This window comes from Euphorbia lathyris, chromosome 6 (genome assembly GCF_963576675.1).
Source record: "Euphorbia lathyris chromosome 6, ddEupLath1.1, whole genome shotgun sequence".
NCBI classification, from domain to species: domain Eukaryota; kingdom Viridiplantae; phylum Streptophyta; class Magnoliopsida; order Malpighiales; family Euphorbiaceae; genus Euphorbia; species Euphorbia lathyris.
In genome coordinates, this window is record NC_088915.1 from 84,879,266 (window position 1) to 84,951,354 (window position 72,089).

General features: G+C 35.1%; 1 protein-coding gene and 1 pseudogene across 2 annotated transcripts; one reads left to right on the top strand and one right to left on the bottom strand.

Moving 5' to 3' along the window:
* The first annotated feature begins 48,209 nt into the window (after positions 1-48,209).
* On the top strand, positions 48,210-53,649 carry LOC136233328 (uncharacterized). Of its 2 annotated transcripts, XM_066022963.1 has the most exons (9): positions 48,210-48,830; positions 49,215-49,343; positions 49,732-49,829; positions 50,127-50,220; positions 50,347-50,564; positions 51,048-51,237; positions 51,710-51,935; positions 52,033-52,188; positions 53,140-53,649. In XM_066022963.1, the coding sequence occupies exons 1-9, from the start codon at positions 48,290-48,292 to the stop codon at positions 53,285-53,287; spliced, it is 1,800 nt and encodes a 599-aa protein (XP_065879035.1). In that variant the 5' UTR covers positions 48,210-48,289; the 3' UTR covers positions 53,288-53,649. The 2 variants fall into 2 exon arrangements, with proteins under 2 accessions (XP_065879035.1, XP_065879036.1); XM_066022964.1 differs by lacking the exon at positions 49,215-49,343.
* Positions 53,650-64,327: 10,678 nt separating this feature from the next.
* LOC136231851 (dirigent protein 11-like) lies at positions 64,328-66,241 on the bottom strand (annotated as a pseudogene).
* Between the last annotated feature and the right edge of the window lie 5,848 nt (positions 66,242-72,089).

A 72,089-nucleotide genomic window follows, 5' to 3' on the forward strand; every position in this document is an offset into this window, starting at 1 on the left:
CATTATAAATAAACATTTACAAAAAAAAAAATTGATTTTTCTAACCTCTGTGGCTCTATTTCGTGCTCACGAGTCTATTTTCAAGCAAAATAGACCCATGGTGGCTCTATTTTGACTGATATAAAATTTTTTATCGTTTAGATGCATGTCCCGATATCCGAAAAATAAAAAACGGTAAAAAATTGTACCGATGTCCGAAAACGAGTAGAATCGCCACGACTCTATTCGGGTCGACGACTCTATCATCGTTTTCGATACATTTTAGATGTTTTGGGAATTATTTTTTTCTACAAATAGGGGATAAATTCACCTTCCCCAAAGGCACCAATTGAGAGAGAAAATAAGGATTTTAATTCTAAAAAATCATTTTTAGTCATTTTTATGTTTTTTTAAGGTTTTGATTAATTAATAATTAATAACCCAATTCATTTTTTAGAGCCGGAAGGATTGATGGATTAAATTCAATTACACTGGATATATGCTTCAAGGGTAATTTCTGAGAATTAAAGTGACTTTTTTATTTTATTTTTAATTATTTCACTTTATTGGTGAATTTCAGGATTTGATTTGATGTTAAATCATTTATTTTTTTTTTATTTTATACAATTTTTTATAGTATTTTTGTCGAAATAGAGTCGTGGGACTGTTTTCCAAGAATAAAGTCGCATGTCTCTTTTTTAGGTTTTTTGTTATTATTTTTTAGATTCTTTGATTGTTTTTAAACTGTTTTTATACTACGTACAATTAAGCAAAAAATCTTTTTTAAAGAAAATGGGTTTAAAATGAGTTTTGAAGTAATTATTTTTGTATTTATTTAATATTTTCTTTGATATTTTTGTATTTTATTATTAAAAGCAGTTTCCTTGTAAATAAAAACCTATTTTATTCACAAGTCGTCCTAAGCGACGAAGTTATTATTTGCAAGTCATCCCAAATGACGCAATTATTATTCGCAACCCTTCCCAAATGACACAATTATTATTTAAAAGTCATCTCAAGCGATACAATTACATTTATTACCATTCCAAGAATGTTTTAAACCTCACATGAATGCTCGAAAGACCTCTAAAAGTGAGACTTTTTTTATGAGAAATGTGAGCCAAAGCCCAAAACGTCCATCATATTCACTATAAATACCCCTACAAATGGAGGTATATGGATCTCTCTCATTCTCACTCCCCTTTCTCTCTACTCTTATACTTCTACTAATTTTAGTATCGAATTGTACCAAAGACCCACCCCCGATGCAGGCTCGACGATCGCAATGACAACAACCTCATCTCATCTCACGTATCCAATCAACTCTGAAAATCCACTTCCTCATCAGGAATCCTTTGGTCTTTTATCATGTCCTCTTGCTTTGTAATTAAATTTAGTGGGTTACTAAATACCGCCCCCAATTACTTATCACTGCTCCCATTTGGACTTTTTTGCCAACCAAAAAAAATCAATTATAATTTTAATTTCAAATCCAACAAAACAACATTTGTATGTATTTTTTAAAAACCGAAAAGATCAAGGAAAAAAACTATAATTCAGGGGAAAAATTGTAAATAAATATTTTAAATTGAAGAACCAAAAAAGTTTTTAATCTTTTCAACTAGACCACAAATTCTCATCTTCCAATTGTTGAATGTATAGTTTGATATAGAGAGGATTATGGAGATAGAGAGAGATAAGTAATAACACAATTAATGGTTTGAATCACCTTAGTGATTATGGCTCACAGGCCTTGTATTTATAGTGAACCAATAGTAGTTTGTATAGAAATACAATACACAAGTATAATCGTATTAGAACTCTACCTAGCTAGGGTTATAGACAAATTGAAACTCTAACTAGATAAGAATCTATTTATAGAGATAATAGGAACATTATCTCTAACACCAATGATAGGAATACTACCGATACATAGAATCGACACGTACTATAATGATGGCGCCCTTTGTTTCAAAAAGAAGAGGACACATTATTCAAATTTCATTTGACAGTAGTTTTCATTTGATAGTTGGAGGCAAATGGAAAGCTAACGAGTGCTAATTCTAAATCTTCAATAATAAAAAAAATGTAAAAGATTATAACTCTCGTTTGGGTTTCTTCATGTAAACATTCCAAATTCATTACGATATACAAAAAAAAAAAATAGTCCAAGTTAATTTTTCGTGAAAAATATTTAAAAAATTAATACTAATTAATACTTTTACAACAATAAAAAATAAATTGACCGTAAAAAAACGATAAAAAAACCCTGAACGTACATTTGTAGAAAGGGTGGAGGCTAAAGGTTCAATTTTCCTCAATTGGATCCATTGATTATGATTCTAAACAGAATACGATATAATTAGGATAATTAATAAATTTAGGGTTTTGCTATTTACCGTCCCCAAATTACTTGTCACCGCTCTCATTTGGACAATTTTGCCATTTTCATAAAAAATTTCAAAACTGATTTTTTTTTAGAGAAACGGCCAAAATTTGGCATAAACGGATGCCGCATCTGTTTCCACCATGAGCCGAACGGATGCGGCATCCGTTTAGGCCAAATTTTGGCCCATGCAAAATCGTAAAATTTTTAGTGACGAAAAATACTAAATCGTTCAAATTTTTGTGACGAAAAACGTAAAATTCTCCAATTTTTTGTGACGCAAAATGTAAAATCGTCATAAAAAAATATATATTATTTTCATGAGTTCTTTGATAAAGAAACGTAAATTTTAATGTTTCCGACTTGTAATCATCCATTTTCAGGGTTCGGGTTGTCACACATCAATTATTTTCATAATTTCAATTATTGTTGTTCGGGTTTATAATTTTGGAGAGAGAATTTTTAATTTTTGAGAATGGCAAAAAAGTCAAAATGGGGGGATTAAATCTCTGTTTGGGGCCAAAAGTAGAGATTATTACATGATTGGTTATAGTTGAAATTTATTTTCATCAAATGGGCTGTTTTTTTTTTAACTATGGTTAAATATTGTATTTTTTTGAATTTTTTTACTTAACTAGTGGACAGGAATGGATTCCTGTCCACAAATGGGGCAGTGGCTTGGCTTCACGCCACTACATTATTAACTGCAATTCAAGTAATATAATAATAACCTAAATCTAAGAAATTATTATTCTTTTTACTTTTATATATATAAAATCGAGTTCTCACCAGTCATGAGAGAAGCAAGCAAACGACAAAGTATTAATTCCTAGAAACTAATATTGGACGACTACAATTCTATGGAAAGAAAGAGAATAATTTATCTTGGTGATTAAAGATTGGTTGAGTCGCATCTTTATTATGATTACAGACTTAAATCGCTATTTGGACATCGATTGATCCAGAGAATCTTGTCATTTGGTGCTTGATTTATCCAAAATTTTATCATTTGACCACTAAACTATCCCAATTGGTGAAATTTCATCCAATTTGGATGGAAACTTAATAGATTATTGACATATGATGATATTTTGACAAATAGACTTGATAAATTTTAGTTTAAAGATTTGTTTTCTTGTTTTAATCTCATTAATTATTTGGGTAAACAAACTTTAAAACATACGGCATGTCAAGTCCATATGTCAAAATATCACCACATATCATAAGGAAACGATTTTATCAAGACTTCATCAAAAGTAAGTGGAATTTCATCAATTTGAATAGTTTATGATCCAAATGTGACCAAATAATAAATTAGTGGTCAAATATAAATTAGAGGGGTAACTTTCATCAATGGTGTACAACCTTTACCTCATTTCACACTTTGGTGTACAACCTTTAATTTGTCTCAGTAATATATACGAACTTATGGGTGACCTCCCACTTTGGTGTATGACCGGTTAAAATGACCGGTCAACCCAAAGTCAATGCGCAAACTTATCATATTTTATCTTACCCATTTATAAAGAGGACCCACATATAATGTAATTACAAAAATACCCTCATTCCTAAATAATAATAATAAAAAAAAGTTATTTCTCTATCTTCCCCTTTGTCTCTCTCTTTACTTTTTCTGCAAATTCTTTATCTTTCTAATTTCTCTCTCTTCAATCCTTTCTCTAAATCCTTTTCTCTGTAAATTCAAATACAAATACAACAATAGCCCCAAATAATGACTACATTTATGTAGAATATTCTTATAATAATTAAACCCTTATAATAATTAAACCCATATGTTCCTGAACTTAAATTCGTCGATCTAGACACCTTCTCTAAGGCCCTGTTTTTTATTACTTAATTTCAGTAACAATCAGTTCAGTTCTGTTCAGTTCAGTTCAGTAGTAATCAGTTCAGTTCAGTATTCAATTTCAGTATTCAATAATTTATCATTATTTATTATAATTATTATATATTATTATTATTTATATATAATTTATTATTATTATCATTATTTATTTATAATTTCAGCAATTTATTATAATTATTATAATTTATTATATATTAATTTATCTATTTTCATTATAATTATATTTATATATAATTTATGCTTTGTCATTATATATATTATCATTATTTATTATAATTATAATTATTTGGTGCAACTTATTTGCAAATTTTGCGAAAAGTAAATAAATATTATATTAATACGTTTACATTACAATGCTCTAAAAAATTAACTGGCTCAACTACCTTAATATCTCAAATAGTGCAATTTTATCCCCTAATATTAGAAGCCAATAGCAATTTTACCCTTAACATTGATAAATTGAGTCAAGATTTTGTATTCATATGAAAATTCATATTTAGACGTTAGGAGTAAAATAACCCCGGACCCAAAACGTTAAAGGTATTTTTGTACCTTAATACTTAATTGTAATAAAAAGTTAAGAGTGTGTATTCATATAAAAATTTGTATTTAATTTCATAGGCTTTAAATTATATATAAATTTGTGTTTGTATGTAATTTATATTTTTAATTTAAATTAGACTCATTTTTATTTAATGTCATAGGATTTTATCGAGCCTAGATTTTATTTGATATTTAATTTAGTTTAATCTTTAATAATATGTTTATTTATTATTGATATTATTTTTTTTGGTAGAAATATTATTATTATTATTATTATTATTATTATTATTATTATTATTATTATTATAAGCTTATTAATGTCCAATATTATCATTAAATTATTTTAAAGTCTAATATCATCATTATTGTTACGTTCGATTAAATTCGGTTAAGTTCGGTATCATTCAGTTAAGTTCAGTAGCATTCAGTTAAATTCAGTTCAGTTCAGTATTCAGTATCATTCAGTTCAGTTCAGTTCAGTTCAGTTCAGTTCAGTTTTTTTCAGTAATAAAGAACAGAGCCTAAGCCTTCTCAATTCACTTTTTCTGCTAAATACGTTAAAAAAAAAGGATGATTAAAAATTAACGAAATTTCCATTTATGTCGGCAACTTAATTATTATACTTCAAAATATGCCATTGATGTTCCTTGCAAGACTAAGGACTTGGCTTTTACACTGAGTCTTGTGTTCCACTTGCAAGTAATTAATTTTATGTTTACCCAAAAGGAATTCAACAATTTTGCTGTATATCAAATCCAAGTTTAACAATCCAACCATATATCTCAGAAAAGTAACACAATCCATTTCAATTTTATTTCACTTTTAATTTAATAGTTCTCAGGAACAATAGTTAGACAAGAAATTATTTAATATTTTTCAGGAGTGAGTGATATTGATTCTAATAATGTATCTGCACTGCTTAAAGATAATTTAAGAGTAGATTACTTCAAGGATCATCTGCTATTCGTTGAAAAAGCAATTGTGTAAGTAAATGGTTTGATTTCGTAAATGGTTTTAACATTGGAATAAAAAGGATACCTGTAACATCCAAATATTTATTTAATAATATTAATAATAAAATATAATAATAATAATAATAATAATAATAAAAATAAAAAGAATAACTTCGACTCATTCAAACATTCTTATTATTATTATTATTATTATTATTATTATTATTATTATTATTATTATTATTATTATTATTATTATCACATTATAGGTTTTGGGATAACATTAGGTATGGGTAAAACTTTATTTTATTTTGAGTCTGGAACTGGAACCGCCGTTTACGTGGAGAGCAAGCAACAGACGAATTGGAACCCGAACAACTTGATTAGCTATTGGACAAAAGGTAACATGATTTCTTATAATTATATATGTGTATTAATACTTAGTTGAAATTTAGATATTATTTCACGATTGATATAGTATGTGTTGTGCTATTAAATTTACATGCGAAGTATTAGTAGATGGAGTGCAAAATCCAGAATAAACAAAACATGGATATGGAAGTAGTAATTGTGCATTTTGAGTGAAGGTAATAACCTTAGAGTCTAAATTAAATAGCTAACTTAAGTGTATATGGGCAATGGTCTGGAGGTTCGTTAAATTGTGGATTGGGTTTGGTACCGTGTCTTGCGAGATTAGACGATAGCAGTACCGTTATGAAAGTACTTATATTATGAAGTCTCCAGGTTGTGTATCTTGCAAGAGTAGACGATAACACATACCTATTTTGATGCTAAACACCAAAGCACCATTAGACATATTTCACTTAGGTTTAGCTAGGGCCCTTAAAATAAATATAATAACTTTAGGATATTATGTGTAATAAAGAGTTCGGTTTGTGATGTCATTTATTTAATCTTAATGATTACTTGATTGATCAATTATAATATATGTGAACTGTATGTGTATATGTATATATAAATATTTGCAATTATATTTATTGAGTAGGCAGCTCACCCCTTACTATGTTGAAATTTTCAGGCTAGGTTCAGAAGTTCTCCTTTTGCTAGATTTTCAGGTTTACCCTGCATTCAGGCTGGCAAGCACAACGGTCTTATTCCCATTAGCAATTTCATAGACATTCATTAGGTTTTATTATATTTTTGGACTGGATTAATTGCTTAAGTTTCAGTGAATATTATTGACAGGTTAAATTGTTTGGTTGATTATTTAATTCTTTGGTTATGAGATTTTGATAGACGGTAATAAATGAGGAACCTTTATGTAGTTATGTTGGTGTTTGCGCTTAATTATGATAATTGCTTGGGTTCCTATGTGAATTCAATGTGACCTGGGACGGAGGTTACAATACCTTAATGGATTTGCAGAAAAAGGGATTTGTAGAAAGGATTGAAGAGAGGGAGGAGTTAGAGAGAACAGATTTGAAAAAAAAAAAAAAAGAAGGGAAAGATGGAGAAATAGTATTTTTTATTATTTAGGAGTGATGGTATTTTTGAAATTATACTATATGTGGGTCCCTTTTTATAAATAGGAAAAGATAAGATAAAATATGATGAGTTGACGCGTTGACTTTGGGTTGACCGGTCATTTTAACCTGTCATACACCAAAGTGGGAGGTCACCTATAAGTTCATATATATTAGTGAGACAAATTGAAGGTTGTACACCAAAGTGTGAAATAGGGTAAAGGTTGTACACCATTGATGAAATTTACCCTAAATTAGAGTCTACATAACATTTTACACCAGATTACAAATTGTAATTCATAAGTGCATTTCGTCTTGTAATTTATAAAAAATAAAAAATTTAAAAATCACTATAATAACAAAATAATAGTTTATACATTGTTTCTAAATATATATAAAAAAAATTCAGGAAAATCAGTATAGGTGTTGTCAAAAAAAAAAAAAAAATAAGAGAAAATATGAAAAAAAATATTATTCCAAGGAATCGAACATTCACCCTTATAAATACCTCCACTATGCATTTACTCAATCAACCTAGCACTATATTTTGTTATAAATCTAAGTCTATATACTTTTTAACCATATACATCTTAATAATTATCAAATTTGAAACAAATTCTAATCGGAGGCCCCGTAAATTAGAGGCCCTAGGCGGCCGTCTATGCGGCCTCCCCCTAGAGCCGGCCCTTGGTGGAGTCTTGGCTCCGCCACTGATTTGAACGGTTCTAAGCAATATCAATTTTAGTCCAACATTATTAAAAATTAGAAATATAGATTGTTATTTAACTGTCATTTCAGTTCAGGTATTACAAACATCAATTATGTCTAAGATATTTAATGTATTAGTAACAAAAAAATATATATAAAAAATCAGTTAAAATGCTAGCAACTAAATCTGTTATATATAAGTTAATCACAATTTTTTTTGTCAAACAATTTAAAATATTTACTTTGCTATTAATATAATTATAAATAACTAACAAAAAATTATGAAATTGCTTCAATATATCGACAAACTTGTTTGGAATGTCCGATATAACAGTTAAATAATAGTCAAACCAGTATTTTCAAGTTTTTGGTAGCGAGTGCTAAAATTGATCTTACTTGAAAATTTTAGGGTTAAATTTACATCATTTTGTACGTTATGGTTAAATATGCACTTCCCTTAAAACATTAGAGTTAAATTTGACCTTAATAATCTTATATATATATATATATATATATATATATATATATATATATATATATACTACTTCAAGATCCGTCTAATCCCGTTCAACTAATTTTATAATTGGTATTTTTTTATGAACATATTTTCATTAGATGGAAAAAGAAGAATAAAAAAACGATAAGGAATACTTTCACATAAATATAGACTAAGCCCAATACAATATTCACGAAAGGATAAAAATGACTACAAAGAGCAAATAGAACCGTAAGAGGTATAAAAGGGACAAAAGGGCAAGAAAATATATACTTCTCGTAAATCCAAATCCGTAGAAAAGCATATGCAATCCAATCTTCACCATTCCGAACATTCGGATCTGAGTCATTTCTTTTGTTGCAACCACGTAGATCTATTGATCCACGGAGAATATAAATCGTTTCCGCTCTTCTTAAATCCGAAAAGGATATAAACAAAAGAATAATAGAACACATATACAATTCAAACAGATAAAAATATCGAATAAAATATATGAATACAAACGAAAAAAACAAAACAATAAAAAAAAATATAGTAAAGTTTGTGTATTTGATAGATTAGGAAGATAAGAAAAGAGACGAAATGATGGTTTTATAATTGGTTGATAAGTCCGAAATTTACTTATATTCGTATGCATTTTCACGTTTATATTCATGCATTTAGTTTACTTTATTAAATGTTTTGGAAAGCTTTCACGTGCTTGTTTGTGATTTGAGTAGAGATAGGTTAAAAATGGGTGACAGCTCATATTTAAGGAATATTAGCAGAAAACGAGCAAAGTACACATAATAAGGAGCAAAAGGAGAAGAATTCAGGAATTAGTCATGTCACGTCTGTGACAAGCATGTCGCGGTCGTGACAGACACTTTTCCTGCACAAAGTTGATTTATTTATGTCACGATGTCTCGTTCACGTGATAGACCTTTATTCAGCAAAAGACATGATTTTTCATCCTTGAAGCACATCCTTTCGACCGAATCACATTTCTCTTCGCCATTAGCCACATCCGCTCATCACATCTCTATAGAGGGATGTTTTCCAAAGGACACGTCTTTCCTACATCTATGAAAAGGACATTCTACATTAATCACAAAATATATAAAGATATACATAGATATATAGAGAGATATAAAGATACAGATATACAGATATTTCACAATCAGAGTTTATAAAACTGATATTGAAATAACTTAGAGATTTAAATCCAAGCATCGAAGGAAGTAAGATCGAGAGATAAACTTCCTCGAGATACAAAGAAGAAGATACAAAAGAGAAGACAACCATGAGGTTTGACAAAACTTACAGACAGTAAAAGTATTCACAACCCTTATACTCTCATCTGTTATAGTATTTTTCTCTATATTCTTTACTCTTTACAAATGTTCAACACTGTCAATACTTTTTCATCAGAAATAAATCAATCAAATGCAAATTATTTTATATTCATTATGTTCTTCATTACTGCTTTATGTCTATTCTAGGGAAATTCATATAAGTAAAACATAGGAATAGTTATTAATTTATAAATATAGAAGAGATTCAGTTTATAAAAGAATTGTATTACATCTGTAATTTATTCTGTTTTTAATTCATAATTATAATCACTACGATAGGCCGAGGAATTAGAATTGTTTATCTAAAAACACTTAAGCCATTTAATCCTAGATCGAGAGATTGGATTAAGTCTATTTCATATGATACAATTACATATAGATTGAAGGTATTAACAGGTTAATACTTAATAAAACCATCAAATTATCCCGAGCCATGCATGGAAATAAATCATAGGAATTAGTTTAAATTTAATATAAGTTAAAACGAAAAAATTTACCAAACTAATGATTTTCTATAAAGCAAAAGAAAATGAATTAGTAAGTAATATATATTAACAGTTAATAGTATTCCTGTATGATCGATATCTTTTATTACTACAAGAAAAACTGTGCACTTACCGAATTCACATAACATTGGTATTTTAAAATATTGAGTTGGAAGTGTATTTTTCTTATTATTTTTTAATGGTAGTTTTGGGTTGTTGTTTTATTATTTGAATTAGTTGTAAGTATTATTTAATGGCAATAGATAATTTTTTATATATTATTACTAATATTGTTTTAATGAATTATTTTTTATTTATATTATAAAAAGTGAATTGCTAAATACCGCCCCCAATTATTTATTGCCGTCCCCCTTTGGGGTTAAACTCCTAAATGGTGTTAATTTTAAAAATAATTCTTTATTGAAGTATAGTTAAAAATTATTTTTTTGGAAGGGGCTGTTTTTAAACCTTAGTTAAAAAATAGTCCATTACGATGCTTTATCCACCGTACTGGATAAAAATATATTTTGTTTTACTCCATTACAGCGGTGCAGGCGCCATAATGAAGTAAAAAGTAGTGACGTTAGCAGTGGCATCACATGCCACTGCCAACTCTCCTTCCTATAATAATATATAAAAATAAAATCATAATATATAATTTTTTAAGTTTTTATTTTATATTATATATAGGTTGTGAATTATATATTTTTAGAGTATAGTATATAATTCATATTACCTGTTTTATTCAGTTTTTTGATGGGTAAGGTTATAAAATTAACATTATCCGTTTATTTTTTGAATTATTCATTTCGTTCAAATTCTAAATGGTATCAAATTATCCGTATGAAGGGGTAGCTTCAGTATTTTAGAAGATCTAGATCGCTTTAATTTTTTTATAAATTAAAATTAATTTTTGACTGAACCAAGAAAAATCAAATAAAATCAAACTTTTAGGATAATTTACAGAGAAGACGAAGCAGTTAGCAACTATATTATTGTTAGAGTAAAATGCAAAAAAGACCGAGGTTTAACCTTTTTGTAAAATACAGTTAGCAGCTCTTATAGTTTAGAGGCTCTAGGTCGTTAGTTTTTTTAGTGGATTACTAAACTCAGCCCCAATTTCACACTTCCAGCCCCGGAAAAAGACGTAACCGCCCTTTAACCAAAAACTGTAAATTCCAATCCCTCCCAAACTCTCTCAAAGTCTCCTAAATACATTTTGATCCGAATCAAAGACAACACGTTTGATGGAAGGCAATCCGTTATCACCAGGAAGAGACGGGAGTGATGCTGTGTCTGAAGTCGAGGTATTTTTCCGATTGAACTTCCTTTCATTTCTGTAATTTGATTTAAAAAAAATTTGGTTCGGCACTCGGGCGTGTGAGCATCACGCCTCACCATGTGGTGGGGCGTATGAGTATCACGCCCCACCACATGGTGAGGCGTGATGCTCACATGCCCCACCGCATAGTCGGGCGTGATACTCATACGCCCCACCACATGGTGAGGCGTGATGCTCACACGCCCGAGTGTATTTGTGGTTGTTTTCGGGTTTAGACACCGAAACGCTGTAGAAATGTCACGTTTTGGAATGTAATGTTCGTTATTTATCATTTACAGGAGGTTTCGTGGGAAGAATTTGACGGAAACGGCATAGATTACAGTTCGCAGTTTTTTCCCAAACAAACGTTTCAAACATATCATGAAGCTGTTAACTGGGCAAAACAGACGGCAATTGGGATCAGGTTCAAGTTAACCACAGCGTCGCACAAGACGGGGGGCAAGTCAAAGTGGATATTGGTTAAATGTGCTCGTGGTGTTAAGAATTATAAAAGGAAAAAGGATATGGATATGGATGTTATACTACGGAAGAATACAAAAACAAAGTACTGTGGTTGCAAATTCCAGATAAAGGTTATCGAAATCGCTGAATTGGGCGGTTGGGTGGTGAATGGGATTCCTGGAGATAGAGGACAGCACTGTCATCAGTTGGCTGTATATCGTCAGGGCTACAGACAGATGAGCGGACTAAGCCCGGCTTCCAAAAAACTTGTTCGTGAAATGAGTTCAGCTCAAGCTAAGCCTTGTGCTATTTTTGCTGCAATCAAAGAAAAACATCCGGAAGATTGCCCGACACAAATACATATCTATAATTACAAGGAGAAAATCAGGACTGAGAGCTTTGAGGGTCGGGATGTAATCGGTCAGTTTTATCGGCTTGCTATAGATAAGGAGTACATACATTGGACGCAAGCGGTGCCGGGCAGCAATGTTGTGACTCACTTATTTATGGCACATCCAACATCGATCATACTGTTCCGATCTTATTACTTGTTTGTTAGTATGGATTCAACATATAAAACAAACAAGTATAAGATGCCATTCTTTGAAATCATTGGAATGACGCCTTCAAACAAAAACTTCTTGATCGCCTATGCAATTATAAAGGATGAAACTGAGGGTAGTTATATGTGGGTGTTACAAAAATTGAAGCTTTTTCTCCAACCTGATGTGCATCCGACAGCCATTGCTACAGACCGGGAGTTAGGACTGATGCAGCCGATTCGTGAGGTATTTCCTCATAGTCATCATTTATTGTGCACATGGCATATTAATAAAGATGTGGAGGATAGAGTAGGCAAGTTGTGTGGAATGAAGAGGTTTGGTGAAATTTTTAAGAATTCCAAATGGAAACGTATAATCGAAGCCCCGACAGTAGCCGAATATGAGGCGGTAGTGGTAGCCATGAAGAATACTACTGCCAACTGGCCTTATGTGATAGAGTACGTGGAGACCACATGGCTAGTGCATAAAGAGAAGTTTTTTCGAGCATGGATGAACAATGTGTTGCACTTAGGAAACACCACAACCTGTCGAGTGGAGAGTTCACATGCACAGTTGAAACAGTGGTTGAATTCATCTACTGGTGCACTCAATACAGTGTGGGCAAGGTGCACAAGGACATTGAGGCTCAGATCGAGGCGATCAAGTAAGACATTTATTCTGTTATTTGCTTTAATCTTTTAAAATTTAATACATTAGTTTTGTAATCCCTCATTGTATATAATCAGATACTCACTCGAGGACTCGAGAAGAAGATCTGCGGTGAATCACTATGGAGCACCTTTCATGTATCTCGACTTACACGTTTCATATTACTGCTTGGCTGTACTAAATGATGAGCTCAAACATATGCACGGATTGAGTATGGATGTGGTAAGTGAATGCGAATGTGTGTTGCCCATGACCAGGGGGTTTGCAGAAGGTGGCTACGTACCCAGTTCCTTCATGATCACCAGTTCTCCTCAGCTTTGTTCCTTCATTCTTCAATTTCAGCAAATTTGCAAGGTAGTAGGGTTGAGAAAGATGGTTTTCTCTTTTACCACAGTTACTAGGCAGTCCTGGTTGTCGTCAGCAACCCGTAGATTATGGTAAAATTCCCTTACTAGGTCAGGGTAAGTTGGGTCTCTAATGGAGAACAGCTCCATCCATCCATTCTTCGATATCCATTCACAGAATGGTTGCTCGATTGTTACGAAAGCCTCAGAGAACCATCTGGAGAAGTCTATCTACCACTCTCTGACGTCTTCGAAAACCTTAGTATAGGTTCTTACTTTGGTCGGCTTTCCTTTGGAGGAAGTGGCTTGGCCAGCTTTGCCTTTGGTTGGTGTGGTGGCCTTAGTCGTTTCAGGCAGAGTGGTATGCTTAGAAGATTCATCGGAACTGGTCTTAGGGTGACCGGCACCGGAGATGTTCACTGAAATCTTAGTCATAGTTTCAGAGAGGGTTTTGGAAGTTTTTTTAGTGTTCTTAGAGAGAGTGAGGTTATACCAGAGAATTCGATAAGTGTAAAGAGATAAAAATGGGGATTTACCCATTATTTATAGCGGTGAAAGGTGGATCTTATCGAATCCATGTGTCAGTTTTGCCTTGAGATTGTCAACCGACAATGATCCTGGCTTTTATGACACATTTGGTGCATACGTCATCCTAGGTGGCTATTCGCGTGCTCTAGCATTAAATGCAACGGATCTTATACTCAGCGTTTAGAATACTAAGCGTTTTATATTCTGAGTGGTCAGTTTTATACAAACGGATGATTTCTCAGTTTGAGATAACTACTCGGTGCCAATGTTTGCTCAGTATGTGATATTCATTCATTTATCATTAATCACTCAGCATACATCTATTCACTCAGCAAATAATAGATCACTCAGCATGTTAATTCACTCAGCATGAATATAGATTAAGAGCTGGAATTTACTGAAGAGGATTAAACATACCAATGGCTTCTCTCAGTATGCTGAACTGTTCACGAGCCAGTGGCTTTGTGAAGATATCCGCAAGCTGCTCATCCGTTGGGACGTAGGTCAGCTTTATCTCACCCTTGAGTACATGGTCTCTAATGAAGTGATGTCTTATGCTGACATGCTTCATCCTGCTGTGTTGAATTGGGTTCTTTGATAGATCAATTGCACTTTTGTTGTCACATTTGACCTCAATTGTCTTTGTTTGAACACCATAGTCTTCAAGCTGTTGCTTAATCCATAGGACTTGAGCAACACAGTGTCCAGCAACAATGTACTCAGCTTCAGTGGTAGATAAGGCTACTGACGCCTGCTTCTTGCTGAACCAGGATACAAGACAGCTTCCTAAGAAGTGACATCCTCCAGAGGTGCTTTTTCGTTCAAGCTTGTCTCGTCCATAGTCAGCGCCAGTGTATCCAACGAGTGTAAAACAATGAGTGTTGGGATACCATAAACCTGCGTTCACTGAGCTTTGCAAATATCTAAGGATTCTTTTTACAGCTATGTAATGAGATTCCTTAGGGTTAGATTGATATCTAGCACAGTAGCATACTGAGAACTGAATGTCCGGTCTACTTGCTGTTAAGTAAAGTAGAGAGCCTATCATACCTCGATACAATTTACTGTCTACTGACTTACCATTCTCGTCAGCACCAAGGACAGTGTCAGTGCCCATAGGAGTAGATATTGGCTTGCAATTTTCAAGATCATATTTCTTCAATATCTCCTTGGCATATTTAGCTTGACTGATGAAGATGCCATTTTTCCCTTGTTTGATTTGAAGTCCAAGGAAGAAATTGAGTTCTCCCATCATTAACATTTCAAACTCAGTCTGCATTTGCTTGCTAAATTCCTTGCACATTGACTCATTAGTAGCACCGAAAATAATATCATCCACATATATTTGAGCCAGCAGGGTATCTTTACCCTTTCTCTTAATGAATAAGGTTGTATCAGCTTTGCCTCTGACATAGTTTCTAGTCAGCAGGAAACTGGTCAGCCTCTCATACCAAGCACGTGGTGCTTGCTTGAGGCCGTACAGAGCCTTTTTGAGTTTATAAACGTGATTTGGGAATTTAGGATCCTCAAACCCTGGAGGTTGGTTAACATAAACTTCCTCGTTTATAACTCCATTAAGGAATGCACTCTTAACATCCATTTGAAACAGTTTAAAGTTCATATAACTTGCATAAGCGCATAAAATTCTAATAGCCTCTAGCCTTGCCACTGGGGCAAAGGTCTCACCGTAGTCAATACCTTCTTGCTGACTGTAGCCCTGAGCTACAAGCCTTGCTTTGTTCCTGACTACATTTCCTTGCTCATCCAGCTTGTTGCGAAGACCCATCTTGTTCCAATGGTCTTCTGACTCCTTGGATGTGGCACTAACTCTCATACATCGTTTCTTCTGAATTGGTCAAGTTCCTCTTGCATTGCGCTCATCCAGAATTCATCTTCCTCAGCATCAGCGAAGTTCTTAGGTTCCTGAACTGAGACGAAGGCTACGTTGCTGAGGTATCTCCTAAGTTGATTTCTTGTCATCAGGGTATTCTCAGCGGCATCAAGAATGGCACTCTCTGAGTGTCCTCTTGGTATCCTTATCTCCTTTGGTAGATTGATGTCTTGTGCTGTCTGTGTTTCAACAATCTCTGCAGGTATAGATTGGTCAGTGAAAAAAATTTGAGGTTCACTTTTACCTTTGGTCAGCCCTTGAGGGAATGACTCAGCGGCTGTATCTTGATCAGTGGGTACTGAGTGTGGATCATCCTCGGTCAGCGGCAGATATCTTCCTGCAGGGTTAGTTTCGTCGAACTCAACATGTACTGACTCTTCTAAAACTTGAGTTCGTTTATTGAAAACTCTGTATGCTTTGCTGTTTGTTGAGTAGCCTAAAAAGATAGCTTCATCACCTTTTGAGTCAAACTTAGCTAGGCTATCTTTGGTGTTTAAAATAAAACATTTACAGCCAAAGGCACGAAAGTATCCAATGTTGGGCTTTTGTCCTTTTCAAAGTTCGTAGGGGGTTTTCTTTAGTATAGGTCTAACAAGAGCCCTATTAAGAATATAGCACGCTGTGTTAACAGCTTCTCCCCAAAAGTACTTTGGAAGCCTATGCTCACTCAGCATTGTCCTGGATATTTCAACCAAGGTTTTGTTCTTCCTTTCAACAACCCCATTTTGTTGAGGCGTCCTAGGAGTAGAAAAATTATGGTCAATGTTGTTGGCTTCACAGAATTCAACAAACTGTTGGTTTTTGAATTCTCCACCATTATCACTTCGGATGTGAGCCAATTTTAGGTCTTTATCATTTTCAAGTTTTCTAACCAAATTTGAAAATGTCTCAAAGGTCTCATCCTTGCTACTCAGCAAGATGACCCAAGTGTACCGAGAGAAGTCATCTACAATGACCAAGGAAAATCTTCTTCCACCCAGACTCAGCGGCTGGACTGGACCGAAGAGATCCAAGTGTAGTAACTCTAACGGACGCTTAGTTGAGACAATATTTTTACTATGAAAAGATTGTTTGGTTTGTTTTCCAGCTTGGCAAGCGTGGCATAGTTGATCTTTTTCAAATTTAAGTTCTGACAGTCCCTCAACCAATTGCTTTCTTACTAATTTGGCCAGGAGGTCCATGCTTATATGACCAAGTCTCCTGTGCCATAGCCAGGAATTTTCTTCCTTTGAAACTAAGCATATAGTTTTTGAAAACTTTTTCTCCAAGTTCAGCATGAAGACATTATCAATGCGAGGGGCAGTTAAAATTAACTCATTAGTTTTACCCTCATATATTTTACATCCAGTGTCATCAAATATAACTTTTCTCCCATTATCACATAGCTGAGCTACGCTGAGTAAGTTATATTTGAGTCCGCTGACTAGGGAGACTGACTTAATAGTAGGATTACCTCCAACGGTTCCTGACCCTACTATCTTACCCTTTTTGTTGTCTCCAAAACTTACGCTTCCTCCTCGTTTACGCTCAAATGTGATGAACTGAGTTTCATCACCAGTCATATGCCTCGAGCATGCGCTGTCAATATACCACATCTTTGATTTCTCAGCACATCTCAGGCTTACCTGCAATGTAACTAGTTACTCTTAGGTACCCAATTCTTTTTGGGTCTTTGCTTGTTAGGTTCAACATGTAAAGCATCATATTTTATTTTATGGCGACATACTTGAACAATATGGCCATTCTTTCCATAGAAGTCACAGCTGACCTTCCGTTTAGGATTTCTCACTGACTGGTCAGCACCCCAGTGCTGAGCGTGCCAGCACACCTTTGTGGTGTGTCCTTTCTTCCCACAGAAGTCACACTGGACTTTCCGCTGAGGATTCCATCTCTGCTGACCAGTGCCTCGGTACTGAGTATTCAGAGGAATGTTTCTTTTGTTTGGAACCTTTAGTTGGTTCTGGATAGTTGTGACGTCCTTTCTCAGTTTCTTAGAATCTGATTGGACTTCAGAGATAGACTTATGTATGATCTCCATGTTATCATGCAAAGTTGAGTTGTCCTGAAGAAGGAATCTGAGGTCACTCTGCTTGACCTCTTCAACCTCGTCACAGCGCCTGCTGAGTGCTCTAACTTTCTTATTACACTTTTTGACAAGTGTGTAGAGATCACTCAGGGCATTAACCATTTCATTTCTGAGCTGGGGTAGTGATATTACCTCATTTTATTGCTCCTCGTCATCAGATGCGATGGAGGGGTCAGCATGCTCAGAGATGCACGGCTCAGCAAGTTCGTCAGCCATGAAACAGATCTTTGCTGACTCAGTGGCATCAGCTTCTGATGATGAAGACTCATCACTGTCGCTCCATGTTGCCACCATTGCCTTTTTGCCGTTCTTCCTTTCTTTCCTCAGCGTGGGGCAGCTTGACTTGATATGGCCAGTTTGATGACATTCAAAGCATGTAATGGGCTTTGAGTTATCCTTCTTGTATTTGCTGTCGCTGGACTCAACTTTATACTTATCAAACTTTCTGTAAGGCTTTTTAGAATATTTGTCATTCTTTCTGAACAGCCTTTTCATCTTTCTGGTGAACATAGCCATCTCCTCATCATCTGTTGAGTTCCCATCAGTGGAGTCAGCTTTCATGACAAGAGATTTTTGCTTCTTGTCTTCAGACTTTTCCTTCACCTCAAAATTCTTCATTGAGATCTCATGGGTCAGCAATGAGCCGATGAGTTCATCATATTTGTAGGTGGTTAAGTCTTGAGCTTCCTCAACAGCAGTCTTCTTTGCTTGCCAGTTTTTAGGAAGACTCCTAAGAATCTTCTTGACTTGTTCTTCCTCAGTGAAGATCTTCCCAAGTCTCTTGAGCTCATTGATGATGTTTTAAACCTTGCATTCATGTCAGATATTCCTTCATCATCGTTCATTTCGAACAGCTCGTACAGTCTCATCTGCTGGTTCACCTTAGACTCCTTCACTTTGTTGGTTCCTTCGTAGGTGACCTCCAGCTTCTTCCAGATCTCTTGCGCTGACTCACAACCTGATATCTTATTATATTCTGCAGCATCAAGCGCACAGTGAAGCATATTTATAGCCGAAGCGTGATTTTGTAGCTTCTTGAGATCATCCTCTGTCCATTTGGCCTCAGCTTTGACAACTGTTTGGCCAGCCACAACTTCAACAGGAACAAACGGGCCTTGGACTATTGAAAGCCATGCACTCATGTTTGTTGCCTGAATAAAGTTTTTCATCCTATTCTTCCAGAAGGTGTAGTTAGACCCGAAGAATAGGGGAGGCCGAGTAATGGACAGCCCCTCAGGTAAGATCTGAGATGTCTAGTTTCCTGGGAGAAACCGAGTGCTGTTTTCAGCCATAGTGGGGATTAGCTCAAGGTAGTTAAACCTTTCACAGTGAGCTTTTAAGCTCTGATACCACTTGTTGGTCCCTTATAACGTAACAAGTTAGTTCCAAGGGGGGATAGGAACTATTTAAAATTTAAGTACGTTAAGGCTGACTTCTTTTTCTTTGAAAAAGGATTACATAGCGCGCTGAGTAAATAAGATACTAGCTTAGTCAACTAGTGACTAAGTCAGCTTCTTTCGTTGAGTCAGGAGATAGCACTTTGAGTCTATTCCTGAACTCAGATACTCAATACACACAACTCAGCGTGACCTCTTTACTTGGTCAGTTTTGTTTAAGCAAGCAATATATATATTAAGGAGTTTAAGGTTAGAAAGATGTTACTCAGCAGATTTATCCAGGTTCGGCCTCTAAGCATACGTCCTATCCCCGAAACACGTTCCGAGCTTTCGAATTCTCCACTGAGCTCTTTAACAGTAGAGCATCAAACCTTTTACAACTTAGAAGCTGAGTATAACAAGAGTACCTTCCTCTATACCTCTACTCACTCCTAATCTCTCGCTGAGTACTATAACCGAGTACTCAACCTCTCCTTTCTAATCTCTAGAAATGATAAAGATTTTTCCTAAACAACAATTGCTAAGACACCTTAGATGATTGAATAATCACTCTAGACTTTTACACGAAAGATATATAATTTGGTGTAAGTATTTGCTTTGCTTTTTCTCACAGAACTTTGAGTAGAATTTTGGTCAGCGTAATGGCTTGATAATGTTCTGTGTATTGAAATGAAGCAACTGAAGGGCTCTATTTATAGAGACGTCTGAGGCATCAGTCATTTTGAATTTCGAAATAACCATTGGAGGGAAACGGCTTCCTGTCGTTGTCACTCAGTCTTGCTCAGAGCTCTCGGCCAATCAGATTTGAGTATCTTCTGTCCTCGGTCAGCTTTTAGTCAGTTCGGCAGAATGTCTCTCCATTTATGGTAAGGTCAACTAGACAGCGTCCTATGTCTTCTGAACTTTACCCAAAGTGGAAACACTTTGTCTGGAAGTTGTTCTTGCTCAGCTGCTGTCTTGTACTCTTTGTCGATTCAACTCAGCAGCTTCATTCCGAAGTTGTTCAACGAAGGTCTTCTAGATCCTTCTCTCGCTGAGTTGCGTTTTGTTCATAACGATAGCGTTTTGCACAAGCGGGCCGAGTGGTCTTGATCTGTTTGACTTCCGTATTGGGCTTTAAGCCATTTAGTCTTTATGTCTTATAAACAATTTTAACTCAACATTGAACAAACACATTAGTGTAATAAATCAAAGCATTTAAACTTAGTGTGTTTAGAATATATTTAATTTTACTTAAATAATTTTGTCAAATCAAAATCATGTGGAAAGGTGTTTCAACATTAAGCACATGATTTTTATTTTAACAATTGGTATTTCGACGCATAAGACATAACTCAGGGTGTATTAGAGTTATAAGTGAAGGGAGAGGGCTATCATTCGTGGTTTTTCAGAAAGAGCAGGTCATGGCTCGACTTGGTTATCCTAATCATTGGGGTGCAAAGCACATGTGCCTTTTGTGTAGCGGAGAGGGTAACTAAATGCCTTTTTCCTCCTATGAGGGTCAGAACTAATCACCGTTTCAACAGGGCACCAAGGCAAATTCTCCCTAAAGATAGTGAGCGCTGGCCCACTCATAAAAATTTATTCATAGCAAAGATGCATTTTAAGGCTCAAGTTCTCACTATTTTTGGGGAAATGCAGTAAGGCAGTGGTTACTAATTTTGAAAGAGGAATTAAAAATTTCAAAATTCTTGGAACTTCCTGAAATTTAGGGACACGAGGTGCAAACAAGCGAGTAACACAACCATTACACCAAAGCATGCACAGTCTGTTCTTTGATTCCTACTGAACACCAAACAATTTACTAGACGGTGCAAACACAAGCGGAGAGAAAAAATATGGAAACAAACAATAATTACCAAGGACTTGTGCAAAAATTCTCAAGGGATATTTGTTCTACATGAAATTACTAATCTAACAAACAGATTAAAAGCATTTATCATGTTATTTTACGCATAAATTGTGATACACACAATCCCCACCCCCAAATGAGAACAAAACATTGTCCTCAATGTTATTAATCACAGCAGCAGATGGAAGATAATTGACAATAAAACAGGTAGACCATAACATGATAGAGTGAGGGTGTTTAGAGGTTACCAGATGCTAGGACAGCGACTATCGGTACAGATCAGGCGTGATGGGAGAGAGAGGAGTTAACCTCTCTATCCACAGGGGTAGGAATGCCCTCCTCTTTCGAGGAGGCAGCAGCATTAGCCTTAACATTAGCACTGGCAGGTGTTTCGGGCATTTGTCTTACCGGACTTTTTACAGAGAAACCAGAAGGACTTTCCTTGGCATGCTCCTCAATGCAAAGGCTCTTGAGCATATCGATCTCGCCTTGTTGCGATGCGTATTTTTGTTCCATGGCGAATATCATCTCGCGGTTTGCCAGATTCTGGGCAAACAGGGCATTGAATCGATCCATTATATCCTCGCTGGACAGCTTTGCACACTTCTTGTAAAAATCTAAGTCCTTTGGCTTCTCGACTTGCTCAGAATCTGACGACACTGATACAGTAGGCTCACTTTTCCTTTTTCGGCTCTCAGTCTGCCGAGATGTAACAAAGTCAGACATCCAGACCCACTTCCCATTCACCAGTTTTCCGAACAGCATCTTTTGGAGACTCTTGAGATCAATCGGGTCAGGGTGATTCACAATCGTGAGATGAGAGCGGTCTTCTGGTTTAAAAACCCCGATTGACTCCGCAATCCTGGTGACAATGCTTCCACAACAGATGATCGACGAGTTTTTCTTGGAAAAAGCGCTGATGTATTCTCCGAACCAGAATCCCAAATTCATTCTTGGTCCAACTGCCATACTCCACAACGCGGTGAGATCTGCATGTGGCATGGTGGCTTGGTTTTCCCGGGCGAAGATTGTACCGGAGATCAACTTGTGCAAATACCGAACAGCATAATCATCGATATTGGACGCCTTGGACGAATTGTCGTCATAATGTTTTTGTCCTGAAAGTGATTCCCAGAAGGCCACAGGGTCGAAAACATCAGGAGTTGTGGTGAACGCCTCTTTATAGCTCTCGGATTCTAGATCGTCATCGTCGGCAGCACCTAGCATCTGGTTAAACAGGTTAAGCGAAGGCCTCTGGGAGTGAGCCATGAGCCTGAAGCTAAATTTTCCCTCTTCGTCAGGTTTGGTTATCTCAGCGTTGTGCTTAAAGGTGGCCAAGAACTCGAGTGTCAGTTCCCGATAGGCAGGTTCCGTCATTTCAAAGAAACATTCAAAATGCCTGGCCTTCATGAGGGTGCGCACACGATCCTCGAGCTTCAGCCTCTTTAGGGTTTCCCAGCAAACTGTTCGGATGGGTCCGAACTGAAGTTTTGCTAACTCATCATAGTACGCCTGTACAGAGGCGTCTTTAAACTGGGAGAGTTTCTTGACCAGCTTTTCATCCGGGACAAAAGCCACAGTGCTCTGCTCCGCCATTTTTGCTTTTGCTTTTTCTTTCTTGGAAGAACCCTCTATTTTCACGTTTTTGCCCGAGCCTCGGGTTCTCATTTCGCTTTCTAGTTTAAGTAGGATTTTCCAGTGGTATAGGGCACAGATCATGAACTGCCTTTGTGAAAAGAAATCTCAAAGAAAAGAAAGAAATATGGTGAAAGACGGACTGAAATGAGATAAATCTTCTTTAAGTAGGGGAAACGAGGCGTCTTCTCGCCAATCTATCATTATGAGGTCGAATCAGAGTCGGCCACCTGGACAGATTGGCAGAAAGGCGCGTATTTTCGAATTAGAACGATGGGTGATGAACGGTCAAGATTTGATTTTAGCATTTATTTCCCCCTAACCGTTCAATCGTATCGAGGAGAAAAACAGGCGGTATGATTGCCTATGGGCATAGGAGTGGACGTTCCACTTTTTCCTAGCTTTTAATTTAAAATTTTTTCTACCGCCCTAATTTCTACGATAATCCCTTCCCTACAAAACAGGTACAATTGTACTACCACACCCATTGAAATGAGTCTTGGGTTTTACGATTGTGCCTGGCCAGAAGATACTCATTTTGAGCCAAAGCTCAACACTTTTGACACTTTTTAACAAAATTAAAATTAATTTAAAATACAGAGTTACTTGTGCTACAATTGGTGTTCGTAGCGGACACCTTGTTCTCCCGCTGTTACTGACTTGGGGGATCCTGGAAATGAACAGTATCGATCTTCCTTGTGTGATCGTTCTCTAAATATGGTTTTAATCTTTGCCCGTTCACCTTAAAAGGATCACCCCCGTACTTGAAAATTTCAACAGCTCCATGTGCGAATACACGGTTCACTATGAATGGTCCTGACCATCTTGACTTGAGCTTTCCTGGAAAGAGCCTCAATCGTGAATTGTAAAGAAGGACGTTTTGTCCCTCATGAAACACCTTGTTCAGTAGCTTTTTGTCGTGCCACTGCTTGGTCCTGGCTTTGTAATTTAACGCATTTTCGTACGAGAACAGTCTGAATTCCTCCATTTCGCTCAGTTGTAAACTTCTCTGTTCACCAACAGCCTGTGTCTCAAAATTTAAAAATGTTAACGCCCAAAATGCACGGTGTTCCATTTCCACCGGCAGGTGACAAGATTTCCCGTATAATAAACGAAACGGAGACATTCCAATCGGTGTTTTATAAGCGGTACGATATGCCCATAGAGCATCATCGAGCTTGTTTGCCCAATCCCTCCGAGAGTTGCCAACAGTTTTCTCTAAAATTCTTTTTATTTCTCTATTGGAGATCTCTACCTGTCCACTGGTTTGTGGATGGTATGGTGTGGCAACCCTGTGTGAGACTCCAAGTTTCCCCATTAATTTTTCGAATTTCGCATTACAGAAGTGGGTCCCTTGATCACTGATGATCGCTCGCGGGACCCCGAATCTGGCAAACAACCTTTTCAGAAATTTTACTACCACACGGGCATCATTGGTGGGACTAGCCATTGCTTCGACCCACTTGCTCATATAATCCACAACCACTAAGATGTATTTATTTCCTAAGGAAGTCGGGAATGGTCCCATAAAATCTATGCCCCAAATGTCAAAAATTTCGCACACAACTATGTTGTTGAGGGGCATAGCATTTCGAGCCGAGATGTTGCCTGTTCGCTGGCACTTATTACAAGTGCTAATGAACAGATGGACATCTTTAAAGAGTGTTGGCCAGAAAAAACCTGATTGAAGAACCTTAGCCGCAGTTCTGCTTGCGCTATGGTGTCCTCCGGCTTCACGGTGATGATAGTGGCTTAGAACATCCTGTCCCTCTTCTTGCGATATACATCTTTGAATGATTTGGTCCGCGCACAACCTGAAAAGGTAAGGGTCATCCCAAAAGTAATATTTGACTTCGGAGAAAAACTTCCTTCTTTGATTCGTGGACAGGTTGTGTGGCTTGAGCGAAGTTGCAAGGTAATTAGCTATATCGGCGAACCATGGCGCAGACTGTGCTGCATATAGATGCTCGTCAGGAAACTTCTCAACAATTTCTACTTGTTCCAAACTGCCCTGGTGATCAATCCTTGACAAATGATCAGCTGCAACATTCTCCGTTCCCTTTTTATCCTTAATTTCCAGATCAAACTCCTAGAGTAATAACAACCATCAGATCAACCTTGGCTTAGCATCTTTCTTCGCGAACAAGTACCGCAGCGCAGCGTGGTCTGTGTGAACAACAACCTTGGATAGCACTAAGTAAGGTCTGAATTTGTCGAAGGCATACACAACTGCAAGAAGTTCCTTCTCGGTAGTTGTGTAGTTCTGCTGAGCCTCATTTAATGTCTTGCTTGCATAGTAAATGGGTCGGAACTTCTTCTCAATCCTTTGTCCAAGGACAGCTCCCACACAAGTATCGCTTGCGTCGCACATTATTTCAAAAGGGTGTTCCCAGTCTGGTCCCGCTAATATTGACGAGTTGATCAGCTTACTCTTCAAAAGTTCAAATGCCTGCACACAGCTTGCAGAGAATGAGAATTCAGCTTCCTTATGAAGTAGGGCAGACAAGGGTAATGCAATCTTTGAAAAATCTTTGATAAATCGGCGATAGAACCCTGCATGCCCCAGAAAACTTCGCACATCCTTTACATTGATGGGCACAGCAAGCTTTTCTATCACCTCGACTTTAGCTTTGTCCACTTCCATACCTTTTTCTGAAATTTTATGCCCAAAGACAATTCCTCCCGTGACCATGAAGTGGCATTTCTCTCAATTTAAGACCAAGTTAGTTTCCTTGCATCGCACAAGCATAGCTTCGAGGTTGTTTAGACAACTATCAAAAGAGTTTCCATAAACCGAGAAGTCGTCCATGAATATTTCTACTGTTCGCTCCACCATGTCATGAAAAATGGATATCATGCATCGCTGAAAAGTGGCAGGAGCATTGCACAGGCCGAACGGCATTCTTCTGTAAGCATAGGTCCCATATGGACACGTGAACGTTGTTTTCTCCTGGTCTTCACAATGAATTGCGATTTGGTTGTATCCTGAATATCCGTCAAGAAAACAGTAGAATGCATAGCCCGCTAAACGCTCTAGCATCTGATCAATGAAGGGCAACGGAAAATGATCCTTCCTTGTCGCCTCATTGAGCTTCCTGTAATCAACACAAACTCTCCATCCTGTGATTGTTCTTGTGGGCACCAACTCATCTTTCTCATTGAGGACTACTGTCGTTCCTCCCTTCTTTGGCACAACAGGAACAGGGCTTGTCCACACACTATCGAATATTGGGTAGATAATTCCAGCATCGAGAAGCTTGATTACTTCTTTACGTACAACCTCCTTCATGTGGGGATTTAATCTGCATTGCGGCTGGACCATTGGTTTATGCTCCTTTTCCATTAAGATTCTGTGAACACAGACTGCCGGGCTAATACCTTTTATGTCATCAATTTTCCACGCGATTGCAGCCTTGTTTCTTCACAAAACCGCCATGATTTGCGCCTTTTGATTGGGAGTCAACTTTGAAGATATGATGACCGGACGTCCGCTGGGTGGTTCAAGGAATGCGTACTCGAGATGTTCAGGCAGCGGCTTTAATTCTGGTTTAGACACAGGCACAGTTGGTACCTCTGGTGGTTCTTGATGAGTTGGAACAGTAGGGTCGAACGGAGGTGCCGGAAGGTTGGACTCAATGGAACAGCCTGTTCCCGCGCATATGTTCACCTCTTCTCCCAATAAAGTTTCTAATGTGTCCTGTTCCTGCAAAGTAGAAAGACTTTGAAAATCATCTAAGAAACAGCATGTGTCATCATTATTATTCGCATGCCTCATAGCCTCGTTCATCTTAAAGATAACTTCTTCTCCATTAATTCTTAAAAATAAGCGCCCCCTCACCCATGTCTATCAATGCCTTCCCTGTTGCTAAGAATGGTCTTCCTAGGATGATAGGAACATGCAAGTCTTCATCTATGTCCATTATAATAAAATCAACGGGCAAAATGAATTTTCCTACTTTTACTAGCATGTCTTCCATAATCCCCCTAGGGTAGCATACGGAACGATCAGCTAACTGAATAGACATGCGAGTAGGTTGGGGTTCTCCTAGTCCAAGTTTTGCATACACAGAATATGGCATGAGATTTATGCTAGCCCCTAAATCACACAGTGCATTTTCAATATTTAGTTTTCCAATAGAACAAGGTATCGAAAAACTCCCTAGATCTTTTAGCTTCTTGGGCAGCTGCTGCTTGTTTTGGAGTATTGACGAACAATCTCTGTTGAGTTGTATCATGGAAATGTTCTCCAGTTTCTTCTTGTTCGATAAGATGTCCTTGAGGAATTTGGCGTATGTCGGCATCTGTGCCAGTGCTTCCACGAAAGGAATGTTTATATGTAACTTCCTTAAGGTATCCAACACCTTCAAATTCTGCTCTTCCAACTTCTTGTTGATTAGGCACGTTGGATATGGCACAGGTGGAACATACGGTGGTGGTGGTTTATACGTTCTTTCCTCCTCCTCTTGATCTGGCTCACTTTCTCAATTAGCCTTCCTTGTTTCTTCATTTCTAGGAACAGCCTGTTCCTGTTCTCCTTCAGCTTCTTTGGGCGTTCCTGCACACTCAGCGTTCTTATCAGATAAAACTACAGGTTGAGTTTCCTTACCAGACCTTAGTGTGATTGCCATGACGTCGCCTTTAGGATTTGGCTCTGTATTGCTCGGCATTATCCCCTTTCCTTTTGATGTGGACGCAGCTATCTGGTGAACTTGTGTTTCCAGACTCTTGATTGATGCATGCGTCTATTTCATGAACTGCATCATCATTGTTTTCATATCTGGTTCGACATCTTCCTTTTGTGGAACAGGTTGCTTATAGTGCTGTTGAGGTTGTCTTTGGTAATGTCCTCCTTGCTGTTGTTGATACCTAGGCTGATCTTGATACTGTGGTGGTCCCAGCTGGTCTGGTTGGCCTGTCCATCCAAAATTTGGATGGTTCCTGGTTTCAGAGTTGTATGTGTTAGAATAACGGTTAGGCTGGTTCCTCTGATTGTACCATGCGTAGTCGCATTCAGCCCGTGTGCCTTTTCCTTGCTTAACTCCGGGACAGTTGATATTGAAATGAGCTCCTCCGCAAAAACCACAACTGTCATTGAATGGCGGTTCATTGAATGGCGGTTCATTATGAATGGACGAGACATTTATCTTTCCCAGCTGTCGAGTAAGCTGTTCTACTTGGCTTGTCAATTTCGACACGACATCCTCGTTTCCTATCCTTTTCCCTTCACTTCTGGACGAGTGCCAGTTGTAACTCGTGCTAACCACTTTCTCTATTAGGTCATATAAAGCTTGTGGCTCTAGATCTTCAGGGTTACCATTCGCGATAGATTCAATCTGGATTTTGTAAACGTTGGTCGCGCCATTGTAAAAATTCTACATTTGCATCCACATAGGGATACCATGATTTGGCACCCTTCTGAGCAGCTCTTTGTACCTTTCCCATGCTTCAGCCAGCGACTCATCTTCGTCTTGTATGAAGCGTGACACTTCATTCCGTAGTTTGATGGCTTATCGAGGCGGAAAATACTTCATCAGAAAAGCTCTTGCCATCTCTTCCCAACTCGTGATCGTTCCCGGCTGTAAATTTCGCAGCCAGGTTTTCGCTTTATCCCTCAGGGAAAAAGGAAACAGCTTCAATCTGATCACGTCATTAGAGACACCTCTGTTCGACCTGAATGTGTTGCACAATGTGATGAATTCTTGAAGATGCCCATTTGGATCTTCAGATTGAAACCCATTAAATTGCACTGAGGCCTGGATCATCTGTATCATGGAACCTTTTACTTCGAACATGTTGTTCCCCTCGTTGGGCAACACGATACACGATGAGTGCCCCTCGGTAGTTGGCCTGGAGTAGTCTCTGATTCTCATAACAGGAGGGTTATTGTTTTCTCCTTCTTCTTCTTGGTTTGGTGGAACTGGCTGTTCTGGGCCTTCCCTTCCATCCATTCTTCTTTCTCTTTGCCTTTCTCTCTGTCTAGCACGTCGAGCTCCCGCTCTGTTTCGTCTACACATTCTCTCTAATTTGAGATCGATAGGAAAAACAGGAGGTGCAGCTCTACGCATAAATGGGTAATTAACTTCTTTGTTCCTGCACGCCTTAACACACAGATTAAAAACACCTTGTTTTATAGAAATTTCAGCTATAAATTTGTTGCTCTCAATCCCCGGCAACGACGCCAAAAACTTGTTGTCCTCAGATTAGACTCTAGCAAGTGCACTAGATACAGGTAATAAAGTGATAAATGAGTATCGTCTCCACAGGGATTGTGATTCAAATCAATATTAGAAATCGTTGCTAAACAGTGTGTGTCACAACAGTGTCCTCTTTTATCGTTGATTGTTTGATGTAGGTTACTTAACAATTCTGGCAGACTGATGAAACAAGAAAATGAAATAACTTTGCAAAGGTTTTAGAGAATAGAACAGGCTCGACATGGCCGAACACGGTGTGCTACGTCTTATAACATTCCATGAATACAAGACAATGCCAATGAAGCCAAAGTTTCAGTTTCAAGTGAGTTTGAGTCAACTTTCGTGTGTTCTCAAACTCCTAAGATTTACTAGCACCTTTAGCATCCTAAAGATACGTTCTTTCTAGCATTAAGAACAAAACTGCATTTCTCGTTGAGAAAACCCTTGACACAACCCTCTAACTTGTCAGCTTCGAAGTTGGGAGATCAATAGAGATATCGGTGAAGATGAAAGCAGTGTCCTATCATTCATCTAGCACATACATAAATGCCTAAGCATGAAAGTTAAATCCTCATTGACCACAACATTGGCAAATACTAAATATTCATTAAAACATTGTAACACTTACATCACCGGGTCGACCAGGCCGTGCCCATTCAAAATGGACTACTCACTCATATCGAGCAGTGAGAAGTCGATGGTTCTTGATACAGCTTGAGACTCCATAGAAGCTCTCTTCTTTCTTCTATTCTACTTGTCTAAAGAAATTACTAAAAATCCCCCCTTTTCAAACTTTTCTCTGCTTCACCTACTTAAAGGGAAAGACAGAGGCCAAAATCGGTACAACTTTCGTACCCTACCAACTATGACTAAAATAAACTAAAAAGATTAAATTTTGATTAACCCTTGAACACTCAAGGGGGTGATACTTCAAGTCATCTTGCTTCTTTAGGCAATCCCATCGCCACACACTTTCACCTGCCGCTCTGCCACTTTCTCTGCCACTTCCACCACGATCTGTCGCTGTCTGTCATTGGATAATCCGGCGTTTGACCGCTGGATACAAGTAAGGCTCCACTCCTCTTGGCTTTAGCAAAACAAGCTGTTTCCAACGAGTTTGGCATTTATCTTTGCTTATCTGCACAAGGACAGTAATTAGCCCTTATTTCTTACCAAATGACATAATAAAACACCGAAATTTCCTTATAAATACTATGTTAAACTTAGTCAATTTCATGCCTAACAGCCATCGAAGATGTGTGGTCTACTAGCATATCAAGCTTCTCTTCTAGTAGTCATTTTGACCACCAAGAGCACCCTTCTGTCAATGATGCATTGTCTGATGTGGATGAGAGCAGGCTCACTCCTAAGGATATGGCTCTGATGCCATAACTTATCGAGTTGGAGGAGCATATCGCTTGGAGGCCTTTGGCTCTAAGGTGTGTGCCAGCGACCATATGCTCGTCAATGCTTGCATGATATACGAGGCACACATTCATTAGGACTTGTGAGTTCCTATATTTCCTTTCTTTAACGAAGTCCTCCAAGAACTAAGATTGGCGCCCTTATAATTTATGCCTACCGCTTCGACAGTTGGTCTCCTTCTACTAGTTTTGCAGTTGGGATGGGCATAGGATGTCCGCTACCACTTTCAAACAATTTTGACATCCTTCCCAGGATCCAAAGTCTTGTCATGTTTGTTGGAAGGCACAAAAGGTTGCCAAAAGCTTCTTTCATAATGACATAAAGAATGCGCTTAAGTGGAGAGATATTTTTTTTATAGTACATAATGATTCTCCATTCCTCTTCCGGCCTTATAGAACCTTAATCCCAAAAGTGTTGCGAATCGTTAGCCTAGGCGGTGCTTGCTGAAGCCGGATATGGCCATCTATAATTGGTTAATGGGTTCTTAAAGGAGACCGATGCCTGCTGCTGATATCATGACCGAACTGATTTTATGAGTATGTTGGACAGTTAAACTCATCTTATTTACTAACCGTATGAGTAAAAAAAGTTTAGCTTTACAAGGTAAAAAAAACCATGTGCTTTCACATTTTGTCAAATAAGTACTTGTGAATTTTTTTTACAGAACGGAGACTGGATTTTTTTTCTGCGACCAGGAGAAGACTGAGTTTTTTCGCTTTGCTAAAAACAATGAACTCAAAATTAAAATGAGTGTTGACGACCTCAAAATTTGAAATTTGTTGATGATATTCTAAGCAACGTTAATTCTCCAACTTTTTAATTTTAATGTTGTTTAAGTGTTGTTGGTGAGAAGAAAGAAAGTGAATGTTTAGAAAGAGAAAGCTCCGATAATTTAGAGGCTATACGGATGATTACGGATAATCAAGGACCAAGGGGTCGGTTGCATAATCTGGTCAAGGCAATCTGCAAGATCTAGAGGGATTTCGATCAGATTGAGTTCTCCCATGTGTTTCGTGAACAAAATCGGGTTGCATATCGATTGGCTTCGGAAGGGCATAATGCGGTTTTAGGTGTGTTTATTCTTTCAAGGCCTCCGGAGTCGGTTTCTAGTCTAATCTTGGAGGACAATATGGGAGCCTGCTTTCCCAGGCTTATATATGGCTAGTTTTCGTTCTGTTTTGTTTTTTTTCTTTCTTCCTTACAAAAAGAAAAAGAAAGAGAAAACTCCGAAAATGATAATTTTTAGAAAATAAAAAAGTTGGTTCCGTATTAAATGTGGTACTAATTAACTTTAGGCCTTAGAATTTTATTTAAATGTCATTTTTATAGTATCAAACTAAAAGATTGTCGTTTTTAGTAAAACAAAAACCTTGGTTACTATTTGGACAAAACAATTTTTTTTTTAAGATTTAGCCTAATTTTTTATTTTCATCTCTATATTTAATGGAAATGTTGTTTTTACAATTTTTATATTTATTGGTCCAGGGTTCGATCCTCGCCTTTGGGAATGGAAAGAATTTCCGTGGCCAGCAGTCCCACCCATAGAGGTGCAAACCATCTGCGAAAGTGAATAGTCATTGCTGTCGGCGGTGGATACACTTACGAACCAAAAAAAAAAAAAACATTTAATTGTACTTTTTTTTCAGCATAATGAAAAAAACAAAAATTTCTATTATTGAATAACAACAACTTAAAAAAAATAATTTTTAAAATCGTAGTATTTATGGGCTTGTTGAAAGGCTAAATCAAATATAATAATTATTGAAATTAGAAGTTATCTAAAAATTTTTTGGTAATAAGAAGTTACCTAATTAGTTAACAAGATAATAAAAAGTTTACGAGTATTTTCCATAGCATAAAAAGGTATCAATATCAAATTTAATTTAAATATTAAAAAAAAGTGTAAATTTAATAATAACTTATATAAATTTAATTGTAATGTTCTAAACAAATGGAAAAAAATGTAAATTTAACCATAACTTATAAAATTATGTAAATTTAATTTTAATGTTCTAAAAAAAATCAAATTTAAAATTACTCAAATTATGGTAAAGTTATTTGAAATTTGAAAATCTGAATTGAGAGTCAAACATATTATCAATTGTTTTGATACGGTAACTTTTACTTAAAACGTTAAAATTACAATAATACCATTTAATACGTTACCACTATATATATATATATATATATATATATATATATATATATATATATATATATATATATATATATATATATATATATATATATATATATATATATATATATATAGGGGTGAGATCCAGCGTGACAAGAGCTTAAGTTGTGACAATAAGCTTATTGTGTGACATAACAAAACTACATCGTTTTGGTAATAAAATTCAAACAAAAAAACACGCGTCAATTCTCCTCTGTTCCTCACAGGAAAAACGTGCGAATTTTATGATCATTCTTCAACATTCTTGATCGATTTTCTTCTCTCACAATCATTGATCGATTTCTAATCTGTATTGAGATTAAACTCTGATTTTCTTCTCCGTTGAATTATCGATCGATTTTCTACTCTCAACATTACTGATCGATTCTCTTGACATCAACATTATCGATCGATTTCTCATCTGTATTCATATAATTCAATTTGAATATGGAATACGAACACCAAAATATGGAATCTGAAGACAACAATCAGTGCAATATGACACACACCACAACATCATCTCCAGGTATTTTGCTTATATCTGAAACTTTACATTTATCTGATATATATGAATTTGTTGATAATAGATTTATCTGAAATTTATCTGATATATATGGATTTCTTGATAATAGTTGTTCTAAACTTATTCTCAGACTTGATAATAGCTTTCTTACACTAATTATTAACAAAAACTGTACTATAAATTCTAACAAATTGTAATTCTTGTTCCATGTGAATATATCATATGTTCCATATTAATATATCATTTGTTCAAACTAGATATACTAATTGTTCCGAACTAATGTACCATTTGTTCCAAGTACATATTTGTCCTAATCTCAATTCTCTTACCTGTTTTGTAGATTTGCTTTCGCCTAGTTACTCTTCTACTGCAATTGTACCTTACATACCAGAAGTAATTACAAGACTCAGCCCTAACGGAACAAAAATATGGATTCCTAATTGTTCAAATGAGTTAAAACCTGCTCTTGGAATGATATTTGAGAATTATAATAAAGCTCAAGAATTCTACAAATCATATGCATGTGCTGCTGGATTTAATAGTAGGATATCAACTTCAAGAAAGAAACAAGGTGTTATAAAAGAACAATTTTTTGTATGCAATAAAGAAGGTTACAAATATCACAAAAGAAAAGCAACATCCAGTGATATAAAAACCAGAAAAAAGACACTCAGTCGCGTAGGATGCAGTGCTAAAATGATTATCAAACTTTCCGACAATGGAAACTATGAAGTGACACAGTTTAAAGAAGAACATAATCATCTTCTATACACTCCAGGATGTGTACAATATCAAAAAGAGGGCAGGAACATGAACATTCTACTCAAAAAGATGGTAGTTAATAATGCAAAGGTAAAACATTTTCTTCATAATAGTTATGCATTATAAATATTAAACTGTTTACTTATAGAATTTTGCTCATTTCATCTAAAAATAAAATAAATTCTGATTTGGTTGAACAGATGAATGTTGGTCCTCTAAGAACTTATAGACAAGCAAAGGAACTTTATGGAGGATATGAAAATATTGGTGCATCGAAGATAGATTTTAAGAACTTCCAGAGAGACTTGAAAGCATATATTAAGGATTCAGATGCACAAATGTTTGTAGATAATTTTCAGAAAAAAAAAGGAGTTATGGAGTGCATTATTTTTCGAATTTGAAGTAGATCAAGAAAGCAGACTATGTAGAGCTTTATGGGCAGACCCTGTATGTATCAAAAACTACGCTCTTTATGGTGATATGGTCTCATTTGACACCACATATAGCACAAACAGGTACTACATAATAATCTTTGACATAAAATTATTGCTTTCTGCCATTCATATACTGATTTTGAAACACAAAAATTGTGTCATGTTCTTCAAACAGAAAACTTATTTTTATGTTACAATGAACATGTATAATATGATATTTGGACCATTTACTAGGGTTGACAACCACAAAAAATGTATTACATTTGCATCTTGTTTCGTGGCTAACGAAGATATTGCATCATTTGAGTGGGTTTTTAAAACATTTATGAAAGTAATGGACAACAATGAGCCGATTTGCTTGATAACAGACCAAGATCCAGCAATGATAGTTGCAATAAAAAATGTTTTAAAAAAAATAGAACACAGATCTTTCATGTGGCACATTATGAAGAAGATGTCAGACAAAATAGGTACGAAAAATCATTCTATGCTATTTATTTTCTATTATCCCATTCAATAAATACAATGTTCCAACAGAATACATGTGTTGTTCCATACGAATACATAAAATGTTCCAACAGGATATATGTGTTGTTCAATACACATACATTAATTTTATTCTAAACTCTTTTCTTACTAATACAGGAAGACAAATAATGCAAGAAACAGATTTTATCACAAAGATAAATTCTTGCGTGTGGAGTGTTGAATTGGAACCAGAAGAGTTTGAACAAAAATGGATGGAAATTATTTTGGAATTCAATTTACAAGAACATGGATGGCTGAAACACATGTATGATATAAGATCAACATGGATTCCTGCTTATTTCAGAGACTCATTCCTAGCGGGCTTAATGAGAACAACCTCAAGGTCAGAAAGTGAAAATCACTTCTTCACTTCTTTCACAAAAATTCATTTAACTCTCATTGAATTCCTCCTCCGGTTTGAGGGTGCAATGGAAGCACAAAGACATGCACAAGGAAAAAATGACAATAATTCTAAACACTCAATACCTATGACTCAAACACCAATTCCTATCGAAAAGCATGGATCAGAAGTATTTACAAGAACAATCTTCTATGAATTTCAAAAACAAGTGATAGATGCTTCATTTAAATGTGGCGTTGATGATATACAGAAACACACTGACAAATGCAGAATCACTGTAAGGGAAAAAGGTAAAAAACAACATATCAGGTTGTTTATAATACAGACAACAGTGACACAACATGTTTGTGCAAGATGTTCAATAGAGCAGGAATTCCCTGTAGACATATGGTGCTCGTATGGAAGGATAGGATGCTGGGAAAAATTCCTGACCAGTATGTGCTAAACAGATGGAAAATATTACCAGAGATAACATTGCAAAATAATGTTATAGAAGAATGTGCTAGAACAATGGGAAAGAAAATAATGTTGAATAACTTATGGAGTGAGATTCACATGACTATGTGTTTGGCTGAAGGGGATGAAGATGACCTAAATAATCTCACAAGAAACATTCAATCATTGAGGACAGAGCTGGAAGCAAAGAAAAGAAAGAACATCAACAATTCTACTAAAATTCAAGACATAGAGATGTTGGTTGGAACAAGTCGGCCCTCTGAAGTTCTAATCAAAGAACCTAAAATTTCTAAAAACAAAGGAACTGGGATTCAGCTTACAAACAGTGAGAAAAGATTGAAGGGAGAAAAAGAGAAAGCAATTGAACAATCACAGAAAAAACAAAGGATGTGCAAAGGATGTCACCAATTGTGCAACCATGACATTAGAAACTGCCCAGAAAAAGCAAAGAGATAAGGTAAAATCCCTATGTCTAAACTTTCTTTCCTCTAACAGTATATTTTGTTATTTGACTTCACTTGGAAACCTGTGATTTTTTTTGGAACAACTTGTTATTATATGTCTTGATAATACATTTCTTAGAAAGATCAAATAAGATCATTATCGCGACCTAAAACATCATTGTTATATTGCTCAGTCTTCCGTTTCAGATTCTTCTTCACTTCCTTCAGCTTCTCCTTCAAATCCACTTTCTCCTCCTCTCGTTTCACAATGAAACACATCACGGACTCACAAAATAAAGACAAAAGCGTTTATGCCCTTCAGCTTCGCCGTGATGCAATCAACATCCCCTTCCATAAACGTTTCACTAACAATATATGAACATCAATAATATATAGAAGTATAAAAAACATAACAAAAAAATATATCATTAAATAAAAAAAAACATATAAACATAAACATAAAAAACATACAAACATAAAAATAAAAACAATTGTTCACAATTAAAAAAAACATTAAAAAAAATCATTATCAGGACCCATAACATCATTATTATATTCTTAATCTGGTCCTTCAGATTCATCTTCACTTCCTCCAGCTCCTCCTTCAACTCCACTTTCTCCTCCACTCTTTTCTCAATGAAAGACATCATTGAGTCACAAAATAAAGACATGAAAGCCTTCATGCCCTTCAGCTTCTTTATGATGTCGTCAATATCCCCTTCCATAAAAGTTTCCTCCATATCTTCAATAACTTTAAATAGCTCATCAGGAATTTCACTCCGTTCTTTACGTACTAAAGGTTCAACAGGAGAAGAAGACCTCGTTCTCTTAGACGAACTCGAACTGCTTCCTGACATCTTTGCTTCAATTCAACTTCTACTAAAAAAATACGATCAATAAATAGAGCAATACTATTTATAGAATTTTATTTAGTCTCTTCAACTTCATACTATCAAACACGCTTTCTTTCATTCAAATGATTATCTATTGGGAAACTCAGCAGCTTTAATTTATTGAGACTCTTCAAATTATACTTTTCCTGCAATGAAACACGGCTTTTCATTCAAAATAAATGTATATTGGGAATCTCAACAGTATTAAGATTATTACGTATATGAATTTTTTTATTAAATGCAAACTAAAATAAATCTGTGAATCAGTCTCTTAAACTATTGGTATTATTTCCTATATAAATCTGTGAATCAGTCTCTTAAACTATTGGTATCAGAATCAATAATTATTTCCTCATTTATTTATTATTGCAAAGGGGATGAATTAAAATCAGATTAAAATAAATCTGTATTCATTTTATTAACAATTAAAACTTTAATGAAACATATACCATGTATTAATTATATTCAAACAAACAGTGATTACTTATTGATCCCTTATTACTGAAACAAATGTAACTATATCATTTCATTTTCTATTTTACAGGATGAATCCTCAAAAGCAAACTTACTGATCAATTGGATATACTCTTATATTCTTCCAACGGTATACATAATATGTTCCATTCTATGAACTGTATTGTTCCATCAGAATACATATGTTGTTCCGGAATAAATATTACATTGTTCCATCAGAAATAGTTACATTCTTTTTATTTACTTTAATGTGATCTAAACTCATTTCCCATTCCAACATAATTAGTACTATGTTCCAACACAATTTGTTTAATAAAATGATGATTATTAAATGGATAATGTATATAAAGTGGTTGTGAGTATGAACCATTGGATATGCTCTTATATTGATCCAAAGGTATACATAAATTGTACAAATTGTTTAATATAATTATATCATTTGTTCCAACTTAATGTACCATTAAGTGGTTGTGAGTATTGAAAAAGGATGTGGATGAATTCTACCAAATTGTACCACTTGTTCCATGTAATTATTTAGTTTGTTCCGAATGAATATACCATTTGTTCCAATTAAATGTAACGTCTGTTCCAAATGAATTATATCTGCTAAATATTGAATATATTGACATCTGTTAAGAATAAACAAATATAATTTAAAAAACCTTTTTAAATATAAAATTTTATATACAAATTCTAAAATATATTTACAAATTTAAGATACAAATATGCTATTCTAAATTTAGTCCAGCTCCAACAACCCATTCTTTTGACTTCTTATCAATTTCTTCAATAAGCTGATTTATTGGATTCAAAAGAATGCTCCAGCAATAAAGAATTCTAAGCTTTCTAAAATCTTTTCCCTGCAAAAAAAATGATATAATAAAATAGAATAATAGTAATACAAACTGTTACATAAAGAATTTACAACATATACCTTAGAATTCTCTGTCAATCCAATATTCCACTCCTTCACATTCTGACCCATGTATGTTTCCATATGCTTCAAAAGAAAAATACCACAATCATTGTGGTTATTGTTGCTTCTCCACTTCATCCTCAGGCTTTGCACTTTGTATGCACACATTTGTTTTAATGAAGAAGCATCATTTTTTAAAACAAAATGAGCATAGTATTTTAACTACAACAAACAAATCAGAAAATATGTTATCACATATACAAAAAAAAAAAACAAAGAATGAAGTAAATCATGTTACAACATACCAATTGTTCTAGACAATCATCATACTTATCAGCACGACTGATTTTTCGAGGGAGTGTCATATTATCCAATATTTCAACAGTCTTTGAAAGATTGTTGACAACAATCAGATAAAAATGTGCATGAGAAATAACAGGGAAAAACACCTAATAAACACAAAAAAAACATTAGTATCTCAATACATTTTACAGTATTCAACAGCTGTTGTTCCACCATAAAACTTACCAATTCAACATCAGCCAAGTTTTTAAAATTGAAAAAAGAAAGTTCAGTCGCAAGCCTTTCCTTAAAATTATGTTCTCTTGATCTACTAGCTCCAGAAAACAGAAGATTCTACAAAATAATCAAAACAACATTTAGCACAACAATTATTTACAAAATGAAAACAAAAAACAAACTTATAAAGTTAAGAAACATACAAAAGCATATGTACTGAATTTTTTTTTTCAATTTTCCATTATATTTCTTCAATTCTTCAGTGTTCAAAATTGAACTCCAAGCATCCATAATATTATTGACAATATGATCATGACCAGACAGTGATAAAATCTCCTGTTTATCAATAAAGGTTTGTCCATCACTGAAAAATACATCACTTCAAAACAAGGAAAAAAACTATCAGTATATGCCAAAATAACATATAAATTCATATAACAAACATAACTTCAACTTCTTACCTGCTTAAACCAGGACTCAGTGCAAATTCAACAATCCTCCTTTTACGACTATCCATATTCTCCATCAACTTTGGATGCCGAGAAATAAATGGAGAACGGAGGTACTTAGATTCCTTAACAGTCCTCCTTACACGACCTCCTCCACCATTTTCATTATCAATACCATATCTCAAAATAATATCTCCCAAATCTCGACGTAATTCATTCATAACATCTATACCGTAAGATGACCTCCTAGCATACTTATCCCACTAAAAAACATATCACAATCCACAACATGAATCAAAACTATAACTTCAACATGTCATATATTAAAACTAATTATTCCAAGAATAAACACCAATTGTTCAAAGAAGAAACACCAATTGTTCAAAGAATAAACACTTACAATATTGTCAATTTTCAACACTTTCTCAGACACTATATCATCCATATACTTCATTATATAATAGCCACAGCTTTTTGTATCTTTCTGAGATGGAATATTCTGCAAAATAAAATACAAACAACTTAAAAACAATAAAAAAAAATACACAAATATACATACAAATTAAACACGTACCACAGGGCAAATCCATTTTACCAAAACCTTCTCATGATAAAAAAAAATAATAGATCTGCAAAACAAATTCATATATATGTCAAACTATTGCATTCAAAAAATAAAATACATTATAAAAAAGCATTTGATTATTAAACATACTCATCAACAACATATCTCCATTGATCATTTTCCAAGCCTAAACGAGATTTCAATGGATCCAAAAGAAAAACACGTTTCCGCTCAAGATCAACGACAGTCAAAGTCCAATGATACCTGAAGAAAACAAACACATTAGTAAAACTATAATATATTATTAAACAAATAAAATAAATCATCAGTATAGACAAATAATGCATACTCTTTGTTTCGCGGTATCAGATACAAACATTTGTTGCCAGACTGTTCATATCTCTCTGTCAAAAACTTGATTTTCTCCCCAAACGTATTAACTCTTTCAAAATGATTAGTTATGTTTGGATCAACAAGGGAGAAGGTGGTATCCAATCTATCATTATTCACAATCACATCATAAAGGTGCCCGTACAAAACACACACGAAACATATACAGTAAACATGTCATTCAAAAAAATAAAACAATATAATCACTAATACAAACATGCAATTATAGATAAAAAAAATACCTCATGTAATACAAAATTGGGTCACACCCTATTGGACCTAGATCAGCCAATTCACGAATATCCTTCCTCAATATAACTGCTTTCACCGGATGACCAAAAATGTAATCTTCAAATGTGGACATAAATAATTGTTAGCCCATCTACACATATCGGCAAATTCATCTGGAACATCTCCAGGCAAACACTCCAAGTCTATATCATCATCATCATCAGAATCAGACATCTCTGTCTCAATTGCATCATCGATATCACTGGTGAAAATATAAAACAACTCAAATATATAACAAAAAAAAATGTTCCACACATATACAAGAAAGGTTCCAAAAAACTGAACCATTTGTTCAACAAATAATAACTTACACAATTTCATCAGTACGATCAACCTCCTCATCCCCTTGATCTTGATTTACACAAACTAAAGCACGAGCCCCAGAAACTATATCAGCAGCCCTACAAACAAAATAAAACATCAATTAATCCACAAATATTAATTGAGATGTTCCAAATCAAAAAACAGGAATTATTCAAACATAATAAATTACATTTCAGATGAAACAGGTTGATCAGCTAAAGACTGGCTTAACAACTCAAATTGAGGAGCAGAATTCATCTTTATTTTCAACCTCAGACCTTCAGATGACCCCACTTTCCCTCTAACTTTCTTCACTACTCCTCTCTTCTTCTTCTTATTCTTCTCCTTCTCTGCTCCTCCTCTCTCTTTTTCTAAATCTTCAGCTATCTTTCTCTGTACTTGCTTGTTATATTCTTCATTAACAGCATTATATTCTTCCCAAAAGCCAGGCAGATTAAAAAATCATTATCCTCATCAGATTCTTTAAATAATCTTCCCGAATGCTCACTTGCTGGCATTCGCTCGGAACGCTGGCTCATCCTCTCTTCCTTACTCACTCTGTACTTAGTAAAAATATTTTCAACAAATGTATTCATCCGTACAGGTAAGTCATTCTCGTCAAACATATTTTCAGCTTCATCCACCAATATAAACATCTCAGTTATTAGCTAATTTTCTAGCCACTGATTTAAACCTGAAAGTGAATTCCTGCATTTATAAAAACACTATTTACTAATTTATCAAAACGAAACACAATCTTCTATATAAAAGAAAAACACAGATGCATACCATGAAGTAACTGGGACAGCCAGAAACTCCTTCTTGAGTACCTTCTTCTTCTTCTTACCTTCAACGTTAGGGCCTTCACATTCTACCTCTGGTTCAGATTTCACTAATCTCTTCAATACAATTCCCTTGCCAAAACCACTGGCTTTTTCCAACTTAATTCTTTCAGAGATTAGAACATTATTCCACACAGAAGTTAGTGGAAAGGAACGTGGCCTCAAATCAACCCCACGTTGCAAACGATCAAAATAACATATCTACAATAAAAAAAATGAGAAAAACAAATTATAAGCAAATACATAAATTATTCAAAATAAATTCCAACATATTAAAACAATTACCAGTATAAATGGAAGAGGGACTGTGAAAAAATATGGATTAGAACCGTTCTTGAAAGAACGAACAGAATCTATAAGATGCTTAAAACTAAACCGGCACCAATCTAACTTCAAAATTTCAGTCACATTCATGCATATATAGAGGAGAGATCAGGTGTGACACATTCCTTATGGTGTGACAAGCCTTATTGTGTGACAATGACCAATTTTGTAATTAACCAAAAGGAGTGGCAAATTTGTAAATAAAAGGAAAGAGAAAATTATTTTATTTTTGTTCTTTAAAATGCATTTTCCGAACTTTTTCAACCTTGTTTTTCAAAAACATTTATACTGTCGGACTCGTCTTAATTAGACGGTCATTTTAAGATCCCAGAAGCTCGGGTAAAAAAATTTCCGGTGAATGGAATCCGACGATCTGTTTTTCTGTAAGAAACAAATGTCCAAAAAATTCTCAAAAAATTCCAGAAAATGTAAAACATTATTCTAAGAAACTTTAATTCTTGACTCAAAATGAGATTCCTTACGGTTTAGTCCCAAATCAACGGAATCCGGCGGTTAGATTGGTGTTTTCGGATAAAAAAACCCGAAAGTGCCCAGAAAATTCTTAAAAAATTCCAGAAAATGTAAAACATTATCTGGAGAAATTTTAATTCTTGAGTCGAAGTAGGATTTCTTACCGGTTGGTCCCAATAAAACTTTTTCCTTAATTTTATCCATTTTACATCCTTCAACAATTTATTGGGTCAAAACCGTAAGAAATCCCGTTTCGACCCAAGAATTAAAAAACCTTAGAATAATGTTTTACATTTTCTGGAATTTTTTGTGAATTTTCTGGACATTTTTTTCTCGCCAGAAAACGCTCACCCGGATTCCATTCACCGGAATTTTTTTACTTGAACTTCAAGGATCTTAAAATGACCGTCTAATTTAGACGAGTCTAATAGTATAAAATTTTTGAAAAAATGTGGTTAGAAATGTCCGAAAAATGTATTTTAAAGAAAAGAAATTAAACAATTTTCTGTTGGAACAATATAAGTATTATGTTGGAACAAATGATATACTGATTTGGAACAATGTAAGTAGGATAAAAAAACTTGCCCAGAAAATTATCAAAAAATTCCAAAACATTTAAAACATCATTTTAAGAAACTTTAATTCTTGGCTCAAAGCGAGATTCCTTACAGTTTTGACCCAATAAATTGTTGAAGCATGTAAAATGGATAAAATTAAGGAAAAAGTTTTATTGGGACTAAACCGTAAGAAATTCCGCTTCGATCCAAGAATTAAAGTTTCTTAGAATAATGTTTTACAGTTTCTGGATTTTTTTTGAGAATTTTCTGGGCACTTTTTTCTTGCCGGAAAACGTCCACCCGGATTCCGTTCACCGGAATTTTTTTTACTTGAGCTTCAGGGATCTTAAAATGACCGTCTAATTTAGACAAGTCTAATAGTATAAAAATTTTCGAAAAACGATGTTAGAGATGTCGGGAAAATGTATTTTAAAGAAAAGAAATAAAACAATTTTCTATATCCTATCTTTCATTTTATTTACAAATTTGCCACCTTACCCTTTTTAATTATCATCAAAACTACGTAGTTTTGTTATGTCACACAATAAGCTCCTTGTCACACCCTAACCCCTTGTCACACTATCACCTATATATATATATATATATATATATATACCTCTGGCTTATAGCTTAAAACGCCTTGTCATTGAGCTTTGCAATTGAAATTCGAAAAAGGATTGTCTCTTTCCCTTTCATTCCATTGATTCTCTTCCAAAATCACTGAATCCAAATTCTCTCGGACGTCGGTACAATTTTTAACCTTTTTTTATTTTTCTGGCCTCCTCCGTATTCATATCGGGACATGCATCTAAACGATAATTTTTTTTTTTTTGTATTATTCAAAATAGAGCCACCACGGGTCTACTTTGGTTGAAAATAGACCCGTGAGCACGAAATAGAGCCACGGAGGTTAGAAAAATCAGATTTTTTTTTCTGTAAATGCTTATTCATGATGAATTAAAGGCGTGTGATATTGGTTTTACAATATTTCAAACTTCTTCTCGCCTCGGTCTATGAAGAAAAACGCATTGTTTCAGGACTTCTCTGGAAAAACTAGAGAAAATCCACAAAAATACAACGTGGAAATATGAAGTGATATCTCATCAAAATAAAAGATGTCAAGTATTGATATCTTGTTTGAGATGGATTTTGAGCATGGAATTTACCGGGAACCTAGATTTTGGTCCGTTTGATTAAATCGGTCGGTGCGAAGTAATTAAATTTATCATAGAAATCGGACGAAAATCCGTGCTCACAAAGGGCCTCTTGATAGTTACAGGATCATGTAGGCTTACATTAGGTCTGAAACAGATATCCTGCCCAATGGTGGATTTCAAATCATTGCATGTGAGATAACGTTTTAATGCTTGTCGTCCGATGGCAAACATGGTAGATATGTGATTGCATAGAAGGATAGTTAATAAATATTGCCTTTAACTTGTTGACAGTTACACAGTGGTAAAGGATCATATAAGCCAACTATTTAGTGTGAAACCCTTTCATGTTCATAAAAGACATGGGTGGATCTTGTTTTGGTGGACTTACTCTTTCATCTTTTTGTAAAGTCGTACACTTTTTTTGAAGTAAGGTTAAGTTTCTTTTCCTTTTGTTTTCTTTGTTAATTCTATTCATACTTCTATTGCTTATACCCTGTGAGTGTGCATGTGAAAGTTTACAGATTGTAATTGGTTTAGAATGTCCACATCAACTTCAAATTTGAGTGTGCTGCAGTCTAGGGATGTAACTGATTCCAATAGGGGGATCTACATGTGCAAACAGGTCTAATAAGGAGTCTGAAGAACTCGTAGTCGTTACTAGTTATCGTTGTTGCACCTATTTTCCTTTAATGGCTCATTATATAAGAGAGTTCTTTGGTAGTTCTGTTCTTAGAGAGGCAATGCTGACCTTTGGCCAGTTATATGAGGAGGCCATCGAAGATGTGTGGTCTACTAGCATATCAAGCTTCTCTTCTAGCAGTCGTTTTGACCACCAAGAGCACCCTTCTGTCAACGATGCATTGTCTGATGTGGATGAGAGCAAGCTCACTCCTAAGGATATGGCTCTGATGCCATAACTTATCGAGTTGGAGGAGCATATTGCTTGGAGGCCTTTAGTTCTAAGGTGCGTGCCAGCGACTATATGCTCATCAATGCTTGCATGATATACGAGGCACATATTCATTAAGACATGTGAGTTCCTATATTTCCTTTCTTTAGTGAAGTCCTCTAAGAACTAAGATTGGCGTCGTCATAATTTACGGCTGCCGCCTCGACAGTTGGTTGCTTTCTACTAGTTTTGCAGTCGGGATGGGCATAGGATGTTTGCTACCACTTTCAGACAGTTTTGACATCCTTCCCAGGATCTAAAGTCCTATCATGTTTGTTGGAAGGTACAGAAGGTTGCCAAGAGCTTCTTTCATAATGACATAACGAATGCGCTTAAGTGGAGAGATATTTTTTTGTAGTACGTAATGATTCTCCATTCCTCTTCCAACCTTATAGAACCTTAATGCCAAAAGGGTTGCGAATCATTAGCCTGGGCGGTGCTCGTTGAAGCCGGATATAGCCATCTATAATTGGTTAATGGGTTCTAAAGGGACACCGATGCCTGCCACTAATATCATGACCGAACTTATTTATGAGTATGTTGGATAGTTAAACTCGTCTTATTTACTAACTGTTTAAGTAAAAAAAGTTTAGCTTTACAAAGTTAAAAAAAAACATGTGCTTTCACGTTTTGTCAAATAGATACCTATGAATTTTTTTTAGAAAACGGGGACTAGATTTTTTTTTTTTTTTTTTTTTTGCAATCAGGATATGACTGAGTTTTCCCGCTTTGCTAAAAACAAGGATCTCAAAATTAAAATGAGTGTTGACGATCTTAAAATTGAAATTTTTTGATGATATTCTAAGTAACGTTAATTCTTCAACTTTTTAATTTTAAGGTCATTTAAATGTTGTTGGTGAGAAGAAATAAAGTGCATGTTTAGATAGAGTTAAAAAATGATGATTTTGAAAAATAAAAAAATTTAGTTCTGTATTAAATGTGGTACTAATTAACTTTAGGCCTTAGAATTTTACTTAACTGTTATTTTATAGTGTCAAACTAAAAAATTATCGTTTTTAGCAAAACAAAAATCTCTATTCCTATTTGGACAAAACAAATGCTTTTTTTTTTTTAGACTTTAGCCTTATTTTTTATATTCATCCCTATGTTTAATGAAAATGTTGTTTTCACAATTTACATTCATTGGTGTAGCTTATCAATATTAAACTTTTAATTGTACTTTTTTTTCAAATATTTTTTTAGTGTACTTTGCATAATGAAAAGGATAAAAGATAACAATAATTTAAAAAAAAATTAAGTTTTAAAATCGTAGCATTGATGGGTTTGTTGAAAGGCTAAATTAAATATAGGGTCAATTACATGAATATCATAATTAAGTACAAAATTACAACTAAGTCATATCATCAAATTTAATTCTTAATATGTCATTATTCTTTATATATTATGATTTTACACTCTAATTTAAAAGTTCTAAACTCTAATTCATAAATCATAAACCCTAGAAAATATATTCTATGCTTCTAATTTATAAATTCTAATCTTTAAAATATATTAAAAGTACTGATTTTATTAGTTTGATATAATCCAAAATTATCATTTGACATAGTTGTAAATAGTTTTTAAAAGATGAATTTCTGTGTAATTTTCCCTTAAATATAATTATTATTGAAATTAGAAGTTCCCTAATTAGTTAATAAGATAATGAAAAGTTTAAGGATATTTTCCATAACATAAAACGGACAAATATCAAATTAAATTTTAATATTAAAAAAAATATAAATTTAATAGTAATTTAATCTTAATGTTCTTAATAAATTGAGAAAAAAAGTGTAAATTCAATAGTAATTTATAAAATTATGTAAATCTAATTTTAATTTTCCAAACAAATCAAAAATTTAAAATTACTATGATAAACTTATTTGAAAATCTGAATTGACACTCAAACATATTTTCAATTTTTTGATACTGTAACTGTTATTTGAAACGTTAAAATTACATTCATATCATTATATATACTTTGCATAATGAAAAAGACAAAAAATTCTATTATTGGATAACAATAACTTAAAAAAAAAATTAAGTTTTAAAATTATAGTATTTATGGGCTTGTTGAAAGGCTAAATTAAATATAATTATTATTGAAATTAGAAGTTACCTAATTAGTTAACAAAATAATGAAAAGTTTAGGGTTATAAGGGATAAATATCAAATTTAATTTTCCTTTTAAAAAAATTAATTTTAATATTAAAAAAAGTGTAAATTTAATTTTTAATATACTAAACAAATCGAAAAAAAATATAAATTTAACAGTAATTTATAAAATTAGGTAAATTTTTTATATCAAAAAAAAAAAAAAAAATTAGGTAAATTTAATCTTAATGTTCCAAACAAATCAAAATTTAAAATTACTAATTTGCTTATTATAAATTTATTTGAAAATCTGAATGGACTTTAACTTGAAACATTAAAATTGCATTTATACCATTTAATACATTATCACTAAAATGCTGTTTTTCAGGCGTAAAAGTCAAACCAAATGTCACTAACCAAACACATAATGCTTCTTTTCATAGGTAAAAGGAAAAAATGAGCATAAAAAGAAGCAACCAAACACTCCCTTAATTATTATTAAAATTAGAAGTTACCTAATTAGTTAATTTAATAATAAAAAATGTATATTTTTCCTAAAAAAAAATGTAAATTTAACAGTGATTTATAAAATTAATTAAATTTAATCTTAATGTTACAAACAAAAAATTTAAAATTATACTAATTTGATTATGATAAATTTATTTGAAAATCTGACAGTCAAATATATTCTTTTACCACTATATATACCTCTCTCGCTTAAACCTTAAAAAGGCTTGCCTTTGACTCTTTACAATTCAAATTCGAAAAAGGATTGTCTCTTTCCCTCCGATTCCATTGCTTCTCTTCCAAAATCTCTGAATCCAAAGTCTCTCAATGGAGACTAACAAATACTCATCTCCTTCACCCTTTCCACTATCTTCTTCCTCATATCCTTCCCTTCTGAAAGACATTTCTAATTCCAATCTCACCTCCTCACCTTCTCCCCAATTCCAAAACCCTTGCTCTTCCTCTGTCCGCCCTTACCACATCCGTCCGTTGCTCTCTTTCCTGGGTAAGCAAAAAACTGCCAATGTCAGTCGATTTCAGGCATTCGAGCTCGAGCAATCGCAGTCCTCACGGAAGGCTGAGATTGAGAAGGAACGATCTCTTAACTCACTTGCTAAGTCTCTCACTACTTGGCTCAATCGCAGTCCGATGAGGCAGAGTGATCACGTGGAGCTTAATAAGGGGGAGGAAGGTTTCTTGAGTTCAAAGAACTATGGACCTTTGAGGAATTCGCTGAAGGATGTGTGCGCTTTCGATGATTTGAAGCAGAGGATGAGGGTTCACTCGAGCTTGGCTGCTTGCAAAGAGATTTTTGATGTCATGACTCCAGTGGTAAAGGTAGAGGAAATACAAGGGCATAGTTCTGAAGGTTAGCAACTTTTATTTAGCAATGCAGCTTTTCAGTAAGCAATTTAACATCACATTCACTTATTGCTTAAGATGTCCTTTTATTGCTAAACTCATTTGAAGTGTGTGGATTTATTTTGGAACAATAGTAGCATCCATTTACTTTTGCTTTGTATCCGGTTATTTGTGGTGTTTTATCAGTGAAGTTCTTATATGCTGTATTATTTTTGGATGATAACTCAATACATTAAGGCACTATATGTCAAATCACGAGTAGTGAAAACTACAGACAAGGAAAACAGAAAATTTAGGTTACAAACAGTTCAGTTGGTATTAAAACAAAAAATTTAGTTCTGGAGGTTGATGCTTTTTAAATTTTCCTGTTTGATTTCCCTTAAAATGACAGATGCTGCTGGAAGGTTTAAGGCTATAAAAGCATGGTGGCAAGATATGGCTTCACAGAACAATAGATTTGTTACATTGCCTACAACTTCTAAGAGCTCAAATAGCAGATCGAGCATTGAAATTAGAAGAGGTTTTCTCATGGATCCTTTATTTTTCAGAAACTGTTTGGTGATGGTTTTTAAGTTTTTAAATTCTCAAACTGCTCCTTTTCCTAGATTGTGAAAGTGCTTGCTTTAGTTGCAGTAGAATTGGCTAGTGTTTCTTTCTTTTGTTAATTTATTCAATTGTTATTTGAATTGCATATGACAAAACTTAGTTAGGTCTTGTTGGTATTTAATTAGCTGTTCAATACTTTTTTCGTTGTTTTTTCTATTCATGTTTGACCTAGTTATAATGATTTTTTGAAGTCTCTCTTCCAATTGGTTCAATGAGTATTCACATCTCTTCCTGCTCAATTTTGGTCACCTATTGCTATCTCTGAGTTCATCTAATATTTTGAATCTCATTCACTCTGTTAGATTATACGAGATCAGCAATCGTAGTTCAATCTCATGTACGTGGATGGATTGCACGGAGAGCAGCAAGGATGTCCAGGCGCCGAATTGGTTTGCTCCAAGTGAGTCCTTCTATTCTCCAATCCACAAATGTTTATTTCTTTTTTGCATATGGTTATTGTTTGGTTACCATGCATTTCCATATCGTTCTCCTGCTTTTTTTTTCTTTTTCTTCTGCTTTCATTTTTCCAGCAGAATATCAACTAAGTGATGTGTATTAAAAATGATAACATTTTGTGTCCTTATGTCTAGTTCTTCTTATGTATAAATATTATTGGAAAAGAGCATTCTGAGGTCCTAACTTGTTGAATAATGACTTTCTTACCATATGTCATAATTTGCTGCTTTAATCAATTCAGACATGCTGCGGGAAGGCCCTTGCTGACAAAACAAATGCTGCTGTTGAAATTCAACGTTTTGTCAGGGGACGGATTGCTCGAAAGAGGCTGTTAGGTATGTTGTAAAAAGTTCTCTAAACTTCAATTAGCTTACTAATTTTCTTTTATAAATTGTTCTCTGCTTATGTATTCAAGTCGGTTGTCAATGTTAAAAACTCACGTGCGTGTTGGTCATTGACAGGAGCATCTCATTGCAATTTTCAAACTTCGGTTGGTTGCAATCAAAGTTCTGAATTAAAGACACTGCTTTCTTCAATACTGAAGCTGCAAAGATGGTGGAGGGGTGTTTTATTGCAGAAACTAAGAACTAAGTCAGCAACTACCATACAGTCTTATATCCGAGGTTGGATTGGCCAGCGAAGGGCATCTAACAAAAGGCATTATGCGGTGATCATCCAAGTAAGACTTCATACATGGCATTAGTAATATAGCACGACTTCATGCTACAAAAGAAAATGAAATTGATTAAAGACTTCCTTGGAAAAAGTAACTTATAGCTGTGGTTAATTTTATTGGTTAATGAGTACAAGGTCTAAACCCCAAATTTGTCCATAAAAGCATATTAGCCTCTCGAACTTTGGAAACGATTGATTAGCCCTTTGAAGTTACTTAAAGTGACATGATTATCTTCCTAAGTCTAATGTGTAAGCAAGGTCCGGGGCTCAATGGGTTGCTTTAAACAAGTTTAAGGAGTTAATATGTCATTTTCAAAGTTTAGAGGCTTTCACGGCCAATGGTAAAACATTTGTCCTTTAGGCCGACTCTCAAGAATTTTGACATGGTTTCATCATTTTTTTACTTGTGTTAATTTTCCATCAATGCAATTTGGTTCAACTCTTTATATTTCTAGTTTTAAATTTTAACATGTTTTAAACTTGGTAGGCACACTGGAAAGGTTACATTGCACGTAAAGGATTAAGGGGGCAGCTATTGGATTTGCCGCTTAGAGTTCAAAGATCTGCTAAAAGTGTGGATGATAGTATGCGGATCATCAACCGACTAAAAATGGCAGTTTCAGAATTACTGACCATGAAAAGCATCAGCGGAGTTCTTCACACTTGTGCAACTTTAGGTAAGAGTTTCTTATTGCTTGTATAATGGGGCATACTTTCAATTTAGAGTTGCCAATTGTGTACACAACAACCCAACACGAATTTAGGATTAGCATTTTATTAAACATGTCATGGGTTATTTTTTGGATTGACACGAAATTTATATGCAAGTTAGATTAAAGTTGACTTTTTAACTCGAAAAACATGAATATTTAAAATTAATATTATATCCTCTCAATAACTTGAATTTTCCATATTTTTACATGTCATCGCTAATGGAGAGAGTAAAATTATCCGTATCTTGTGAACAGAACCCAACATGATATTAGCGGGTCCAAAGTTTGTTAAATAGATGTTCGGTAAAACTTTTGGATGGTCAAAGTTAGCCCACAAATCCAAAAATGACATAAATATTTAGAAATATTTTTGAATGTCACCGTAAATAAAAACGATAGTAGTTTGAGCCTTTTATGTAATTTTTTTTTGTGGCAGATATGACTACTAAACATTCTCGTAAATGTTGTGAGGAACTTGTGGCTGCTGGTGGAATTGCCATATTGCTGAAGCTGATTCGCTCAGTCAGCAGAAGCATACCTGATCAGGAAGTTTTGAAGCATGCACTCTCAACTATCAGGAATCTCACACGCCATCAACACTTAACCAAAGTTCTAATTGACTGCCATGGATCAATTGAAATAATCTTTTTGGAATTTCTCAGGTGTTTTGTTGTGCATTTTGGATAAGAATCTTAGAGTTGGATGAAAAGATATGTTTTCACTAGATGATTGGAAGTAAATTTTGTTTTCCTATTTCAGGAATAAGGAGGAAGGTTATTTTATAGCTTCAGAGATTCTGAAAATGATCTGTTCAAATCAGAACGGTGCTGAATCCTTGTGGAAGGTGCCTGGCCTCGTGAAGAGGTTACTTAATATTGTGGAAGAACTAACAAGGAAAGCAACCATTGAGAATAGGTAAGTCATTGGCCCCTCGCCTGCTCATACTCGGCTTGTTAGAAAATTAACGAGCTCGAGCTTAACATTTTGTTCGTGAACTGCTTGCGTACTTGTTCATGAGATTTGCTCATGAGTAGCTCCTTAATTCTGTTCATTATTGAGCCGAATGATGAGCAGCTCGGCTCATGAGCAGCCCTAATTGCATCTATTGCCCCTTAATTTAGATTTTACTTTCTTTATGCCCCATATCTTTAAAACCAAACATAAAAATCCTTAAACTTTTCCTTTTACAAACAGAAAAGTCCCTTGGTCTTTTACCACTCTAATAGTTGGTAAACCCTCCATTGTAGAGAGGAAGTGGTATTTTAGAGAGAGAACTCGCGAAAATAGTGATCTGGAAAATCGAAAACGGTGGTTCCATGGAAATATTCTAGACAACTTCAATTCATTTTCCATTTTGAATCCTTCATTGGTCATTTTGAGGTTGTTTACAATTATAAGGACTTCGATGTTAGTAAAGACAAAGTTGAAGGGTTTTTATATCCGGTTTGAAGGCCATGAGCGTAATTTATCCTCTAAATTTTCGAAACGATTTTTTCACCCCTTCAACTTGCATAAACCGCCATGGCTAACAACGGGCAGTTGAAGTAGCTGAAATACCATTTACAGCAAGTTTAGGTGACAAAAGATTATTTTTAGCAAAATGAACTGGCGGAAAAGATTTTTCGAACAAGTTGAAATAGCATAAAAGTAATTTTAAAAGTCTAAGGTGTTATTAGGTATCTGAGTGAAGTTGAAGCGATTGATATATGTATTAATCCTTTTCTTTGTCTTTTCTTTTATAGAAGAAAATTATCAAAAAGATAAACTGATGTTATTGCTAGATGTCTATATCTAAGATAGGAGTGTCAAAGTGTACAGAGATCGTATCATAAATTGAGAATACTAATACATGTTATTTTCCTGTAGGAGTATCCAAGGTGTGGTAGCAAGAGAAAAGATTGAAAGGTGGGGAGAGTCTACGGAACTCTTGAAATTGATGGCAACCAATCACTTTAATTTGTTTGGGTTAAGATATCGAAATAGCCTCAAGATTTTTAGGGAAATGTTAATTTAGCCCCAACGCATAAAATAGAAATAATTTTGTGTCAGTGTTTGTGAATGGTGTAATTATATCTATAGGTAACGGAACTTGGGACTGAATTGATACCAGTTTACAAACGTTGAGACGTCAAGTTCTGTTACCTAGAGCTATAATTACACCATTTCACAAATGTTGAATCTAAAATGTTGCTATTTTATACGTTGGGGCTAAATTAACACTTTTTTAAAAACCTTAAAGTTATTTTAGTACATCGTCCCTAATTATTTTGAAAGCAATAGCACATGTGTATTTATATGTTAGTCTCACAGAGTAACATTATAGTTTCATATGAATTCAATATTTAATTTATTTGTATTGTCTATGATATATGTAGGACTTCATTAGCAGTAGAGGTGTCATTTTCTTTGGATTTAAGTGTCAAAATGATCCTTAAAATTGATAACCAATATCAATTTTATCCAAATCAAACCGTAGTTAGCTAAATGTTGATAAATTAGCTCAAATACAAGTTTGAATATCTAAAATTTCGGCTAATTTATAAAAAATTGTCAACTTGATTATTTAATTAATACTTGAAATTCATTTTAAGCTAATTTGAATATGCTAGGGATGAACTCTCATCAAATAATAAGTTAGTTACCAAATACAAAATTTTGGATAGGTTTGAGGACTAAATAGAATTTTAAGCCTTTTCTTAATTAATCAATCACCTTTTAAGTGGCTCATCTCTCGATTAAAGTTAGCAGTATATATTTTGTCTTAACATTTTATCAATCCAATAGTATGCAGCTCTTCATTAAAGAGAGATTGCTATTTTAGAAAGAGAAAAAACCGAAAATAATGAATTGGTAAATACAAAACGGCGGTTCCATTAAAATGTGATTCTAGAAAACTTTAATTCCTTTTTTTGTTTTTAGTTCTTCATTTGAGATCGTTTATTTTTTATAAGTACTTTTATGTTAGTAGAAGATAAAATTCAAAGATTTTATATCCGAGTTTGAAGGTAAAGGGACGTAAAGAAAATGAAACCTAAGTCGAGGGCTATAAGTGTAATTTACCCCTTAAATTTTCACACCGATTCTCTTCGGCCTTCAACTTGCTTAAACGGTCATGGCTAATCATTGGCGGTTGAAGTAGCTGAAATGTAACATACAACTAGTTTAGGTGACGAAAAGATTGTTTTGAGTAAGTTGAAGTAGCGGAAAAATCGTGTTGAGCAAGTTGAAATAGAATAAAAATCATTTTAAAAGTCCAGGGTGTCATAAGGTATTTGAGTGCAAGTTTGAAAAGGTTGATATGTGTATTAAACCTTTTCATTGTCTTTTCTTTTATAGAAGAAAAATATCAAAAAAGATAAATGAATGTTATTGCTAGATGTGTATATCCAAGATATGAGTGTCAAACGCATTCAGAAAGCGGGTTATTAATGTAAATTGTATTGTCATATCATATATTAAGCGTACTAATACAATATCTTATTTTCATGCAGGAGTTTTCGAGGTGTGAGTGCAAGAAAAAAGACTGAAAGAAGGTTGAGGTCTACTGAACTCTTGAAATTAATCAGAACCAATCACTTTTAATTTTTTAGGGATAAGGTAATCGAAATAACCTTAAGATTTTTAGGGAAGTGTTAATTTAGCCGCAACTTATAAAATAGAAATATTTTTGTCTCAACATTTGTGAAATGGTGCAATTATAGCTAGATGTAATGAAATTTGGAGCTACATTGGTATCATTTCACATACTTTCGGCCGTCAAGTTTCGTTACTCGAAGCTATAATTACACTATTTTACAAATATTGTTGTTTTATACATTGCAACTAAATTAAGACTTCTTCAAAAAACCTTAAAACTATTTTAATACCTTATTTTTATTTATTTTTTTCTAATTATTTTGAAAGCAATAGCACATATGTATTTATATGTCAGTCGAGAGAGTAACGTTATAGTTTCAATTGTATGAACTCAATGTTTATTGTCGTTATCATTTTCTGTGTATTGTCACGACTTCATTAGCAGTAGGGGTGTAATTTTCTTTGGATTTAAGTGTCAAAATGATCCTTAAAGTTGATAGTCAATATCAATTTAATACAAATCAAACCTTAGTTATGTAAATTTTGATAAATTAGCTCAAATAAAAGTTTGAATATCTAAAATTTAGGCTGATTTGTAAAAAATTGTCAACTTGACAATTCAATTGATACATACAATTCAATTTGAGCTAAACTGATTATGATTGCCGACTAAATGTCAGAGACCAAATGTCACCAACTAATAGTAGTTTAGGCTTTTTTTTCATTAGATCTAATCAATGGGTTTGAGATTACTCAAACACTTTTTAGCTGGTCCATCTCTCAATTAAAGTTAACCGCATACACTAAGATTCGAACTCGAGATTTCTAACAACATAAAGGTCTTAACCTTTTAACACTCCAATAGTAGGTAACTCTTTATTGTAGAGAGTGCTATTTTAGAGCAAAAAAAAAAAACCGAAAATAGTAAATTGGAAAATCGAAAGGGCGGTTCCATAAAAATGTGATTCTAGACATCTTTAATTCATTTTCCATTTTTTGTTCTTCATTTGTCATTTTGAGGTGTTTACTTTTATAAGGACTTCTATGTTAGTAAAAGACAAATTTCATAGGGTTTTTTTATATCCCAGTTTAAAGGTAAAGTGACATAAAGAAAATGAAACCTAAGTCGATGGCTATGGGTATAATTTATCCCTTAATTTTCACAATGATTTTCTTTCCTTTAACTTGTTTAAATGGTTAATCACGGGCGGTTAAAGTAGCTGAAATATAATATACAACAAGCTTAGGTGACGAAAAGATTGTTTTGAGCAAGTTGAAGTGGTGGAGAAGTTGTTTCGAGCAAGTTGAAATAGCATAAAAAATCATTTTAAAAAACTAGGGTGTTATTAGGTATTTGAGTGCAAGTTGAAAAGGTTGATAGAAGAAAAATATCAAAAAGATAATCTGATGTTATTACTAGATGTGTATATCCAAGATAGGAGTGTTATAATCGTGTTATATGATTATATAAGATATAAATGTATACAAATGATAATCGTGTCAAATGCATTAGGTTATTTATGTAAATCATGTTGTCAATGAGTCCTAATACAATATCTTATTTTCATGCAGGGATATCCAAGGTGTGGATGTGAGAGAAAAGACTGAAAGAAGGTTGAGAGAGGCTGCGGAACTATTGAAATTGATCACAACTAATCACCGATCACTTTTAATTACTTAGGATATGATGTCAAAATAGCTCAAAATTTTGTAAAGAAGTGCCAATTTAGCCTAACATATAAAATATTAATATTTTAATCTCAATGTTTGTGAAATGGTACAACTATAACTCTTGGTAAAGGAGTTTGGAGCTAAATTGATACTATTTCACAAACGTTGAGGCATCGAGTTCCGCTATCCGGAGCTATAATTAAACCATTTCACAAATTTTGAATCTAAAATGTTGTTATTTTATATGTTGAGCTAAATTAACACTTCTCCAAAAATCTTAATGCTATTTTAGTAGCTTATTCCTAATTATTTTGAAACCAGTGGCATTATATGTTAGTCCTACAGAGTAATATTATAGTTTTAATTGTATGAATCCAATATTTAATGTTGTTATTTTCTTTAAATGTTGTCATTTTCTTTATGTATTGTCTGTGATATATGAAGGACCTTATACACAATAGGAGTGTAACTTTCTTTGAATTTAAGTGTCAAAATGATTCTTAAAGTTAATAAACAATATCAATTTAATCCAAACCAAACCTAAGTAAATTTTGATAAATTAGCTCAAATGCAAGTTTGAATGTCTAAAATTTCTAAAACTTGGGCTAATTTATCAAATTTTGGAAAGTTGAGTTATAACTAAAGTTCAATTTGAAATAAATTTATCAAGTTTGTATTTCAACCCTTAATTCCATTTTCTTTGTGCATTGAAGTTAGAGCACTACTTAGTACAGTAGATATAAATGTTTGATTAAAATAAAAAGGGTAATTAATTTATTAGTCCCTATATTTTGACAAAACACATTGTTTAGTCCCTGTATTTTCAAAAACACATGGTAAGATCCCTAACATTTTTCTCAGTGAACTATTTAGTCCCTAACGTTTTTCTTGATTAACTGTTTAGTCCCTGCCATTAGACTCTCATGAAGATTTTGTTAGTCAATTTGGATTTGCGTTCTTCTTTTCCTTTTCTTTAAATTCTAATGCATCTGAAATCAACTTTGAGTGTTCTTCTTCTTGATTTTCTTCTTAATCGTTCAAATTCGTAAACATTGGGTATGTTCTTTTTCTTGTTCTCCATACAAATAGCTTCTTCTTCTAAATTGGATTTCCTCTTCTAAAGTTTGAAGGTAAATAATAAAGGGTAATTTAGTCATTTCCGAAGTCATAAACGGTAAAAAATCTAACAAACAGACGGAAGGACTAAACAGTTCACTGAGAAAAAGGTTAGGGACCTTATCATGTGTTTTTGAAAATACAACTAATAATAGGTGAATAAAAAGCTAAACCAACAGTGTCATTGAGTTACAAGAAAATAATATTTGACTTAGGTTCTGTTTGGAAATTAGTTGTTAACTGTTAGCTGATTACATTAACTGTTAGCTGTTAGCTGATTACATTAGCTGATTTGATTAGTTGATTTGACTAACTGTTTGTGTAGACCTGTTTGGTAAAAATTAGCTGATTGATAATAGCGGTTTGTGCAAAAAGACGAATAAGGGCATTTCTTTTTTTAATATTGGAGGAGGAGTCTATCTATTAGGGTTAAAGAAGTCCATTAATTTTAATATTGCAAAACGCTAATTGAAAAAGCTCATAAAATGAGCTTTTTCTAAATTAGCGTTTTCACCCCAAACCTCTCTCCACCAAACACTCCAATCAGCGGTTTCAGTGGTCAAACCGCTAAAGTTGGTCAAACCCGCTCTTTTTATCCCAAAACGCTCTTTACCAAACATGGCCTTAAAATATTACAATGGTTATATACTTGTAAAAAGAATTCTCAATTTGTCAAATTTTAATCTTTTTTTTATAGAAATTGGAACGAGATAGAACTTGGCGAAGTGAGCACCCGTGACCCAAGAACTGACAAACCCGCAATATATTAATTTGTCAAATTTTAATCCAGTAGGTAAACAGATGCATTTTTTAAACTAATTATAAAAAGAAATTAGTTGTTTCAAAAAAAATAAAAAGAAATTAGTTTATTGTTTTTAAAAAATTCCATAGTTGTCAATAGACATAAATGTGAACTTTCTTTTGTTAATCAAAGAGGAAATTACGGCAGTGAATTATATTTAGAATTTATTTTACACTTAACTATTCTATTTCTTTATTTTTATTTTTATCATCATCATATATTTTAAATTTTAAAAGATATTGAATTATTTCTAACTCGGTCAAATTGTAGTTAAAATATTATTAAATTATTTATAGAAACACGTGCTAAAACTTCTTTCAACATTAATAAGTTCTTTTAACGAAATAGTTAAGTTTTTATTCATCTCTTTACAATCAGATTTCTTGTCTCACATATATAAATTATATATCCATCCGTCAGTACAAACTTACTTCAACCCAGTGATGAATACAGGATTACTTGGTTGGGAGCCGATTTTACATGTGCGTCCGGAGAAATTTTTTTTTTTTTTTCTAAATCGAACTTGCTTACTTTTTTATGTATATATGTATGTTATATTTTGAATGGTCAAGAACCAATTTTAAGTATTAATGTACAATTCTCAAAATTAAGCTAGATTTCGTTTAATAGTCCTAAGAGTAAAAAAAAGGATTTAGGGAGAGCTGAATATGTAAAAAAAATTTAAAAAAATTGATTTCAGATGGCCTAACAGGCAAAAAAAAAAATTAATAATTTGGATTTAAGTAGGTCTAAGAGGCCAAAAAATTAGAAATTTGGATTTATGGAGGCCTAACTTTTTGGCCTCTTAGGCCTCCTTAAATCAATTTTTTAAAATTTTTTTTTTACATGTTCAGCTCTCCCTAAATCCAATTTTTTTTACATGTTAGGACTATTAAACGAAATCTAGTTTAATTTTGAGAAATTGTACATTAATATTAAAATTGGTTCTTGACCATTCAAATTATAGCACACATGTATACAAAAAAAAAAAAATTAAGCAAGTTCGATTTAGCAAAAAAAAAAAATCCGAACGCACGTGTAAAATCGGTCCCCCTAACTAAGTAATTATGTATTCGTCACTGCTTGAAAGGCTCATGCAAACAACGTTTGAGGCTTGGCAAATTAAGAGATTAAACTCCTTCAATGTGGCTTCACATTTTCCAAATCATCATTCCATGGAAGAAGACGTTCCTCAATCGGTAGATTCAGAACCCTATGAGGAGAAGAAACCTTTTTTTTTTTCCAAATCACTCTCAATAGGGATGGTATTTAACTAATGATAAGTTTGTTTGTAGTTATAATTTCATCAATGGAACTTAGGATGTGAAAACCTGAATAGGAAATGATGGTGAAGAAATGGAAATTAAAAAAACATAGAAGAACGAAGAGGAACCTGCAATTCATACTCCAGATAGTGTTTTGGATAATGTTTTGATATGAATTGAATAATTATTTTATTAATTTCTCTATTATTCTAGGGATGTGTCGTTCTAAGCAGTTTTTGAAGCCATGATAGAATCAGTTTAAAACTATTAAAATTTTGACAATCCGTTCTGCCATACCGATGTGGACTGTATCTATGCCCAAGAATGCTGGAACCTTACTGGGATCAATATGGACATATTCCACTTTGAATATATTATTAGATCGTGAAATCAAATTGAATATCTAAGAAATTCTAATCGAATACATGAATAAAAAGATAAAAAAAATAAAAAAAATGGATTGAACAGTTGACTTTAATTTTTTTTTTTTAAAATTCAATCATATTGTATTATTGACTATAATTAAATACAATTTTAAAGAGTTTTAGTACTGAATCGATCACACCTTACCTTTAATCCATGTTTTTATTTAGATCAAATAAGGAATTAAAGGTCAAAACAACCCTTAAAGATAGAATATTTGGTCAATTTAGCCTAACGTTTCGGTATCACTAATCACGTTTTCCCTTCCTAAAGTATTTAGGAGGAAGAATGAATAATCCACAAACTAAGAACAAAATCTCACGGAGCGAGAGAAATGGTGCACCGATCGAACTATAAGAGAGGGAGAGTGATTTTTCTCAAATCAATTAATGTGTTAATTGTATCTATAAGTTTAACTTCGACTTTCATATTAAATTTGCTTCACCTTTTCTCCTTTTATATTCGTAAATAGATCATGCGACTAGCATACCATTCAAGAATATCGTTATTATATACTTGTTAGAGATATACATCGCCTCGATAATTTAAATACTATACACCTGTTAGTTAAGGTCGCATAGATTCAAAAATCATCGGTAAATTGTATGCCTTTACCACAGATTTCGTAACCCCCAATTTCACCTCCTCACCTTCTCCCCAATTTCACCTTCTCCCCAATTCTTCACCGCTTCCAAACAAACACCTCGCACCTCTTGTTTCTGGATTTTAAAGTATCACTTGAGAGTCGGCCGTGTAAGAGATTTATGTTTGAAAGGAAGTGGTTTAGAGAGGCAACATTGGAGGAAACGGTGAAGGAGAGCTGGAATAAGGCCGATTTTATGCTGTTGTTGGATAAATTAGATACTGTGTCAAGTTCACTTGATCGTTGGGGCAGGGGTTTACTTCGAGCTGAGCGTGAGGAGGTGAGTAAGTATTCAACAAGACTTGATCAATTAAGAGAGGTGGACTCTGGGGCAGCGGCTGAAGAATATGAAGAGGTTAGAATAAAATTAATTGATAGACTTCTAAAATGGGAAGACCATTGGAGGCAGAGAGCAAAAATTGACTGGTTTAGAGATGGGGATTCCAATACGAAATTGTTTCATGCTTATGCAAATGGTAGACAAAAGAGGAATAAGATTGTGAAATTACAAAGGGATGATGGGAGCTGGACGTCGAGTACGGATGGGTTATGTAAAGAGGCGATCTCGTATTTTAAAAATTTGTTTGATGATGCTGGCATGGGGCAGACAATGGGGAATGATTTTGGTAGGCTCTATGATTTGTCATCTGTTTGCAATTTAATCAAAACAAAGGTCACATCTCTGGATAATGAAAAACTATCTGAACCATTTACTCTTGATGAGTTCCGAGTGGCGCTTTTTGACATGCACCCGGACAAGGCCCCCGGCCCGGATGGTTTTAATGCTGGCTTCTTTCAACGATTTTGGCTGTTAATAGGTCCTTCGATTTTTCAAGCTGGTAAATCTTGGTTGGAGATGGGCAAGTTCCCTCCTACTTTGAATGATTCAATTATTACCCTTATCCCGAAATGTGAACAACCTTTGTCTATGAAGGACTTGAGGCCCATTTCTTTGTGCAATGTGATTTATAAAATCATCTCTAAAGTTCTTGCAAATCGATTAAAAGAAGTGCTTCCTAATCTCATATCAAAATCCCAATCCGCCTTCATTAAAGGTAGATCAATTCATGATAATATTTTGATTGCTTTTGAAATAATTCATAGTATGAAAAGGAATATTGGAAGAAAGAAGGGGGAGGTTGCACTTAAGATAGATATAAGCAAAGCATATTATAGAGTGAGTTGGGATTACTTGTCAAAAGTTCTCATGAAGCTGGGGTTTTCGGAGGTGTGGATTGGATATATAATGCTTTGTGTTAAATCAGTTAAATATTCAATTAAAGTTAATGATCAAATTGTTGGTCCTTTTTCCCCCCGGAGAGGTTTGAGGCAAGGAGACCCACTATCACCTTATTTATTTCTTTTATGTGTTGAAGGGCTGTCTGCTTTGATGTTGGATGCTGAAAGAAGGGGAGTTATTCATGGAGCTAAAGTGAATAAAAGGGCACCATCAATCTCTCATTTATTGTTTGCTGATGATGCTTTTTTGTTTGTTCAAGCAAATATTGAGGAGAGTAGGGAATTAAAAAAGTTGCTAAATTTGTATGAGAATGCTTCGGGACAAGCTGTCAATTTCTCTAAATCAGGCATACTATGTAGCAATAATGTTCATCCAATGCTGGTAGAGGGGATCTCATCTATTTTGGAAGTTTCTCAACCTATCAATACAGGTCGATACCTTGGTTTACCTTCACTTGTTGGAAGAAAGAAGAAGGTAATATTTGCATTTTTAAAAGATAAACTATGGAAGAAAATTCAATCTTGGAGATCTAAGCCTTTATCTAAAGCTGGTAAAGATACTCTAATCAGAGCAGCAGGCCAGGCTTTGCCGGTTTATTTTATGAGTGTTTTTATGCTTCCTATTTCTACTGCTGAAGAACTTCAAAAGATGTTGAATTCATTTTGGTGGGGTAATAAGAAGGATGGGTCAAGAGGGATAAATTGGTTGGCTTGGGATAAATTGTGTGTTCATAAAGATGATGGTGGATTGGGATTCCGAGATTTCACTGCCTTTAATTTAGCATTGCTGGGAAAACAAGGTTGGCGGTTACAGTCAGCCCCTGAGTCTTTGGTCAGTAAAATTTTTAAAGCAAAATATTATCCTAATGGGGATTTTCTAAAAGCTAGGTTGGGTCACTCACCAAGCTATATATGGCGAAGTATTTGGGGTTCTCAGTTATTGTTGCAAAAAGGGGGGCGGTGGAAAATTAGAGATGGTACGTCTATCAATGTATGGAAAGATCCATGGTTAAGAGATTCGCCTTCTATGACAATCTCTACCGCAATGGTTGAAGGGTTGGAAACTTTAAAAGTAAGCGATCTCTTTATCCCTAGAACAATTGAATGGGATGTTGAACTATTACAAGAAATATTTTCGGAACAAGATGTAATGGCCATCATCCGGTCAACTCCGCGTGTGTCTGGAAGAAAAGACCAGTTTATATGGAATGCTTCCCGTAATGGATGTTATTTAGTTCGTAGTGCATACCGCCTTGGAATGGAGGAAATACCAAGTAGTACACATCTTAGAGTTGAGGGGGAGTGGCAAAAGATATGGAGAGCTAATGTGCCATTTAAGATCAGACATTTTTGTTGGAGGCTTGTTCGTGACTGTATCCCAACTCGTCACCGGCTTAGGAATCGGGGGATTAATATGGAGGATGATTGTGTTATGTGTACTCGGGACTTGGAGGATAATTGGCATTTATTTGTGTTATGTCCAAAAGTCATGGAAGTTTGGAGGGAGGCGGGCCTTGCTAATTTAATTGAACAATCAAGCCTTGATGCGGATAACTTTGCTGGCTTCTTTTTCTATTTTTGCAGATTAGCTGGTGCAAGGAATTCTGAGATTTTTATGATGTTGTTGTGGTCATGGTGGGAGGCGAGGAATGACTACTTTTGGAATAAAAAATCTACAACCGCTGTTGGTGTCGTTTTGAGAAGCAGGCGTTATCTAGCGGACTGAAAAACGGCTAGGGAGCGGAGTATAATTCCTTCCGCGATACCTAGGAAGGACGAATGTCAGAAACTATGGCACCGACCACCGATTGATGTTGTTTCCTGTTGCACAGATGCAAGCATATTTACTATTCTTGGAAAAACAGGAGGTAGTGCTGTACTTAGAGATTCTCATGGTGCCTTTATCTCGGCCCGGACAAATCTGGTGGAAGGAATTATGGAAGTTAGGGAAGCGGAAGCTTGGGCGGTCTTACACGCACTCGAATGGACCATGGAGGCAGGTTACAATAAAATTCTATTTGAATCTGATTCCTTAACCACTGTTCTCAAAACGGTTACACTATCCGTTTTATTAGAAAACAAGCAAACGGTTTAGCTCATGCTTTTGCTAGAGCGACCTCTCAATTTGCTAGTCAGTGTTACTTTGATATTATCCCTAGTGGGTTTCCTATTTCTATGTTAAACTTTTGCCGACTTTCGGCTCATTAATGATATTTTACTTCAAAAAAAAAAACACATAATCCCGCAGTTAAAGACCCGGATTGCTTAGTTGACTACCTAAAACCATAAAATATATATAAAAATCTCTTAATCATGTAATTAATTTCTTTAACTACAACAAATATATATTTAATCCACTAATGTTAATGAAAAGAAGCAGATTCCATAATTCTCAAAGTTGAAATCACAATGTACAGAGAAAATCCCACTTCAAATCCTTATTAATATATCAATAGCAGCAGACGAACAAAACAAATGATTCCCCTCATCCTCGGATTGTCTGAGAATACTTATCAGGAAACCTTAGCTGAAGCTTTAACATGATAAGTAGTATCCACGTGATCATCCGTCTATGCAAAAACCGCGACCCCTCGAGCAAACGCAAAAGAGCCAGTTCCGCCCACCACAGTAAGTTGTTCACCTTCATGGCCTACATGTTTGGCCTGCACACTCAAACTCCCCGAATACTCCGGCGTATCAAACGTCAGATAAACGACATTAAAAGCAGAACGTGCAAACAGTTCAATAGGAATTATGAAACCTTGAGCTTTCCCTATGATTCTTGATGTATTATCTGGTTCTTCAGTGAGTGTACGGCGGAAGATGAAAGCCCCCCCTGCTGTCCGATGATGGCTGCACATTCGGAATATGAGGTTGTTGAATGTAGAGAGAGATGGCTACCCAAGGTTTGGACGAGTGCTTCTTCAGCATCGGAGAAAACAATGACATGAGAATTACAGAGAGTATTGCTAAGGAAACTGCAATGGAGAATATTATTCTGCACAGCATTATGCAAGGGACTAACTGTTTTAATGGTTGAGACTAACTGTGTGGTGTTGGCCAACTGTTACACTTGTTCTTTATGATTAAATATCATAAGACAAACCAAACCCACTATGATAAGGCACTTATATTATAACATTATTAAAACTGAAATTCAAAACCAACCTGCTCCAAGACATCTTTATACAGCGAACAATCGTACTCCCACCACATTCTGAAAGCAACAGTCCGGGGTCGATTCCAGGCCCTAAAGCATAGCCAACAAGCAGCAGAACGAAAAAGCCAGTCAAAACAAAAGACAGCACATCAGACAGAAAACAACAGGGGTTTTGAGAAAATCCTGCACAAGAAAGAGCAAAGGAAACTAAGCAACATTTTAAAGCTTCCACAGGAAATGAAGGAACCAACCCCAGCAACCAGTTAAAATGTTCTACATTTCCAACAAACAAAAACAGAATGCAGTCTCCTCACCTATCAACTATTCAAAGAGGTTGCTAGCTTGTCTGATCAGATATGTGCAACAACAACAGACCCTGGGCGAAAAAATATTCAATCTATCAGCCCCTGGCCACAGATAATTTCCTGCTAGTTGCAATAATTTTTTAGGCTAATTTTATCAGATGATAAAATTTCCTGGCTTGGGACCGGCTATGGGCATTAAGCCGAATAGGCGGAGTTCAAAAAATTTAAAGCAACAAGAAAAAAATCGACCAGCAGAAAAGCCTAAGCAAACAGACATCCGACACCCACACAATCAACACTCAACCAACACTTAGCATATCCATCCACAGCATGAAGTACGAAATTAGGTATGCATCAAATTCCTTTTTTTTCAGCATTATATTCAGGCTATTCTCTATAGGTTCAGAGAAAAGGAGCTACTTTCATTAAAGAGACACTTGAATACTCAACGATAAATAACTGGTATCTCAATTCATCTCATTGCACAGGTAAGTCGAATAATACGAAGATGCCAAAGCGAGCCTTACAATAAATATTAAAAGACAGAGTTGCCAAAGCAGACTGCCAAAACAAAAAGGACAATTATGCATATCCTCAAAACAGTTTTTAGTTACAGAGGCTATCAACATGTAAAACAAGGAGATTCAGTAACCCACAACTCAATAAAACACAACAAAATAGAAAAAAGCAATTACTACCATGACATATTGCAACGTGTATATAAACCCTCCTCCTTTATCCAGGCTTGGGACTGGCTATGGGCATTAAGCCGAATAGGCGGAGTTAAAAAAGTTGTTATTTAAAAAAATACAAAACCTTACTGATAAAACAAAGTGTAATTAAAAAAAAAAAAAGTGTACCAATAAGGAGAGAGAGACATTAAACTCTAAAATCAGAATACAACTTGTTGGAAGAATACAAATATTGGATGACAAACTAATCACCACAGGTTTCTCACACTCAAGATCTCAATGCAACAGAAACAAAGGCAGAAAAACCAACTCATTTGCATAGGAATAAAGAAAGGAGAATTATCAAAACCAGAGTAAATAGAACAGAACATTGTGGATATTTTACACTAGAAACCGAAATGAAAAATTAACCTTTAACTGGACTTTGTGCAACCCAATTGCCGTAGATGAGGAGGGGGTAAAGCAAGAAAACCCTCTATTCGTCAAAGCATCTGAAGCTGACAGGCTGCCATCACAAATCCAGTTCTCGAGCTCCAAATACAAAATAGTTCTTCAGGAAACAGAATGAAGAATAACTAGCATAAAACAGAGTATCATTTAATGACACATTAAATCAATTTAGAGATAAAATCTTTGTAAAAATATCCAAGAGGAATTAAAGAACTTCCTGAAAGCTCCAATACTCGTATTCTTCAATGGGAAATACTGGACCCAAAGAAAAACAAATGCACTAACCAGAGTAAGCAATTAATTATTAATTATACAGGAAGCAAATAATCAGAAGTCCAAAAAGAAGACGATATCCAAGAAAACCCTCTATTCGTCAAAGCATCTGAAGCTGACAGGCTGCCATCCCAATCTATCTTAGTAAGCATTAAAAAAAAAAAAAAGGGTTAAAACCTGAACAGTCCGACTCCCATGTACATGTATATCTGTAATAACTGAAATGCATGAATTAAAACAAACAAGCATCGTTTAACAGTTGTAAAAAATTACAATATAGGATAGGAGGACCTATAGACAGCAAATCTATACTGAACAGAATTAACAAAAACGAAATTCACAAACATCGTTCAACCATATAAAAGAATTAGAAATTACCGAACTTGTCCTAAAAGCACTCAAAAGCAAGAAGACCAACACCTGGGATGCAAGAAGAGGACTTGTATTATTGGAACATAAGACAAAATGGATGGTTCAAGATAAACTAAATTGGAAAGAAGGATGTTCAGGTAGGGTTTGTCAAATGCAAATTTGATGAAGCGTTTCCATGTAAGAAGCTGTTTAAGATGTGGGTACAGGTGCACGAATTTCCTATAGGATGCATGTTTGAAGCAATTGGGAAACAGATTGGAGATTTTGTTGGATCTTTTATAGAATATGACATCAATAATAATAGTGGTATGAGAAGGCACTTTATGAGAATAAGGGTGAGTGTGGATACAAGAGTTCCGCTGAAGAGGTGCAAAAAAGTCAAAAAATCCGCTACGGAATGGACTTTCATTCGGTTCAAATATGAACGATTATGCAACTTCTGTTACATTTGTGGCCTATTAGAACACACGGAATGATACTATGAAAAGCTGTTTAGGGATAACCCTAATGAAGTAGTGAGGGAGTGGGGTGATTGGTTACGAGCACCTATTCGGAGAAATGCTGATATTAAGTGCTCCAAATGGTTGAGGGAACCTAGTGGTGGTAGTGGATCAGGGGGAGCTGGTAAGGAACCAGGAGGAGAGGGTCAATGGCGGCAGGGGAACCTGAGGAGTGGAATGGGGGGTCGGCCTCTATTGCAGGAAGTAAATCAGGAGAGTAGAGGGGAGATGGAACTCAATGAAGAAATGGAGATGAAACTGGTTGAGGCCAGAAAACGAAGAAGGGGGGATAAAGAGAATGAGGATCCCCAAGGCAATCAGGAAAGTGAACATGGAAACTCGATAGGGGCGGACACTTCCAAACAAAGCAAGGATAAGTCTGTCGCTACAGCTAATGATTTGGCGAGACCTGAGGATCAGGTCCGCCAAGGGAAATGAGTTGTCTTAGTTGGAACTGTCGGGGTCTGGGGAACCCCCGGGCAGTTCTGTCTTTGGGTGAGCTGTTGAAAGCTCACGCTCCAAGTATGGTTTTTTTATTGACACAATGGTGAATACAGTTATAATGGAGGTGATTAGAAGCAAGTTTGGGTTTGCTGGATGTTTTGTAGTGGAAGCGAGAGGGCATAGTGGCGGTTTGGCTTTACTATGGAAAACTGAGAATGCAGTTAAGGTGAATTCGTTCTCGGACCACCATATTGAGGCTATAATTAAGGGTGGTAACCTAGGAGACTGGAGATTGGTAGGATTCTATGGGCTTGCAGATAGGGCAAGACATAAAGAATCTTGGGAGCTTAACATGCAACCCTGTACTTCCTTGGTTAGTGACAGGCGATTTTAATTGTATTTTAAGTCAGCAGGAAAAGGTTGGTGGCTTAGCCTACCCACTTTACCTTATGAATCAATTTTCAAAAATTATCAATAGCTGTGATCTGATTGACCTAAATATGACTGGTAGTCGGTTCACTTGGGAGCGGGGGAGAGGGTCTAGCAATTAGATTAGGGAGAAATTAGACAAAGTTTTGGGTCAATTGAGTGGTGCAGCAGATTCCCGTAAGCTTTGGTGTCCAATCTGTTGAGTGGATATTCGGACCACTCGCCTATTTTAGTGGAGCTGGGGGGTCCGTTGAGGAGAAAAAGTGATTGGCGGTTTAGATATGATAGAGCCTGGACTAAGGAGATGGAGTTTGAGGGCTTGGTTGTGAACAGTTGGCGCCAGAACAGACAAGTAGAGTTCATCAAGCGCCTTGAATTGTGTTGTGATGAGATGTCGGTTTGGGGGAGAAATTTTAAAACCCGGTTCGATAAAAAAAAATGAGAAGGTGGAAAATGATTATGGAACAAACTCGAGATTGCACTGATCTTGGGAGAGTGGAGACGTTTATGCAGGCTCGAAGGAGGTTGAATGAGTTATTGGAGCAGGAGGAGAGTTACTGGTATCAGAGAGCGAAAGCTTTCTAGTTGAAGGAAGGGGATTCCAACTCAAAGTTTTTTCATGATTTTGTAGATAAGGTCAAGGATTGAACCAATTTGGGGGAGATAAAGTTGTGTGTTGTCCCGGAATCAACTAATAATACAATTGGTATCCCCAAAATTTCTCCAGTCAACCTCAACGTATGAGAATTCGTGCGAGGTGAGGAAGTGGCAGTGAGGAGCTCTAACGCTGAACATTCTCCGTCGATCCAGCACTGTCCCCTTCGGTCATCTCCTCTGACTCTGCAAACGTTGAATCTAAATAAAAAAACAATTCATTTTTTGTCACCGCCAAGTGCAACTCCCATATTTTGCATCGATGTTGTGGACTGAAGGGTTGTGCACACTTGAAACAAAACCCCTTTTTCATGCGATCGTCTGTTTCTTGTGGTGGGAGGTTAGAACGGATTTGATTATGATTGAAATTAGGGATCTGGAATGGGTTATTTGAAGTGGGGCGGTTAAGGTTAGGGTCATCGGTTTAGGTTACCAGGTTTGAAGCCGGGCCGGGTTTGGAGTTGGTTTGGGAAAATTAGATTTCCACATGTGGGAAGTCACTTGTGAATCGACCATTCCATCGCTGGCACCGCCTTTCTCTTTAACCCAATTACAATTCCCCTGCATTCCATACGATAACTCCACATCCCTGGCGAATTCCATCGCATCATCACATGTCTCTGAGACCGTAAAGTGTGCACCCATGGTCTGATTACTTCCTTCAATCCTCCAATAAAATGCCCTAGAAAATGATCCTTTGAAGATTTTGGAATGGAGGTAGTGACCTTCTCAAATGCCTCTATGTACTCATCGACAGTTTGAGAGAGCGTAGAGAGCTCCTCATATGCGTTTTTCACCGTTCGTTCACTAAATCATTGTTGCATCTTCAAGCAGAACACGTCCCAAGTCAAGGGAGGATCATCACGAAGCAAGCGAGCGAAAAAGGTTAATGCCGACCTGGACATACACATTTTATGGATGGCTGAGTGTGATGAACTCGGAAGTATAGATTAGCCTGAGTTAACCAGGAACGAGGATCCTCAGAACCATCAAACGCTGGTATTCCCACCTTCGGCATGACCATCACAGTACCATCGAAATGGTTGGGATGAAAATGGGAATCAAGACCAAGGCCTGTGGTCATGAAATTTGCAATGTGGCCAAAGTTTATTTTGAGAAAGTTTTCTTGGGGAGTGGGAGAGTAAATTATGATGATATTGTGTAGTTACCTGTGAAAGTTTCTGAGGATATGAATGTGGATCTCACTTGTGCTTTTTCTTTTGAGGAATTTAAATTGGCTATTAACCAAATGCACCCTGATAAATCTCCTGGACCTGATGGGCTTAATCCAGGTTTCTTCCAACAGTTCTGGTCTACAATTGGCTGGGATGTGTTTGATGTATGCGTTAAGTGGTTGGAGAAAAATGAGTTCCCTCCAAAACTGAATGACACTATCATTACTCTAATCCCCAAATGTGAAAATCCCCGAAGCATGAAAGAGCTGAGACCGATTTCATTATGCAATGTACTTTATAAGATTATTGCTAAGGTTCTTGCCAATAGATTAAAAGCTGTCCTCCCTGAGGTCATCTCAGAGAGTCAGTCTGCTTTTGTCCCTGGTAGGTCTTTAATTGACATTGTGCATGTGGCCTTTGAAATTCTCCATTACATGAAAAGGTGTAATAGGGGAATACAAGGTGAAGTGGCTTTGAAGATTGATATTAGCAAAGCCTATGATAGGGTAGATTGGGGTTTCTTGAATGAAGTGATGAAGAGGCTGGGTTTTTGCGATAAATGGACTAGGTGGATAATGTTATGTATCAGCACGGTTTCTTATCTAGTTGCAGTGAACCACAACCTGATTGGGCCAATTTATCCGGGAAGAGGGCTTAGACAAGGAGACCCTTTGTCTCCTTATCTGTTTTTATTGTGTGCAGAGGTCCTTTCTCAGATGATACAGAAGGGGGAGGAGGAGGGTAGTATAAAAGGTTGTCAAATTTGTAATGGAGCGCCAAGCATTAGTCACCTTTTCTTTGCAGATGATAGCTTCTTGTTCTTTGGAGGGTCGGAGATTGAAAGTACTCGGATTAAAGAAATTCTGGATATTTATGCAAGGGTATCTGGCCAGGAAGTCAATTTTGAAAAATCTGGGATTTTCTTTAGTTCAAATGTCAAAAGGGATACTAGGGAAGCTATCTGTGGTATTCTCCAAATTCAAGCTCCTTTGGATACAGGGAGATATCTTGGGCTGCCTTCCTTAATTGGGCGCTCGAAAAGAGCCATTTTTGGCTTCTTGAAGGAGAGGTTGTCGAAATGCCTCAATAATTGGACTTTCAAATTCCTGTCGGCAGCATGTAAGGAGGTCCTTTTGAAGTCTGTAGCTCAGGCTCTACCTACTTTTTGTATGAGCACGTTTCTTCTTCCTAAATCTACATGTGACGAGCTGCAGAAGATGATGAATTCTTTTTGGTGGGGAACGAAGGCAGATGGAAAGAAGAGAATTCATTAGATGGAATGGAAACGTATGTGTGTAAAAAAGAATGTGGGGTGGTCTGGGATTCAAGGATCTTAGAGAACTCATCATCTTCTTATCTTATTAACTAATTAGGTAACTTCTAATTTTAATAATAATTGTATTAAATTTAGCCTTTCAACAAGCCCATAAATGCTACGATTTTAAAACTTAATTTTTTAAAAAGTTATTGTTATCCAATAATAGATTTTTGTCTTTTTCATTATGCAAAGTATATATAATGGTATGCAGTGGCGGAGCCGGAAATTGACAGTTGGGTGGCTAATTTTAGTCCGATTATTGGGAGTAATTTTTCAAAGTCCAACCCGTCTAGGCTGGGCAAATTTTTT

Bases quoted from the DNA above. Each gene is read 5' to 3' on its own strand.
- LOC136233328 (XM_066022963.1), top strand. From the start codon at position 48,290: ATGGAGACTAACAAATACTCATCTCCTTCACCCTTTCCACTATCTTCT. The intron at 49,830-50,126 runs GTGAGTCCTTCT...TAATCAATTCAG, and splicing joins GCCGAATTGGTTTGCTCCAA to ACATGCTGCGGGAAGGCCCT. The intron at 51,238-51,709 runs GTAAGAGTTTCT...TTTTTGTGGCAG, and splicing joins TCACACTTGTGCAACTTTAG to ATATGACTACTAAACATTCT.